Source organism: Fringilla coelebs (assembly GCF_963513975.1).
Source record: "Fringilla coelebs genome assembly, chromosome: 3".
In the NCBI taxonomy this organism is placed as follows: Eukaryota; Metazoa; Chordata; class Aves; order Passeriformes; family Fringillidae; genus Fringilla; species Fringilla coelebs.
In genome coordinates, this window is record NC_140030.1 from 59,612,757 (window position 1) to 59,684,845 (window position 72,089).

Below are 72,089 nucleotides of genomic sequence, written 5' to 3' on the forward strand. Positions count from 1 at the left end.
TACATAAAATTCAAACGGGTCAACAACCTCATCCTGCAGCAAATCCTAAGCCTTTGTTTGTCTCTCCATCTCTCAAGAAGGAAAAAACCTGTTAGTATTAAGAGTCCTGACTTGATAAAACACTAGTTGAGTGTGGATGGATCAAGTATTTTTATTTCACAGGACAGAGGGGTTAGGAATAGCTCATAGTGCAAAAAGCTCTTTAATTTTCCATAGCAGGCATGGTGAGCTTCAGAGACTCTGCTATAAACAGAGACCCTGATTCACAGAGCCACCTGAGCGATTTATCTCAGTCTTCCTCCCTTCTGGATCAGTGGAGATGCTGAAGCAAGCAAGTCACTGCTGGGAGACTCTAGGGCTTGCCAAGTGGGCTGTGCTGGCAATGACTCTCTCCTTCCTGCCTTTCTCTGTAACACAGGACTTGTGGAAGCTCTTAAAAACATCTACATCTCTCCTTGGGTCACCTTCTCAGTCAGCCTTCCTTGGGGGTCCCCAGAGTCCCTGAGGTAACTAGCAATGCTTGAGACAAGGCATCCTAACAGGACAAACTTATAAATTCCAGTGACAATTTTCAATCTAAGAAACTTATCTGCATCTCTTAAGCTTAGGAGGAGACCTGAAATAGTAGAAAAACACTGATGGTTCAGTGCAGAAACTTACAGAAAGGTTTTTCACAGCTCTGCTATACATTTGGAAAATCCTTTTATCTTCTTGTAGAATCTTCTGCCATGTTGTGCTGACTTTGGCAAAACTGCAACAACAAAACAAACACATCAGTTGCCTCCTAGGAAAGGAGCAAGAATAACCTTTTTTTTAATGTAAACATAGAATATGTTCACAGTTGTAGTCTTTAATTTGCCTTTTAGGGAAAAGACACATTCTCCATATGTATCACAGCTTACATTGTCAGTTCATATTTTAATATATTAACACATAATACTAAACATTGAGTAAATGCCACAAGACCCATTTCTAACACATTAAGGCATGTGATTAGGTCTTTTCCTTTCTAGTGAAATACAATGACATGAACATACTTACTTTACTAAATCCATCTCGCTGAGATGCCTTAAAATGTTGGCTAATATATGCTTCAGGTTCTTTTGGAAGAGTTCAGCAAGAATGTCTATTCTATCCAGCCCCATTTTCTTTCCAATTAAGTTACAAAGTTCAAATTTTCCCCTAGAAACAATTCTATCTACAGCAGCCCAAGACTTGAGATTTCTTTTACCGCTTTTTTTCAAAGTTGAGCAAACTACTTCTTCATAATGGATTACTGGCAACAGTGTCTTCTTTGAAAACTGTTCTTGTTTTTGGTTCTTCATGAGACAATGCTTTGGTGTACCACAGAGATTCCCAGCCAAAGGTAAACTATCCTCATGTTCTATTACATCAGCAAAGTGAGTACTTAAAATAGAGGAATAACCACTGTCCTCATTAAGTTTACTGCTTTCCATTGCCTCCATTTCACAGATACCTTCATCAAGTCTCTGGGTTACTTGGTTGTTTTCTTTGTTATGTATGGGTCTTTCTCCGTCTTCAAGATCTAGATTTCTGGTGGCTGCATGGTATGAGTCACTAAGGAGTATTTTCTGATGTTCTTCTGCACAGCTTTTACAAAAGCCTTCCTCATAATTCAAGGGGCAAGATTTTTCCAGTCTTGTTTTCTCCCCAGCACACTTCAGTGGTGCAAACCCAGCACGAAGAGAATCAAAGTCACGCTTCATTTTGCAAGAGCGGTTAAGGTTCGATTTCATCTTGTTGTTTGTATTCTGCAAGAAACAACAAGGGCAGAATGAAAACACAGCATAAACTAGATCACAAATTCTCTTTCTTATAAATGCTCCACCATGCTTCTCTTCTGACTCACCCTTTTTATCTGACTCACCCATTAGTGTCTAAAATACAACTAATGGAACTAAGAATTTGAACAGACACTGATTATACCTATGTAAGGTCTTCCCAAAACTAGTTTTCAGTTGCATATAACTAGGGAAAGAAAACCGAATGAGTGATTTACTTGGTCACCATTTCACCAGCATAAACAAAAAACACCAGTGCTTCCACTTCCTACCATAAAGGTAGCAACACAGTCAAGACCCTTGAGGTCCCTGCAAGGGACACCAGTGGCAGAGGGTCCATGAGTGACTGCAGGCCTGTGCAAGTCAGAGAAGCCTGAAGTTTGCATCCAAGACCAGAAGCAATGCTGCTGCTGCAGCCAGATATCTGGCATTTTTGAGAAGGGAGGAGGCTGGGGGGCACAGGAAAGGCTTGAGTGCTCACATGTGTGAGTAAAATACAAAGGAAAGCAGCCATACTGAAACAATGGTCAGTGAAATAAAGGTTTAAGCTTCATTTAAACAGGATGGGAGGTCGATAAATATCATAGGAGAATTGATATGCCCTTTTCTTGCTCTGCTCCATTCCCCTCCCCCGCGAAATGTGGTGCTATCTATATTAACAATTGCGGGGGGATGGGCGAGAGCTGAAGGGGAGAAGGAGGTCATCTCTCCCCAGTTAAATCTAAAGGGAAAATAAATTTCAACATGCTTTGCAATCCGTAGAAAATAGAAGATCCCCGATTTAAGTAAGCATTTTAAAGGATTTAAGCACTTCCAGCACTTTTGTTAAGAACGAGAAAAACGTGTTTCATGAACGACTTAGAGAAAAAGTTTTCTCTTTGTACCTACGTTTGGTGGGAGAAAGGAGCAAATAGGCTTATGGCTTTGTATCGTGTGAGTTGGGGGAAGAAATGCAAGTTCTTCCTAAGCCTCCTACTCCCCTTCCCCCCATCCATGCGAACGGCCAGAGAGGCTTTGGGGCTGAAATCCTGATGATTTGGAAAATGTTCCCAAATCACATTTCGGTGCACCAGGGCCTGCCCCGACCCCCGGAGGAGCGGGCTCAGCCGCGGGGCCCCGCAGCACTGTCAGGCTTCTCCCGCCCAGCGCTCAATATGGCCCGGCCGGGTCGGTGCAGGTAGACCGGGTCCCAGCTCCGCCGTGCCCCACGGGCCCGGGAACTTCACCCCGCTCCTTCGAGGGCTTCCCGCAATGGAGGATTCCCCTCAAAACGGTGGTGGCGGGGAGGGCAGGGGAGATGCTCTTCCGACGGCGTGGCCGGCGGGCGGGAGACAGCGCAGCGCGGCGCTTCCCCGCCCGCCGCTGCCCGCCGGCGGGAGCCGGGCTGCGATCCGCATCCCGGCCGACCCGCGATCCGCATCCCGGCCGGCCCCGGCCCCGCCAGTGCGGCGAGCCGCCGGGACCACCCCACACGCGACTCCTTGGCGGGATCAGGGCGCTCCCTGGCCGCCAACGCGCCACCATCCCGTCCCGTCCCGTCCCATCCAATCCCGTCCCACCGGCGAGATAGCTACTTGGCTAGGAGAGCAGTGAGACCGGGTGGCCGCCAGGAATCCCCGTCCCCAGTCCGTCTGGCCCCGCAGCAGCGCCGCTAGCATCCGCACGGTCCCGCCACCACGTACACCGGCAGCTCCCGCCACCCCAGCCGAGGAGTCCTGACCGCGGAGCCCCGCTGCCTCCGAGCCGGCCCGAGAGCAGCGCTCCGGCCGCGGATCCCCGGCTGGGCTCCCGGCGGAGCTCGCCGCCCGCCCCGCGCTCACCTGCAGGGCTGCGCCGGCGCCGCCGCGGACAGGGAGTGAGTCCCGCTCGCGCCGGGCGCTTTTTAAAAACTTTAAATTTGGTGTCCAAACCGCGGCAGCCAATGGCGAGGCGCCGCAGCGCCGGCCGCGGCCAATGGGCGGCGGGCGGGCGGCGGGGGCCAATGGGAGGCGCGGCGGGCGGGGCCGGGCCCGCCCCTCGCTTTCCCTCCTCGGCCGCCTGGGAGGGACGCGAGTGGCGCGGCCGCCGCTCCCGCGCTGGCCGCTCCCGCCCCTTCCTCCCGCCCTCGGCCCCGCACCGCTCCCGCTCCCCAAGGAGCCCGCGGCTGCCGCGTTCGGGCACTGACCCGCGCCTGAGCGCAGCTTGGTGTCCGGCTACATCTGCGTCTGCTTGTTTAAATGGGCGCACCTGGGATCTCCATATCGCCCCGGCACGCTCCGAACGTGCAAATCTCCTCTACCGGGAAAGGACTCTCTGCCGCACTGAAGATATTCGATAGCTGCCCGGATGCAATCCTGTGCCATGTGCTCTAGGATGACCAGGCTTAAGGAGGGATGTTGGACTGCATGACCCACTGTGGTCCCTTCCAACGTGACCCATTCTGTGATTCAAGTCTGGCAGAGGATCTGGGCTGCTCCCCATGAAAGAACGGTATTTATTTTATATGACCAATGCTACCAGTGGTTGCAGAGTGAGCAGGAGCACTACTGGGAGCTAGGCTGACTGGACACCAGTGCAGGGATCCCCACCACTGCTGGAAAGGCAATCTGCTCACAGCTCAAGGAGGTTGCATTTGCAGAGACAACATCCCTTGCATTAAAATTAATACAGAGCAAGCGGGGGACTTCAAGTCTTTATACAGCATAGCTTGACATGACAGGCCAAGGACAGTGAAATCCCCCTATGTACAGCACTATGTACGCCAGGTTTGGAATGCCTCTGTCAGCCTCCTGCCAGAGCTATGTGATATCTGTTTTTTCTCACACTGATCAGAGCCTGGTCACTTGCAAGGCAACACCACATTTAGTGTTCGTTCAAGAGCCAGAGGAGAATAGGGAGGCAGGATCTGGCCAGACAGACTACAAGCTGGAGATCAGGAAGGTCTAGGGTGACAAAGACCTAAACAATTATCTAAGTTTCATGCAGAAGTCCAGTGTGCAGACCTGGTGAATGACCCTTATTTGTTTGGAAGAATATGAAATTGAACAGCAAACTCCATCTGTCACTTGGAAAAAGGCCTGGTTTTAAGTCACATCCATAGGACTGCCACAAGTACTCTCCAGTGTTCCATTTACAATACTGGTCTGGTTAGAATGAAGAGTTCAGTCCTAGTTTCTGCTCTAACTGGTATCTAATTATTTTACACAAAAATTTAGTCAATGTTTCTTTTTACTTTTTTTATGTGCCGGTTTGGAGTTATACAACTGCTAACAAATACAGACCTAGGCCTCATGCTTATCAAAAGGAAATATGTATGCCTCATCTTATGCACACAGACAATCATTCATCTGAAGTTAATGAATGCATCTTAAATTAAAAGACTTGGAACTTAATCATAGTTACAATGCAGTGTTTACTAGAAAAAAAACAATAAAGGTATCAAATGTTGTAAAATGCTGTTAAATAAACTGACAGAACCAGTAAGTGCCAGTCATAGCACATAACTTTTAGAAGATCAATAACTTGGACATTCCATCAAAACCATAAAAGAGACACTGAACTGAAGTCAACTGGATACTAAAATATCAGAAGAATGATATTGTAACAATTACTTTTATTTTTGACTCAAGAACAGAAACATTTGTTCCAAAACCAATTCATATGATTTGTCACTTGGCTTCCATGGCTTTTTTCCCTTGGACAAGGGATATTCCTAAACTTGTTTTTTACTTATAAATAAGGGCCAGAAGGCCTTGAAAACATGACAGAGATACACTTTGACTCCCTTTCCCATGACACATGTAAGTGATTAATAAATATGTGGATAGATAGAGCGGGGGGTCATTTATTTATCACTTTTTTCCAATCACTCACAAAATAGAATGTTTTTGTTCTCCCAAGTAAGGTATTTCACACTGTTGTGTGATGGTTAAACCATAGTTTAAATGAAAACGGGAACTAGAAATAACTCCTTTTTTATACACCTTTTGAGATTGGTGTATCAGTTCTCAGGAGAAGAAGTTAAAAACTGCTGTAACTTCTGGTGCAAATAAACTTTACAAAAGTACTACTGCAGCAATAATGTCTTGTATGAAGATAATAAAGTCTTTTACTTGGCAAGTAAGAAAACTGTTTAATATTCATGAGGAAACAAGCTGTGATGTTTTTCATGATCTGAAAAGAAGTTCCATTTTCTGGGTGGTGCTCTGAGAAGCTTCTTTGCAGTCCAAGGTCTACATCTGTTGTAATGGCCTGAGAAAGAATAACGTTCAGGAGGAATTATTTTTTTCATTTTCTGAAATAATTTCCATTAGAGATTCATAATCAGCATATTCTCTCAGAGTTTGTATCATTTCATCTAGCATTTCTTCCCCTAGCATGAAAGACTCAACATGATGCACTGATCTGCTTATTCTGTGGTCTGTAATCCGGTCCTGTGGAAAATTGTATGTTCTGATCTTCTCTGATCTTCCTTTAGTCCCAATCTGTTGAACAAGAAGAATCAGTTTACCATCATCTTTAAAAAATGGTGAAATAGTGATTAGGCATATAAAGCAAAAGGTTTCTCTTCCTCACAGGACTGTACAAAATTTGTTATAGTTACATAGCGTGGCCCGTACCGACACACTACAACAACATAGTACTCAGATCACTTCTACAGCTGCAGTAATTGTTCTCAAACATGTAAAAGAACAATTTTACTGCATCTTTTCTAATCCCATTCTGGTTCTTCATGCTGCAATCCAGTTTGTTTCACTGGATCTCTAGGATTTACCTACTTCTGAAATTTTAAGTTTGGCTAATATATAGTCTTTACTACTGCAGTAAAATGCAATGCTGTTGTTCAGAGAGCTTGGGGACTCAAATTTTGTTCTCCAGAGTGACCTAGTGGAAGGCATCCCTTCCCATGGCAGGAAGGTTGGAGTTAGATTGTTTTTAAGGTCCCTGTCAATCCAAACCATTCTGTGATTCTTTGACTTATTTTGCCTCATTTAAGTCCTTCCTGGTCTCCTGCCGCTCTGTATTACCATTTACTACTTGCTGTTCAACAAAGGAGTTACCCTAAAGACATATGCTTGTACAGAATTAGATCACAACTAAATGAAACTTACTTGAATCTTTCGAGCATAGTTTCTCTTTTTGGTTTCTTCTTCTAGTTTGGCGTTGTATAGTTTAGCACATAGCATTTGCATAGCCTTCTCTTTGTTTCTAATTTGGGACCTTTCTTGCTGACATTCGGCCACAATCCCTGTCAAAAATATCGTGACATTTAGCATTTAAGATTAACACATACTAAAAGAGCTCTGCAATTTCTGGAAATTTTTTTTGTAGGTTATATTAGGCTGTTACATTTGGACTGGGAATGTAGAAGTCCAGGTTTATTAATGAGTAATGATACATTTTGGGAGAGATGTGTAGGCTGAGTTGTACAGGTGCTTTAAGCCATAAGACAAGAAATTTAATTCAGTGGAAATTTATTTCACCTGAACAACAGATAGACAATGAAATAAAAGATACGTGATGTGATCTGACTTATAAAAGACACCTTCATTACTCATAAATTTTGGCCACAGTTGCAGGAAATGTAGAATTTAAGGAACAGTAAAATACATTAGATAGTGAGTGCTTAGTGTACGATCAGAATATAAAAAAGTGGGCATTATTTTATTTAAAAAAATAGAAGGGTGTGCTTTCTCATCTCAAGACACACAATTAAAGGTAAGAAATGAAAAGTCCAAAAAAGGAGCACGAAGAAGAAATATAGTACGAGCCAAGTTATTATTTGGACGCATTAAGTAGCTCTGGTAATATTAGAGGATGATTTTATAAGATTACATAGTATTACTTTCTGAAAGACTTATTTATAAACAACATTTTGGATCACAGTGAAGGTTTATAAAAAGATTTAGGATGAGAGAAATAGAAGAAGCAACAGGACAATTTTAAGGGAAGAGAGATCAGAGAAATGAAAAAGGGAAAGGTGGAAGAGGAAAAAGTCTGGAGCTAATGTGAGGTACAAACACCCCCCCTTCCCCCATTACCTGTGTATAAGTGCAAAAAAATTGCAATACACTTTAAGATTTCTATAACACACCCTAATAACTGCCATCAGCGAAAATGAAGATCTGGTTTTAGCTCGCTGTGTTTTTATCCAAACATACAGACAATGCAAAACATTTTTAATCTGGGGAATCTTTTTGTCACCATATAGTGAACAAAGTTTTAACCTCTCCACTGCTTGCCTTCTGCTTTACTAAAGTGATGCAGTAAGTGCAGAATGGATTGATGTTTTAAACAGATAAAACAAAATGGGTGGCAAAAATCTGGATACATGAAGATAAAGAGGGCTTGGGATTGCCCTGAAACTGTGTAAAGCCTGACGAATGTTTGTGGTAGAGAAGAGGAAAAGTTAAAATGCAATGAAAGTCAAGAAGGCTGTTGTGAATTGCTCAAAGGGAAGTAAAAGGCTTAGGAATGGCAATAAAAAGCCCCCATACAACAGCTAAAATCAGGTAGTGTTTGAGGGTGTATCTTATCCCTGTTATGTTTCCTAACCTGAGCCAGAGGGATGGGCCTCTTAATTATGTGTGTCATCTACGGGAAAGGAGCCAGCAGACGAATGGGAGCTGGCATTCTGAGTAGACTCTGCAATTAAAAATAATGTTTTAATACAAAAATAGCACAATCTCTCTTTTGGAGACTAGTCAAGAAAATTCAGATCATTAGATTTCAACCTACTCCATTTTTTGGTGTAATTTTTATTATCTGAAAGCTTCAATATAATTTTTTGATAGAAGCTGATCTGACTGCTTTTAGAGTGTCATGTTTAATAGCAAAATTAGAGCTTACCTAATGAAGCCAGTAGTCTTCCCTGTTAAAAACTGGAGTGGGCATAAGATGGATGATGCATTTAGAGTAGTACGAATAGACATGAAAACTACGATAAAACTCTTCCCTACTGTTGCACAGGTTCAAAAGTAAAACCATTGTTTCAAAAGAAATTCTGACAGCAGTTTTGGAATGCAGATCTTGTACTAAGGAAAGGATGAAGCAGCACCTGTTGGAATGTGAACTATCCGCACAGCACTATCTGTGGTATTGACATGCTGGCCTCCAGCTCCGCTAGCTCGCTTTGTTTCTATCCGTAGATCTTTTGGACTAATTTGCAGCCTCATCTGTCATGGGAGACAGAAGAAGAGAAAAAAAAGTATTTTATGTTGTTTTTTTCTAGACAGATATCAAATATGCAGTCAGGTTATTTTAGAAGGCACATTCATGCAAGATCAAACTTCTGAATGCTTATGGGTAGTAATTCAAATCCTCTAATAAACATATTAAGAAATCTTGGTAATCAGACTGGAATGCATCACAATGGAACCCCAAAAATCAGTTAAAGAGTAACTTAATGCATAATTATTGCTTAGCACTAATTTTCCTCTCTTCTGAGAGCTCTGCATTCTCTTCTGGCAGAGTTAACCAATATTTGAGCATGATTAGATGGTTTTTAAATGAAATGGAAGACAGTCCCTTTTTTGGCTTTGGAGTGGAGCAATAGCCTCTGTGAGGAAGGAGCAAGACAATTTCAAGGAAGTTCATGAAGGAGTAACATCTTTGTCAATCTGCTACATCAACATAAAACTAAGATCAAAACTAAGCTTTCTTAGCCAAAACAAAGCTTTCTTAGCCCACTGCTTTTAAGCAAGCAAATATAGCAAAACTGAATTATCATACATTTTAGAACTGGCATGTGAGGACAACTACAAAAATGGGAAAGAGGAAGTACAAAAAGAAGCAACCTATAAGCCTGGTAAAATGATTCAGACTTTTGTAACTTTGCAGAAAATGTAGTTTTCCACAAAACATGTGAGACCGTCACAGCGAATTTTCAAGACATAGTTAAAGTGACATAGTTCAGTGACTTTACTGAAATTAGGATTATGAGAAAAGACAGAAATTCTTTATTCCATCCCTGTGATAAAAATAAAATAACAAATATGACCTAATTTAAAATAAAAATTTAAAAAGTCATTATGTGAGAATATCACGAGAGGCAGAAAACACTTGGTATCAAACATTGCTCCTGGTAAGTTCTGTAATACTGAAAGATAAATATTACCTCAGTGGGTTGGGGTAATATTGCAACAGTCATTGTGCTGGTGTGAATGCGTCCTTGTTTTTCTGTCTTTGGTACCCGTTGAACACGATGCACTCCTCCTTCAAACTTCATGTATTTGTAAGCCTCAACACCTGCAATACTGGCTACTGCATGTCTTAGGCCACCTTAAATAGAGAAGAAAAACACTTGTAAACCTTTGAAAACTGCTGGTACTATGCTGTTATACCTCAAACAGTGTATTTACACACCACTGGCATTTGTTTCTTAAAATGATGATTTTACCATTTAAATACTTGGGCAAAATTAGGCCAAAAATGCAAGAATAACTTTAAAGCCCTACATGTTTACTCACACACTACCTCAAAAAGTAAAGGACTGTAAAATTCTCTTTTGTAGAGTGCAATTTAATTTTTTATACATATTTTTATACATTTTATATACTCTTATATAATTTTTTTTCTGGAGCAAACGGAACACAGGTTCTTGCATCTCTTACCAATACCTCCAGGCAAACACTTGACTGCAACATCCTACCAGCATTGAACAGCTTGGAACTTGGAAGTCAAACCCATAGCAATCATGGCTTTGGGACAGTTTGTTGCTTTACTACTTTATGATAGTCCTGATCTTCCTTGTTTGCTTCCTTGTTACTGTTTGTGTGCAGTATAAGTGAAGTGAGGATCAGAGAAGTGATGGCATTATAAATGAATGTATTATTTATATATAAATGAATGAATATATTTCACCCGCATATAATATATTATAAATTAATATATTTCACCCACTTTTGTTTTTAATGCAGCTCAATTCCCAAATCCCATTCTCAGCACAGTGGATGGTGTGCCAATGGAATAACTGAAGAAGACACAGGTGGCCTTAAAAGAGTATTGCTCTTCAAGCCTTGCAAAATGAAACCACAGCTGAGGAAAAGAGGCACACACTTCTCAGAAATGCTGGTTTAAGCTATCTCTCAGACTAAGGAACTCAACCATAGGAACAACACAACAGCTTTTTAAAAAAGTAAAATGAAGAGAACAGAATCTGAAATTGCCCTGTGGAGCAGGAAAACGTCACCTGCCAGTTACAGGCCAGGTTGTTCACCTCTATGGACGTGTTCATTCACTCATAACTTTATTAAAATACATTGTTTTACAGTCATGTTGGTGAAAGATAGGAAGAGGCAGTTTGGCTTTCAATTTCACATCATTTTTATCCTTCTGATTTAAAATTTGTAGTGGCATGTGTGCCTACAGTGCTTAGAATAAGATCACCAAGAAACTGGTTCACATGACAGCTATTTAGGTCATACTGCTTCAAACTGACTACTACCAACACAGTTGGTAGTTAAGTTGTTAAGAACTGCAGTTCTTAAGAACTGCAGTGAAATCTAATGAAATTTTGACAGACCTTTTATGCTGGCAGACAAGCTGTAGGCTTGTTAAATGCAGTTGACTCTTGATAACTATGAGTTTGGCCCTTTCATACAAACTGTCCCAATCTATCCTCACATCTGATTTACTCAGAACAAGGGTATGAGTTTGCGCTCATTTTTTATGTGGCATCCTAGATCAGGGTAAAGTCCCACATCTGTGTCTCTGCCTGCCACTACAGGGTGAGGACCATGGGATAAATAATGAGGTGTGAATTTGTGCTTCAACATGTGTGCTGAATCTTCAATATGGTATTTTTGCATAGTGGCATTCCATGGGGTATGTCAACAGTCATTTAAGAGTGGACTGTAACCTGTATTTTATTGCAGCTTTATTTAACATGCACCTGGTTCACACATGTTCATCTTGGATTTCAAATTCAGGAGTTCTCTGAAATAAGGGGGATTGACATTTTAACACAGGACCTTGCTTTTGCTCACGTGATCAATACAAATGAAATGTGGGTAGGATGTAACAGCCCAGTGTCACCAGCATCCTTAGGCCCACTCTTACTCAGCACAGCACAGACACTTTGAACCTGAGGGTTCAAATATCCATTTCATTGGCCATGCCATGTATCGTGCCCCTACCTCCCAATTTATCTCCAGCATCTGTTTTGATAATATGTGGTTACACAAAATCAAAAATTAACCTGCAAGAGGCTGACAAAAGCTAGGACTGCCTTTATTTTTCCTAAGATTTACATCCTAAATGTTAATTAAGTTGCATAAACAAACCCTTAGCAAAACAGACTTTAAAATAAACATATAACCATTTAAAAAAACCTAGCCCTTTCAAAGAGAAAATATGGATAGATTTATACTAGGTTAACATATTAGCTCAATTTCCCATTTAAGGCACTAATGAGAATATCTCTGAGGGTGTGGGCTCCAAGGACTGAGCTTTCACCAAAAGGGTAGCCAAGCCCAGCTCCCTTTTTCTTCTAATCCTAGGACTGTAAGCTGATTCAGACCTGACTTACAACTATTCCATAACAGGCAATTTTCAGCCAAATCAGTGGACTGATCCAATTAGCACGGTGGCCTCAAGACTGCTAGAGCTGAGAAAGAAGAAACATACAGCTGGCTGGAAGATGAGACAGGCTTTGCTTAAGCTGACTGAAACTGTGCTCTGAAGGTGAAGTGTGTGAGACTGCTGGGGTTTACCCAATCCAAGTCTTGCCTCAATGGAAAGGCAACTCTCCTCTCCCCCTAGCATGAGAAAAAAAAACCAACTCAGACCCTTCCTCTTTTCTGCTTACACCAATCTAATGTGTACAATGTTTATTCCATTTACTTAAAAAATAAATAAATAAACAGATTTCTGTTGGCTTTGAAGGCTGAACTGGTTCAGCTCCTGGCAAAGCATTTGCCTGGTCATGAGTGGGGATGAACATGACTTTGCTGCTTCAGCAACAAGATGCACTCTAATATGAAGCGTCTCATCCCTACCACCAAGTAAACTGCATAAACTGTTTACTTGCCACATGAGCTCTTAACAATACAAGAAGTTTCTTAATATTAACAAATCTAGATAATAGAAAAAAGGGAATTCAAGTGTAATAATTTTTTTTAAAGTATATTAATTGAATTATTAGCAGTCACTCTAGAGAGGAGTGAACCACTCTAGAAGGGAGCCTGAGTTCATGAACTTGAAATAAGATACATGCTAAGAACTCTAAAGAAAGATATTACAAACATACAAATATATTTGATTTTGAAAATCAAATTCTAATAAAGATTTTAACAGCTGTTACAGATGAGCTATATCCGAATATCCCATCTCTTATATTATAGATGAGATGCTATTACAAGTAAATTTAAAATGTTTTAGATTAAACTTCAAGAATTTTTTTAATAAAACTGATTCCTCTATGCCAATAGATCCGTAATAAATAGCAGATTTTTCAATCTTCCACCAACCTAATCTATAAACAATAAAACATTAGATAACTAAATAGAACACTGCAGCCAAATAGATAATAACATAATCTTTATTTAAAAAGAAGCTAAACCAACATATCTGTATAATTTTCTAAATTTCCTTCTGCCAAGCACTTGTCTTTCAATAGTTTTAAAATGTAGAAATGAAATTACTGAAAGACAAATTTTCTTTGTAGCACTTTAGGATTTTAATAGTTTTTCTGAAATGGAGTTTCATGCCCAAATACATCAGCTGAAGAGAACTGTACTCAGACATTCAAACAATATTCCACTTCTAAAATGAAGATAGTGCAAATTAGTTTCCTTTACTTTGGAAATGAAAATATCATATGAATGAGTGTTTCAACTTGAATTAGGAAGTTACAGTTTTTTCATTACTGACCTAGTTCACTGGGAAAGTATTCTAAAACTTCAAATTTCCACTTTTTATAAGCAGCGTACCGTTGATACATATCAAATATCTCCGAGGTGAACAGCATGGCTTCCTGCCCTCCAACTCCAGCAGTTACTTCTATGACAAGATCACTCTCATCTGTTTCTTCTGAAGGAATCAAAAGCAACACTATCTGTGAATACAAAAGCACCCAGCTAAGACTCCTCTCTGACACTGCTGTCCCCGCCTGAGACAGAGTAAACTGCCAGACCCGTCTGTAACTGATCCAGGCTGTGCTCTCCTGCCCTGACGACAGGCTTCAGCCAGGCAAAGCTGTGCAAGGGTGATGCTGCATTGCAGGAAGGCTCCCTGCATCTGTTCAGGGTGACAAGAGCTACACAGGTCTCTCTTGAGAGCCACAAAGCTTCACAGAAGATTTTAATCCATCAGGAGCACTGTGAGGATAAACCACAGGATACATGCCTGTTCTTGCAACACAACTGAATCAGATTCCCCTATAATTCTATCTCAGCTGCAGAGCTAAGAAGGATGTTCAGGAGCACAGTCCTTCAACAACAACAAAAATGTATTATTTGTTTATTCATTTTTTTAAAAATAGCCTCATTTGCAGGAGAAAAATATACCAAAACTAAAAAATGATAAAAATTTTGCACACTGAATCAAAATTCTGGATGATTTGCAAATGCTTTTAAATCCTCATCCTTTACTAGCATTGAGTGATGTTTCTTTCCACAGACAATGACTTCTTTTGGCAGAATCATAAATATTTAGAAAAGATATTTATGAAGTGACTGTTGTATTTTTGTTGGAGGAATTAAGAATACAACTATAGCAGCTTTACAGTAATATTAAGTTGAAACAGTCTGTTTACCTAAGATTTTTTTTTGTTAAACAACAGAGATACTCTGTAAAATTTATATATAGTAGCAGCCCAAAGTAGTTACATTGTATTACATCTTTTTCAAACCCACCGGTGAGTGACACTATGTAAATTTAACATTTCCAACGGCTCAAGAGTTGAACATACATAAAGGGACACCCAGACAAGACAAACTACAGCACCTCTTTAAAAAGATACTTTGATTGAAACATTTCCAGATACAAACAGGCACTTGCTTATAGGATGTCATTACAGCACCTGATTTTTTCATTTTCCTTAGCTAACAGACACTATTTGGGGACAATACTAGCAAAGTGGGGAGGAAGAAGAACTTAGCACATTCATCTTGATGAGAATCATAGAATAGTTTGGGTTGGAAGGGACCTAGATTCAACACCCCCAGGAAGACAATTTGGCTTTGTTAATTTAAGAATAGCAAGGAAACAGGGGCTTTATAAGGGGATCTAACCTGTTGCTTCAGTTCAGCTATCTCTTCTTCACAGGAAGCAATTTCTGTTTCTGCAAGCTTCCGGAAATCTTCACTCTCATCTGAAATATTTGAGTATGGTTAATCCTCAAATATATATCAGTGCCATTCTAAGAAAACCTTTTAAAAAAAGTAACCACATGAAGAACTTACTTTACCAAAAAAAAAAAAAAAAAACCCAAACCAAAACCATATTACCACACAACCCCTCCCTCCCCCCCCAGAACACTAAACCTGTTAGAATATCATATTACTAATATGGTCTGCTAAGAAGATTCTAAGTACATAATAAGTGTTTTCTAATCCTGTGCAGGTATAAGACATGAGAAAAATCTGAAATAAAAGAATTTCTGTTAAAACATCCAAAACTAAAATCCAGGCCAACCATAAAAAACAACAATTATTGTGGCAGTGGTCAAACAATAGCACAGGTTGCACAGATTGCTTGTGAATTTCCATCCTTGGAGATACTCAAAACCTAACTGGGAGAAGTCCTGAGCAACTTGTGGGTGACCTTGCTTGAGAAGGAGGGTGAACTGAGTAAGTCCAAAGGTCCTTCCCACACCAGCCATTCTGTGGCTCTAAAAAACTATTTTCTGTATTTCAGTGTGGCAAGAACATAAAGAATTTAGAGAGCACAGCAGCTCAAAAATTGACATTCCTTGTTAAAAGGACTAATACCCCTATCACTGTAAGCAAAAATCTGAAGACTACAGTTCTAGGGAATACTTAATCGTCTAACAAATATTTATTGATGCTAAAATAGTCCATTTCTACATTTTAGTTTTCTAACTGCTATCAAAACGAAGTTTGATCCTCGGTAAAAAAAAAAGCCCGTTATTTGGCAGAACCAAAAGTGCTCAGCTTCTGACACACACCAAGTCAAATCGCAGTGTGGAGACGGCAGATTCAGGTCCTGACTTCTACGACTGCCAAAACGGAGACAGGCAGGCGGACTGGGCTGTCTTGGCAGGAAGGGAAAGATGGATAAAAAGAAAAGAAAACAACCTGCACCAAAACTTTAGAGGTTTTCTATCCCCGATTAGCTATCTTTGTTTAATATGAAATGGGTTCCAGCCTCAGCACTTCCCACGCCGGCGGAAGTACTTTCCCCGCTCACTCGTACTCGCGACCTCTGCTGGGGCGGTTTCCTTTGCCAGCGGAAGGCCCGCGGGGGGCGCCCCGCTCTCCCGGGGTGACACGTGTGTCACCGTCCCGCCCCCGCCCGGCAGGTGCGCGGCTCCACGCGCCGGACTCCGCCCCCCCGCCCCACCTAGGGCCCGCTCGCCCAATGGCGTCAGCGCATGCAAACGAGCCCCGCCCCGCGCCCGCCCCCTCGGCACGGCTGCCCGGTGCCGTCCCTCACGCAGAACAGGCCCGCCGCGCGCCCCGTCCCGTACCTTGCGCCAGCTCCCGCGTGTCGCGCAGCTCCCGCTCCTTGTCGCGCAGCCGCCGCACGCGCGCCGCCAGCTGCGGCGCCGCCCCGCCCTCGCCCCGCGCGCGCGCCTCCAGCAGGCGGCGCAGGGAGGGCGCGGCGAACAGCTCCTCCAGGCCGGGCCGCGCCCTCAGCCCCCGCCGCGCCGGCAGCGGCCATCCCAGCGGCGCCGCTCGGAGGCTCCGAGGGGGCAGCGCGGCGGCTCGGTAGCGTTGCGCCGCGCGGAGAGCCCGCGAGAGCAGCCGCATGTCTGGCTGGGGCCGGAGCGCGGCCGCCCTCCTGTCGCCCGGGCGTCACTGCCGTTCCGGAGACGCCCGAACGCGCTCGGCAGCCTCCCTTTCGGGTTTCCGGAAGTTGCCGAAGAGCCGAGGCGCTGGCTTTGGGCGCAGTCGGAAATCATCGGGTCTCCGGTGGCGGAAATGGCCGAAGGGGTTCGGCTTCCCTCGGCTCGGCTGTCCCGCGGTGGGGCGGGCAGGCTGATTGGCTAGAGCTGACGGGGCGGGGCTCTCCCTCATGGCCCGGCCGGGCGCCCCGAGCGCCCTCTGCAGGCCCCTCTGCAGGAGGGGCGTTAGTCGTTCTGAGCAACAACAACAAACCCGCCCCCCAAAAAAACAACGAACAAAAAAACAAATCAAAGAAACTTCAAATCCTCCGTACCCCAAGCTTATGGCCTGACTTCTGAGCAAGAGCCTCGGGGGCACTGAGGTTTTGAGGTTTCTCCCGGGGCGGTTTAAAGTCTGCATAGGTAAAAGTGAGGTTGGTGGGGAGTGTGAGCTGGGGCTTTGGATATCCGGGTTACTCTCACAGACCTTGTCCTTCCAGAAGAAATCTTCAGAATTAAGGAATGCTGAGGAGGACCGTGCAGAAATTGCGGAAGGATGTCCCCGTATTGAAAGCAGGTACAAAATTAAGCATTTAGAGGGAAAAGAAATGAATTGCCAGAGGAACCAAAAAGGGCAATTCAAAGTGCCTTCACATCCGAAATTAGTGGTGAGACTAATAAACAACCCGTTTACACAATACAGATCTGAGTACGGTGTTTTACATGTAAGTTTCAAGTGGGAAAGCAGCGAGGATGGAAAGCAGCGAGCCGTTTAGGAACTGCGTGTCGTGGGATGATCTGGGCAAATCCCTCCTGAAATGCAGACCGAGGGCATATTACCTTGTTTTAGATGATGTCATTAATGAGATTCTTGGCTAAACTCAAAACAGTTTCAAGATTATATTTTATTATAAAAATGTGCAACTATTCATAAAATTTCCTTAGGCAGTATTTTGAATTACAATCATTGGGGGAGTCAGAGTTGTATCCTTGCCTTCCTTCTGTCCTTGTTCATGTCTTACCAGAACCAGGCAATCATTTACAACTAAATTACAGTGTTGGAATAACAGTTCCTTCCTTATGAAACATTAATAAATTGTTATTTTCACGAATGTAATATCAAAAGCAAGAGTAATTCTTGAAAACCTAAGTAGTTCTGGTAGTCACAAAAGGAAACATGGAAGTTTTTGTTCTATGGTGGAAATCCAAAGGCCTGTGAGTGAGTTTGTTATTCAAAATATTAGACATTAAAATGAATGGTTATATAAAAATGTTTTCCTATGATTTTAAGTGCCAACTTTGATTAAGGTGTATTGGCAAAATACAGTGTAACAATAATTTATAAGTAAAAGTCACACTGGAAGGTCTTTGGGGAGAATGTACAGTCTGTGAGAGTTGTCTGGCACTGTTAAATACCCCAGGCCATCACTCATGAAATCTCACCCACCAGAAGCTTCCTTTGCACCCACTACTGCCTGTCCATTAAGCACCTTGAAGTCTTCTTCCAGAAGAACAAAGGAAAAGTGATCCAATTCATGCTTTAACACAGAAAATATTTTGATGTTCTGTAACGATGAATAAGCGTCTGTCTGCTGTGTGAGCTCAGCCGCTGAAGAGACCTATGGAAAACTCAGGAAACTTCGAGTAAGGGGTAATTTAAGATAAAGCTTTTGAGAAAAAAAAGAAAAAGTAATCTGAGTCAGTGACTGATGGTCAGCCTTTGAATCACCTGAATCATATCCCCGTTTTAAATGATTTCCACAGGGTTAGTTTTTGCATAAAGGAAGAGGCAAAATCAGGCTTTTGGTATAAATTTGAAATAATATGCAGCCACTGTTTCTGTCAGGTCTTTGTCCAACTGATTTTGGCACTGTTATTGCTTTGTTCTTTCATCCCACCAACATCACTTGTACTACTGGCAGAAGTATGCAGGACATGTTCGAATAGGGCTGATGCTTTGTCACTGCAAATGTACTCAGCATAGTGGTAAACAGGATGGGACTTTTGTCACTGAGTCCCAGTCCCATGATGTAATACAGTGCTACTCTTGGGTCTCTTAAAAGATAACAGCATTGTAGGCTGAGAAAATCCCTATTTGGAAGTTGGCAGTTAGACATGATTCAGATCAACTTGGAGGAGACATTGCAGCTATCTGCCTATGTGCAACCTTAATTTTTTCTTTGTTGGATTTGATAAGGGCTCGGTCTCTGTTGACTGGGTCAACAATGCCAGGAGCAGGTTCACAGATATTGTAGAAATACAGACTTTACTCCTGTGGTGTAGAGAGTTGCTGAAGTTACAGACTTTCTTGTATCAGTTTTGATTGCTTTTGAACTGGTGTTGTGGAATGCTTCTGTTAAATGGCTTTTGCAAGCACTTCCTGCATATGGAAGTTGTGGGTTCCTAAGGGCTCACAGCATTGTCAGGCCAGCAAGCTGCTCTTACTGAAAAAGCCCGCTGCCTGATTTTAGATATTGGCTCCTTGTAATTGGGTTTGCTGCCTAGGAAATCAAGGTTGGCACAAGATGACATCTTAAACTCTGGCTGTTGAAGCTGGACTGTAGGTCTCCTTTATTTGCTTGGTTTAGACCACAGCCTAGCAGCACTTCAGCATGCTTTTAATTTAAAAAGTAACTATTGCTAGCTGTTCATGTCCACTTTCTGTTGTCCTGCAAATGAACCATGTGGACTCCACGGGTACTCAAGTGGGTTATGGACTGCCTGTGGAGCTGGATGTGCTCTGACCACATTCCCACAGCACCATACCGTAGCTGTTTAACCCGCAGCCCAGCCACCTGTGTCACCAACCCGTCTTTTCTCCATCAAACCTTGAGTCTCCTTCCACCACATGAGCCTTCAGGCTAATCTGAATGCTCATGATGCTGTCTGTGAGTTTTGCTTCATTCTGGGTATCCCAAACTACTTTAAGCTCAGTTATGTGAAATCTGGCTGTAAACAGCTAAGTTGAACACGTGTGTAACGCAGTACAGATTGACTTTCTTTTCAGCCTAAAGGACAGGAGGGTACAGAAGTATTCTGCTTATTTTTGGCTCTTTGGCATTAGGTTCTATCTGACAGGAATTTAAAACACCAGGCAAAAGTGACAAAAAACATAGTTCACTTTCTGTAGTGCACTTGCTGTATACATTCTCATGAAAAACTGAAATACAAGTTAAATACATACTTATTTTATTCCAAGCTATAGAATAAGTGTATTTAGGCAGTTTTTCAAAGTGTATTGTACACTGCATGCACAATAAATCAGTTTAATAGCTTGACTTTTTACAGTTTGTGTTCAAAGAACTGTATGATAGGCAATGAGATCATGTTACTTATTGTCCATTTGGACCACATCCATTTTTGTCATAAAAAAATTTGGGAAACCCAAACCGATAAATGAAAAGTATATTAAATGTTTTAATATGAGCGTTTGCTCCAAGAAAGAAACTTTACATGCTATGTTCAATTTTTAAATCCTTCCCAACAGAGGATTTTAGACAATAAACTTTTGAACGTGATTTCATTGCAGTATTACACTGAAGATTGGTGTAATATTTTTCAAAATTATGTCACAGTTTCCAAATACAGATTTTGGAACCTTATGCTAGAAATCAAGGTAATATTTTAGGGCCTGCACATCTAGCTTTAAACCTGTCTTGAAAGGATGACTTGTCTGTGTTGACAAGAAGTTCTACCTGTGTGAAATATCTTATAAAGATAGCTTATGACTAGCAGGTCACCATCAAATAGTAACATTAAGAATATTCAAGTCTACATTTGTCAAGACTTATGCATGCAGTTTTGTCTCTTACACATTGCTTAGATGTGTGCACTAAATGTGTTGTGCCTCAAACACCAACAACTTGAAATTACACTATGTAAATATATACATATATGATGCTGTATATGTTTAGTACCATGTAAATATAACTAGTCAAATGATACTAGACATATGTAGGACCATAGTTAAAGTCCAATTAAGAAAAAAGCAAGAAAAATTATTTTTTTCCTAACAGCATTTCACAGTAGAAGGAGGCATTCCTTTCTTGCTGAATTTTCCCCCCTCAGGATTTGTAAACATCATAGCTCGTATTCTATCAGTGTAATAATTGAATATTTTATTCATAATGGTAAGTAGCTAACCAACATGAATAAAGTTGTCATAACACGGTAGCACTTTCAGACAAAACAGGTATTTATTAAAAGAAACATTTATAAATATTTTGTCTTGCATTTTAAACTACATTTTCATAAATAACAATATTTAAAAGTGCTGAATATGGTAGGATAGTCAGCAATGCCACTGTAAACAGATTTGTTTTTCCACTTTGCAGATTTTTGTTTTAGATCCCATTTTGTCAAACACTACAACAGTTAAAATATTTGCATAGGGAATAGAGAATAGCCCTTTTAATCATCTCCTGAATTCTATATAAATTACAAAACCAAATCAGTTTAAGAAACAGTTTGTTAAATTGTTCATATATATATCCAAAAAAAGCACACAGGTTTCAAGTAAAAAGAATGACTAAAAAATTCCCCAAACCTGCTATCTGAAGCATGTCCAATAAATTAAGAAAATGAGAGGTAGTAAAACAAAGGGAAAAAAATAAGCCCCAGAAGATAAACTAAGACCTGCATCCTCCCAGTTACGGTGCCACAGCAGACCTGCCTGGGCAGCAGCAGCTCCCGCCAAAGCCGGCACCGGAGGCTGTCCGCAGGGAGTAACTGAGGGGTTGGAGCCAACTGTGTTCAGGCCAGATTCCACTCGAGGACACCACTGCCAGACCTTCCAGGCCAATCGAAAGTGATGGGCTCGTGCCATGTTCAGTCCTACGTAAGTGAGAAGAACCTTGCCTCTTAAGTCTTAGTATGGTTGCACTATTAAATATATATATATATATATATATATTTATATATATATATATTTAACAAGTATTCAGAGCAATTTCTTGGTGTATCTTTAGCAGTTCATGAGGGATGCTAACACTCATTTTGCTTGTGTATGCTAGGTATGAAGATGGGTTTTTTTTAAGTTCCAAGTCACTGTCTCTTTAAACATCAAAATGTGTCCTGAAACTGGACATTCTTTGATAAAAAGGCCAAGCAAACACCTATTAAAAACACCATGGCAGCCTAGTGATGGGAGTACTGTGCTGCCTTAGCTATGAGTAAGGGCTCAGTACAGGAATCTTTACCCAGGAAAGATACCCATTGTGTTTCTTTAGGCATTTTGCTTGGGTAAGATCTGTGGGTTTAGAAGCCCTTGAAGTTTGGTTTATATTATCTCCAAACCCCTTGTTTTCAAGGAGTTGTTCAACATCAATGAGGCTAGAAACTAGGATAAGTCTTCTTTAACCCGCCACCTCGTAAAACGTTACTTCATTTAAAAACATTTTTTACCGGATTTAGCTTTCAAAAAAAAAAATATCTTACAGAACAGATGCAGTTCATCAAAATGTTCTAAAATGCTCTAAAATGCTACATGTAGGCAATCTTTTATTAAATTTCTTTATTCAAAAAACTAAATTATCAAGCTTTTTGTGTTGTTTCTTGTTTCTTTTTTTTTTTTTCTGAAGTACATAACATTATACAACAGTGTTAGAACTGGATAGCCAGTCTTTAATAAATCAGTTACAGTATCTGACATCTGAAATGTACATTGAAAGTCTTTGTTCTTTTAACAATTAAACAATATCAGCGCATAGATTGTGTCACCCGGAAATGGATCCCTTTAAGTGATTTGTGCTTTTTTTTTTTCTCCTTTTATTTTTCTTTTTCTTTGACATTGCAAACTCTGTAATGAAAATGCCACAATTTTGGCAGTGAACAACCAGAGGAATCCTCCGCTTGATTTATTTTAAATAAACAGTGATAAATAGCTCTTTTTCTCTGTACAGAAATATTGGCTTCAAAAAGTCAGTGTATTGTACTCAGTAGAGCATGTAGAGTAATGCTACACCTTAAAAATTGGCTTTTTAGTTAGTGATGTTAAAAAATGCAAGCCTCTTTCTGGTTTGCTGTAATTGTTTCTATGTACCATAGGACTGTATTGCACAAAAAAAAGTTTTTAAATACAGCTATCATTTATGTTATTTGATTAAATATTGCAACAACTAAGTGGTAAGTGAAGCAGTTTTACCTTGCACATGCAGTGTGAGGATACACAAGGAGACTGTTCATAAAACTACAAATACATCATTGCAATCTTGACTGCAGTAGGGTGAAAGGAGTGTGAAACAAATGTATTTTGGCAAATCCATTGATCCCCTCCCACGCCATCTTGAGCAAGGAGGACCTTGGTAAAAATGTAGACAGAGACCATAATATGTATTTTTTTTCTTCACAGTAGCCTGAGTAGTGCTAAACTGTAGTTCTCCAGGAACCCAGCTCCAGATGTTATTAAACTAATTTTCTTCCATCCCACCCACCCAAAAAAAAAAAAAAAAATCAAGTTATTTATTTTAAAATTAAAACTAAGTTTCAGAAGTAGAGCCTGTAATACTTTCAACAAGAGACTTATAAATCTGAGAGTTCAAAAACCTTGGAAAAGAGTCTCTGTGCATCAAGGTGTATATCTGGAGCTGGGCATCTTCATACATGTGGGGGCTGGGATCCAACAAGTTTCTGTTGATCACTTCTCTCACGCGGGAATCAAGACTAACCTGAAGAAGATGAGCACAGAATAATGAAACAATAACATTGGAAAAGCTGTAATATGTCTCTTTGTTTCTCAGGGCTCCATTGAACATGCTGAGTTTATCGGTTTCTCAAGTAATGCTCTGTGCTTCTTTCAGAACCATCACAAAATTACTGGGTAATGCACTGAGACCGTCAATTCTATTTCAGTTTTGACTTGGTCTTTGCGTCCATCTTAAGATCTGTACAGTGAAATGCGGCTGTATAGCAGATTACATACAGTCCAACTGCAGTTTTCCAAAATGTATTTTGGAAAAATATGGTTTTACCTTAAAAAATAATTTGTATGCATTTAAAAATGTTTCTCTGAAATGAATTCAGAGAGTGACAGGGTTTTTCCTGAGCATTTGTGGTTAAACTTTTTGAAGATTTCTATTCATCATTCTTATCTGGCTGCCCTAGAGACTTTTTTTTTCTCTTTCTTTTTCAGGCACTACATTTGTTCCTTAGAAATTACCCAGGGATTTTTATAATATTTATTGTGTTAACCTCCCCATTATTATTAACTATTTCAGATTTTTTCTTCCTGTCAGAACTCTTTAACATCGGGTAATTCATACTTTCAGGAGATCATATATCCATATTGAAGTTGTTAGCAAGTTTCAGTTTTAGCTTCTCATTTACTTACCATTTGTGATAAACTCCTGTGCCTAGGCAGGCTGAAAAGGACATATTATGTTTGGGATGAATGCCCAGATGATTTTAGAATACCCTTTAGAAATTTGAGTGAATGTACAGTTTATCCACAACATGCTATAAAACCTAGTAAATTAATGCGTTCTGAATTAAATGAAATGGCAGCAGCAGCAAGTCCCACTGGGACCAGCAAGGGTTCCCTCAGCTAAGAAGAAAAGGGCTAAAATCCTGAGTAGATAAATGCCAAGAAGAGATCAGTTAAGACACTGTGATTTACACCAAGTTTCAATCTGACCCTACTGCTCTGCAACTGTACAAAGATATTCATACTGTCTGAAGGATTGACTTCAACCCTTAAAAGCTCCATGTATTAAGGTACCTTGATACACGAAGGATGGTAACCAAGCTGAAAACTCAGAATATGTTTGGATGTGTCAGCCTGTGCTTTCATACATGGTGAAGCAAAGTCTTTGAAAAATACTGGTGTAGTGTGGTATAGTATGGTACAGCAGGGAAAAGTAAATATACATTTTCATTCTGTCTTCAGTACCAGCTGTAGAACCTGGCATTATTGGATTGTTTGCGTACTGGAGTACACTACTGACAGAGCAGACAAGCTTTTCTCTGATATTTGCTCTCACTTGGTTGTCAGTCACAAGGCACAACTATGAGTGAGCAGTTGTGCTGCTCAGCCAGTGAGTGTGGGCAGGAGTACAGTACTATGGTAGTTTTGAGTGGCAGTGTTGCAACCATGTGTCTTCAGAACGCGTTTGAAAAGATTTCAAGCCCGGACCATTGCATTTCTAGAGCGCAGAAAGGACACTAAGATTTAACCAATTCTCCCCCTGACACCCAGGCACACACAGTTATATCAACAAAAAGAAGTTTGTGCAGCTAATTGGTTCTTCAATATCAAATATAATAGCTGGGATAAAAAAACCCTCAAATTTGGCAGGATAGTTGGGTTTTGAGCCACTGAGCATAATAAAAGTTAATTGCACTCAGAGAATGCAAAACCCAAAATTAATTATGGAACTGTTAATTTGCATTGTATTTTTTCAGTGACTCACTAAAGCCAGATGGCAAAACTAGTTGTAATTACTAAAGGTATTTTCTTACTAAACAGATGAATCTGTTCAGAACACTAAGACCTTCTGCCTCAATAACTTCTTTACTGTACCAGTCATGCTAAATATATCAGCTCTTATGCCAAAAGGTAACATCTGGAAAGGGATGCCCGGATGAACAAGAATTTTCAGTTCCCATGCTGTTCTAATGCATAGAAAACAGTTCTTTTTTGCCTCCTAAGATTTCCAGTATGGGCAGGAGCAACTGGATTGATGAGATTTGTATGCGTCCAGTGCACCAGTTTTGTGAGTAGCTTTGTTAAACTCTAAGTCAAACAATGCTTGGTTAGTGTTTGAATTTTAAATGCTGATTTGTCTTAGTTTAAAAAGACAATTGAGCATTCATCACATACCTATCTGATAAAAATATAGAACAATATTAGAATAAAAACTTATTATTAGCTTGCTGTATTGGCAATTGTATTTCACTCCAAAGCAAAAGTAGATACCATGGCACAAGAGAAGATAATGGAGCTATAATTCACTTTTGGCTTCATTCATATGAATGAAGTTGCAAATTATTACTGAATGTAGTGAAAAAGTAAAATGTAGGAAGGAAGTTCCACAGTGAGCATAAATTAGCATAATGCCATTGAGTAGAAATTCAAATGCAATGCGCAAAGATAAAGCAAAGCAAAGTACATGATGTGGCCTAAGAAAAACCCTATAGTGCTTATATCTTTATGTATCTCTTTGCATTACAAAACATGGTTTGATAGGGATGATTTTTCTTTACTACAGGTGAAGATAATTTCAAAATTTGTCTATTTCAGTTAAAGGGTTGAATAAAATATTATAAAGTTCCCTAGATATTATACATTTCATTAGATAAAATATGTCAGCTTCACTCTTGGACTCTCACATAGGAATAACCAGCAGAAATTCAGATTTTCTCCCAGACAATTGTAGCAGCAGATAAATCCATAAAGATTCTGATTTAAATTCCTTAAGTTTGGTGCTTTTTCTCCAGAAATCCATTTGCATTACTTATTTCCTCTCCCTGTCAGAGATGTAGCAAGAGGCAAACCTATTTCTCAGCTTTCTCTTACTGGAGTTTCTTGAGCCTTATAGAGAACTTGGATGTGTTGTGGCTCTACTGTTTCTGTCCTTTCCTTCCCTGATTTAATGATCATACTAAGACTTTAATCTGACTGACTTTGAGACCCTCACCAGGCAGTCCAGTGTATAACATTTCTGCTCTGAGATAACAGAAAGTGCAAATGTAACATTTACAGCTTTACCTCTTTTGGTGATAGTATAGAAATGTAATCTTCATATATAAGTCTTGCTTTTTCTTCAATAACTTTCTTGTTCTGTTCCTTCTTTAGATCTTCACATGCAAGCCAGAAAAGCAGGTTCTCCTCACTATACTCCGTTCTAAGAAACTCTCTGAAAAGGTTCCTCCCAGCTGGTGTTTTCATCATCTTGTCAAAATTCTGAGCCCATGACAAAATTTCATCTGCAGTAGGGTTTTGGCTGCAAGAGAAAATATCATTACAAATATGCTTCTATTTTTGTAACAGTGTTTTCATATATTCATCCAAAATTTCTCCTTTCGACTCGACTTTAGTCCAAGATGAAAACTGGAAGCAAAAAAACTTCAGCAATAACAGGGGAAATTTGTTTGCTCTTCACTTGGGCATTCATTATCCCCATAGCCCACTAAATGTGTTTAATGCTATAAGAAATGCACTTGACTTTTTATGAGTTTTCTGCTGGTGTTCTTAGCCATGTGGCTCAAAGACAAAATCCTACAATAGCACTGAATTCCTGCCTCTGCAGTTAAAGGAGATTCCAGGAAGCTGGAAACAGACTCTTTCGTGAAGAGTTTAGATGACACCTGATGTCCCTTCCTGCCTCTGATGGTGACTGTACACTATTTGGTTTAGGAGGAACAAGAAAAACAAAAAGCTCTTGGCAGCCAAAAGCATACTAATGAGGCCAAACAAAGTACTAATTCAGAGAGATTTTAAATTAGCATATTTCTCTGTGCTTGTACGTAAGGGTTGCTAAGCTTCCCTCTGTTTCATGCTATTGACCTGAATGATGATCTTTTGGCATGAGATGCGATGGATTTTGCTGGCAAAACAGGAAAGAGAAGAAATGGGGAAAAGTCCTTATTTCCATTTCCTGAAGGAAACTATTTCCTGGCTTTTACCAGTGGATGCACTGGGTAAGTGATCAGAAGACTTACTGGTGTCACTAATCCATTAACGTAACCAGCAGCTTAAGAAAGTAATTCTCCAGATTACTTAGCAACAATTTAATATAGTTTCAAACTTAATTTTGAGCACTTGCCTCCCCTTCCTGATCCAAAACAAGAGCTTTACTAGCTGTTGTCATTACTGTCTGTGTTATCATGATGCACAGTAAGTGACATTTGTCTATATAATTTCTGTTCAAGTCAATTTATCAACTCCTTCTCTATATGCAAGGCAGACTGGATGATGGGAAGCTATTTGTGATAAATCACAAATTGTTTCACTGTAAAGTAATTGTAAACTGAATGAAAAAGTTTAAACTCAGATATAAAGTGAACAGTCCTCTCAGGACTTTGCACTCTCCGCTGAGGAGAGTGCAAAGAACCTGCTGAGCTGAATGGGGCTGACAAACAACCTGGGGTCCCTTATTGTCTGTTGGGAAGCTCTTCACTATCATATTTTGTAGAAATTTATGATATTGTCTTCTCAAAAAAGATGATGATTAGCAATAAAGGCAATGAGTTGTTTGGGTTGTTTTTGTCATCATATATGTCCTTTAAAGTTTGAATTTCCTTCTTATGGGATTAGAGAATTCAGGGTCCCTGACAGATTACCATTTTTCCCCACACAACAAACATGGACCCAAACTTTAGACAGAAGTAGAAGCTCAGACTTTGTGTGTTTGACCTAGTTTGCAAGATATGTGGTTTTTTTTTTCCTAATTCCAGTGAAACCATAGTTCAAGATGCTTTATGAAAGCACGTTAAAAATCTGGTCATGAAGTACACTTGTGACCATTTTTTTTCTTCTTGTCTGGAGAGAAAGGAAAAAGTACTCTCAGAGGCAGCAGAGGCTTCTCATAGAGACCTACATATGGAACCATCTATGTACCTTCTATTTCTCCCCATGGTTCTTCCCCACAAAAAAGAAGCTGTAAATAAGCCTGGCTTGTGAATGTCTCTGCTGTCATTTCATTGTCAGGACAGATTTTGCTTCCTTTTGTTCAGAATTTTTTGGAGGAAATGCAGTGAAAAGGACATTCCCAAAGAATTAAACCCAAGACAATTCTCGATATTAGTTAAGGACAAAACACTTATTAGATAACAGTTTGACCAACTTACCATTCTTCTATGACCTGGATACTCTCCAATTTGGTCGTATGTGTTGGTCTTCCTGCATTGTCTCCTCTATCTTCATTCCTAACAGTGAGGCTGCAATGTAGTACAACACTTTATTTTGTCTAGAGAAAGTTAATTTAAAACAATGACTATAGTATTGCAAATTTTTAAAAGATATAGACCTATATAGGGTATAATTTTTAACTCTTGTGTCTAAATCTTAGAGAAAAGTTTTTATAATGACTTTTCCCCTGAACTATGATGAATATTAATTTACAGTTGCTATTAGCACATGCAGTGTTTTAGAAGCTCACAGTTTATCTACTTAAAGATGAGCAAATACTTAGAGGTCACTTTTGGAGTAATTTCACTTAGTTAACTGAGAATACTAGCAACAGTATGAGTAGGGGGGATATGAATATCTGAACTGGATATTGATGGGGCTTTGATGCCCCACCAGTTCTGGATAGTTTTTCAGGCTTTATGAATGTTCCCTTTTCTCTCTCCAAGATACAGTGGCAGTAGATGGCTCAGATACAGAACTTAGCATGTGGCAGCTCCTTATGATTTCCTCTTCTGACCTAAATTTGTTTTCCATTCCAAATAGTAAAACATGCTGGCTTCTGAGCAGAAAGACATCCATTACCCTGATATTACCACAAGCAAGGAAAAGAAAGGCTTCCTTTATGCAAGGATGTTTTTAATGTTTTTTTGCTTCTTTTTAGAAATGCTAACAAGAATCACTTATTTTTTTGCAAATATCTTTTAAATTAGATTTGCTATAGTGGTAAAGACTTCCTCTGTGTGTGTTTTCTGTGAATCTTCTGGAATATGGTATTGCCAGCAAACCCAGAATTCCTGATAACTACTGAAATAAAGTATGTTTTGAGTGACAGAGATATTCATGTGGAAAACCTGGTTCTGATAATTAAGATTAAGAAGTGGAATGTAGTAAGGAGATGGGAATTTCCTTTCATCAGGTGTTCCCTATGTGTCCAGTTGAGAGAAAACAAGCAACCAAGCAAAAAATCCCCCTTCTAATCTCAAGAGCTCATGTTTTGAATATTAAGTATTCACCATACAATGATGGTCTCAGTCACTCTGTTGCTACAAAAATATGTTTGTAGCATAAAGCTTCTCCCTCCCCCACTAATCTCAATAACTCCTGCTCAGCTCTAAGAAGGAATCCCAGCTCTGAGACATCTTTAGCACAAATAATCTTCCTTTATAGGTTCTCTCCATTTATGAGTGTCTTCAACATTTTTTTCCAGCATTTGGCAGAGCTAATAGGTATTCTCAAATACTCTTCTGAAAACTGGAAGTTTAAGCTCCCAGGTAAAGCAGAGCACATATTAAGACTTAAACATTACAGAGACGTACACTTGCAAACGAAGCTCTTTCATACTGGTTGCTCCTTCACTTACCTGCCAAGACCTTAGTTCAGGCCCTTGGTCCTGCTTCCCCTGTTACAGCGTAGGAATGCAGCTCCAGTGCTGCTAAGGTTGTTAGGGTGTCATCAACTGCTGCAGGAGAAACAACACATCCTGAACTCTGGGGTTGGCAGGTAAAAAGCCTTTCTGTCTCCTCTGACCTGTTGTTCATCAGTCTATAGAGGGAGCACCCAGGAAAGACAGAAAGGAGTTCCATATACAGGAGGAGAAAAAAAAAGGGACCATCCACTTTCTTTCTGTCTTGTAATCTTTAAGTCCATACATGTAACTGCTTAGAGTCACCTTGCATCTGGCCAGACCACAAAGTTGGAGTGAGGGAGAAGCAGGGAAGGCACAAAGCTCTCTCCCTCCCTCCCTCCTTCCCTCCTTTGCAGCCCATACGTAGAGCAGCATTTGTCTTCTCTGCTGGGCGCAGAAAGCAGTGTCCTTTGGTTCCATGGAAGAATAACACCATGGAGGGAGGAAACAGCTTGTGTAGGTTGCGAATGCAATAGGGTGTTCATTTGAGTCTGCCTGAAAGAGAATGAAGCTGCCTTCATTCCTGTTTTCCTTCCTCCATCACATGAACAGCAACTAAGCTATGCTGAGATAATTTACTTGTCAGACACCAGACATTCCAGGTTTGGATGCAGAGTCTTACTGGAAGTAGAAAGTGACTCATCTGAGAGCAGTCAGTATACACTACTAATTTAATTTGTTGTCTGGGATCAAGTACTGTTTGCTTTACTCATGCAAAATTTCTGCTAGACTTGGGAAAACCGTCATGGGTTGATGAAAGGGAAACAATGATAGTGAAGTAGTGAGTGGTGAAAAAGAGGAATAGGACTAGGAGCAAGAAGGACATGTTGAATTCATTGCAATGTTTGTTTATCAAAGGAATAACTAATAGACAGTATTCACTTTTATTTTCTTTAAAACCCCCCCAGACAACAAACAAACAATAAAAAGTTCAGATTGTGGGCCTGGAACATAGTATGCAGTTTTTGGTATGTATACAGTAGTGACAATGCAAGGTATACACTTGGCCCTGATTCCTTCATCTCACCATTCATAACTGGAGTTTAATGGCTGAAGTTAGGGCTGCAAAACAGACAACACTCCAAAGAAAGAAACCTCACTGGCTTGGAACATGTTTGGGTATTGCATTTAAAACTGTGATACTTCTGAAATGCGTCATGGCCTAAAGTCTGCATTATGTTTCCTGTGACAAAACTAGCACTAAATTTCAACTTTTATTTTTCTACATCTGTCAAGGCTAGAGTTCCATCAGATATCTTACTTTTAATATGTTTTTCCTGTGAATGAAACCATCATTTGTATACTCAAGTACACTCAATTCAGGTATGTTCGTTTTCACTCAAGGAATTGGTTCATGATCTCTTAGAAAAAGAAATATTTAAGCATTTTTGATTGCAAAGCTAGCTTGAAAGCAGACTTTAAGTAACTGATCACAATAAGAGTTTGTTACCTTTTAACTTGAAATCAAAACACTGCACTGCTCTTTCCTATGTTGCTAAATTCAGCTGGAAACACCCTATCTGTCCACGTTTCTCTATGGAATTCAAGCAGTCTGCAGCAGCAAAGGTGTTCTGCATACCTGAGCTGATGTCCTTGATACATTAATGCATCATTGAAGCTAGCTGTTTGTGTCAGAAGGATTTTGCTGTATAGTGTAATACTAAACAGACTAAAAGTAACAGGCTAAAGATTCAGAAAATTATCTTAGTTAAGGATTTAAGAAAAGGAAATTGAGGATACACCTTACCAAAAAGTAGTTAAATGAAAGGGAGGTGCACTAGAGAGACATCTGATGCAAATGAACACCTTTGGTGTTATTAACATCTTTGGTATTATTTATTAATTGGAATACACCCCCCATCAGATATCTTTAAAATTTAGAGATGCAAATTACCCATGATAAAAGCACAAGAAAACTACTAATGCCTTAAAAAGGGAGAGTTTGGGATGTCTAAATGCAGAGTTTAAATGGAAAGCACTAGTATGAGTTTTTTCTATCTCTGGATGGAAGGTTTGTTCTGCCCACTCCTGTGTTGATTTTATTGCTCTGGAGAGTACAGTAAAAAATACTTCAGTGGCCTGAGCTTGATGTACCTTTCAAATATAGCTTGAGTTCCTGACTGCTACAAAACCAATAAGTTTCTTGAACTACTGCAACAGTATTATTATGAGTAATTTCTGCTTGGAGTGAAGATATTTCTATTTTGCAACTTCACATGCTTTATGAATAAAAAAGTTAATGATCAGGGCCTACTTGAAGAAGCATACATATTGAACAAATGACCGCAAATAAGGGTAAGTCTGTCCAGGTTTCTAGCTGATGTGTTTTTGGGGGTACTGCTGGGATTTAGAAAACTGATATTTATTTATTTAGCTGCTATTATTTGACTGTTAATATTCAAGTTAAGCAATTAAGCAATTACTCTGTTGAGTAATTGCATAGCTAAATCAATATTGAAGCACCCTATTGCATGAGAAGATAAAAAAGCCAAGTTGATTGCATAGAATCATCAAGAGTTGAACTAATTTAAGAGCAAATATCTCACTGACTCTTCCTCCAGCGGATGGTTTTAGCCTTTTTTAAAATTGCATCCCTACTGCTGCACTTGCCTTCTACTGCCTTTAAGAAACTGAAGGTAATTTAGAGTTTGCACCTGATCTTTCACTCTCTGTATATCCACTTCATAAATGGCATTTAATTGGTTCCCAAGAGTCATGTTCTCATGTACCAGTGGGCTAAATCTAGTAAATCAGTGAAATTACTGTTTTCATTATGGCAAGATAACCATGCCATTGTGAGAGGCGCCAAGATTAATATTCTGCCCCTGCATGGCTGACCAGGTACCATTCGTTCAGGTATTTTCTGTTAGGTGCCTCATATGCAATATCTCCTCATAGTATTTTCTGATTATGTCTGGCACTGAAGATAATGTGACTATTAAAACCTCTTGCCTTAATGGTGTTTTTTTGTGCTGCCATGCAGATAAGGAGTAGAAATCAAACTGGGACACTGTGAATGGCTGTTGAGTTGGCTGTTTAGGAGATCTGTGCTTAGTTTCTACTTTTTGGCTGAAATTTGTAGTCTGCTGGGCACTGACTGCACTTTAGGCTGGACATGCTTATGTCACGCAACAGGGTCATGAGCCCTCAAGCCACAAATGTAACAGAGAAATCTTCCTTATTCTAGGCCAAAGGTCACATTAAATCAATTGTCCATACATAATCTAAAGACAGAATTTTGTTTTCACATGAAAATCAATATTGAGATGAGATTCTCTGGACAACAGATGTGCTGACAGGTTTCCTTCACTGATCGACTCTTTGAAAGAATTGATCTCACTGGCACTGCACTTCACCCTATGCTACTCCTAGAAATTTTTATTATCATCAGATGAAGAGACATTAGCTTTCTAAAAAACCCCAACAACTCTCTCCCCACAAAAGGCCTCAAGATATCAAGATTTAATTATTATTTTAAAATAACAGTTGTAGATAATGTAAAATGACCAAAAGTCTTAAAAAACACAGTTTACCAAATTTACCAAATAGATCCAGATAGGAAATATCTTTTCTAATTGAAAGAAGAAAAACCTTTAAACAAACAAATTACTGCACATGAAAACAAGAACATATGTTTAGTGCATTTTCCTGGAATGAGGGGAAGGTGGTTTTGAAAACTCTTGGTCCCCATCTTTGTCTCAATCTTTTGCCAGCTGAGTAAACACCTTCACTCTTCAATTCAAAATGGGTGTGCTCCTGCTGATCCCTGTGCTCCCTGCTCTCTGATTCCTTTCCTTTTATTACAAGTGTTAAGCTTAAAACATACTTGTGGGAACTCAGCGCACTTCTCCTGAAGGCCAGAGCTACCGAGAGAACCCTTGGGGAGCCCGGGAGCCTTGGGATGTTGCTAAAAGTACCTGGTGGCTCAACTTTGACCCTGCAAGAGATGTTCCACCTATATGTGGGGACATAAGAATCACTGGCGTGTAAAAGATATAGAAATAGAACATTTATAAGCTTAAGCATAGTTTTAAAGATTTGGTACAGGGGGGTTGGAGAAGAACAAGATGGAGGGAGTTAGGCCTGCCACATGGTTCTGCCTCCTTCTTCTTGTCTTCCATTTTCCGGGTGACGTAGGTATTTTTGATAGGTTTATAGTAAAAGTACACTTAGTAATAAAAATTATAAGTATTGGAGACAAAAGATAAATATAGTTTACGTAGACTTTGTTATAAAAAGATGTGACCGCCCTGTGGGCAGTCAGAGTGCCTTTGGCTGCCTTGCTGGTCAGACCCCGGCTGGGCAGAAAGAAAATTTTTGTAGATAAGAAATAATAAACAACCTTGAAGACCGAACCTGAGAGTCCAGCCTTGTCTTTTGGAGCCCGAAAAGCGAGCCCATCTCACCCTTGTCTGGGCAGAGACAAATAACAGCCCGAGCCCGGACAAATACTGTATGAACAAATATTGTTTTATTTCAGATGAAAAAAATCTGCATGCTAGTATCTTTTTGATTTTTGATTGCAGTTCAATTTGATCAAACTGTCTTCAATACTGGGGTTCAAGAGTCAGTCACTAAAAAATCAATTGTTCACACAATTGCATGCAGAAGCTCACTCCTAAATGCTGAGGTATGCTCTGTTAGATGTCAGAGATAGATGTGGTCCCAATATCCCATATGCTGTGTGATAATGGAAAAGACAACTATACTGGGATTCTTCAATTTTTTTAATGAAACCTGATTTCACTTATGACTCAAAATCATTTTGTCACCTCGTTTTTTTCTGACACCTAGAGTATTTAAGCTTGATGTCCCTGAATACTAGTCAAGACTGTGTTTGTTTATGCACAGAGGAAAATGATGATTTTGCCACACTTTGCAAAGCAATAATAATCAAAAATAATTGCAATATTATTGTGACCCATTCATACAGAACAATACAGCTACAGCTAATCTCAAATCACTGTCTTCTATCTCCCTTTTAATGTCACAAAAATAGGATGAGAATGAAATGTTATGTGAACAATATTATCCAATGATAGCTCTTTTTTTAAAGCTGAGGTAAAGGGTAAAAAACTTGTTTCTATTAAAGTTTAGGAAAGAATTCACTTTTTTGTTACAGTAAGTGAATAATATCCAGAATAATTATTCTGAGAAAAACTAGACCTAGAATCATTATTTTTAGGAAGAGGCAATGCCATGTACAGACATTTTCATAGGCTCAGATAAACTTGCAATATATCCTTTAAGTCCCTCGCTGTATTAGAGAGAAAGGGGACCCATCTCTTATCTGACCTCGAGTTTATGTCCTTGTAAGAATAGCAGGAAAGACTAAAGCTCTACAACTCTTCCAATAGCACCAGTATGTTCAAAATGTCAGCCAAATTTGTGGCAATAAATGAATTCGAGAGTGGAGGCTTACATGGATGCCTGGAGGTCTGCAAGGCAAGCATAAGTGATGTGTAGTAAATTTGTTATTCCCATATGTCTGCCTTGGTAGTCTGTGAGAGACTTTGAAGGGAAATGGTGGTTAAAGCCTATGGAATCATTTGCTTAGGCTGATCAGAATATGGTCTTAACTCAGTCAGAAGAACATAATAATTTTTTTTACAAATAAGAAACAGATAAAAAAAAAGTGAAGGTTTTTTTGTCATTAGTGTCAATCCCAATTCTTTAACAAGACAATGATTTACAGCTCTTCACTGAATTCAATACAGAAATGTAGGATGTAGAATTTTATATTGGAAACAAGTTAGAAATTTAATTAAAAATAGCTACATCGTACTCTGAGTAAAAAATTACTTGTCTTGTGCTTAAAACTAAATAATGAGATTGTGTTTAGCAGACTGACATAGAAAAGCAGTCTGTTGGGGCAAAGCCAGCAGTCACCATAAGGCTATAATCAGCCCACTTGGCATTGTCCACTGAAACTATAAACTCCTTTCAAAAAGTCCAGGTACCTGTGGTGCTGAGTCTTTTGAGTGCCAGAGTTACATTTGCCTTAGGTGATAAGATGGTGCAAGAGGCAAGTATGATCCAAATTGTTTTTTTAAAAAAAAAGCAATCCAGCATAGACTCCAGCTTGAATTTATAACCTTGACATCTGCTTCTGTGAGTCTTACCTCATGTAGCTAAAACCCCAAACATTTTTTTTTGTTTTTTAATAATGCAAGTATTTGCAAGTTAACCGTCCTAGAGATTTTGTATTACAGCTAAAACGCCTCCAGTATTTCAAAGCATCAGGTGAGGGATGTGGAATCACAAACCTCCCAGCTCTTTGTTCAGCTTACAGTGTAGTCTCGTTGTTTTAGCCTTTAACCACAAGGGCTGCAGTAATAACTGGCCTGGGTTTTTTTTCTCATAAGTCACAAAAAGTAAGACAAAATGAAGTAAGTGGTTTTGTCTCTGCTAATGCTTTGTCTCTTCCAATGACTAGAAAGCCTACAATTTTTTCTTTTCCAATTTTTCTTTGTTGTATTTTCCCCCTTGATTCCATTTATGATGTAGTGTGTGTAGTGTTGTAGTTCATACTTTTCCCTCTTTTTTAATCTCTGTTTGAAGAGCACACAGCTGAGAAATAGTCTGTAACAGAGGGTTGGGCACTTCTATGTGCCATGAATGTGCATGAAAAAGCTTAGGATCCTCTGCTCAGGATCCAGTAATATTAAATGCAGGCAGACTTCTGGCTCCCATATGCACATTTCTGAATACCATGAATACTGTGGGCCAAGCAGGAGCACAAGGTGTAAATTTTCCGGTCTGATTTTTCCTACCCAGGATGGATGCAGAAGCTGTTTCATAGGCTCTTCCACCAAGGTTTTATGGAGAATGCAGCTGAATGGAACTGAGTTTGTTTTTTGTGCAGATTTGAAAGTTAAAATTAATTTACTTCTGAATTGTATTTCTAACACAATAGTGTTTGTGGAAAAGTTTAATGACATTTCATAACTGCTTTTGATATTTCTAAAAATAATTATCATTACATTTTAAAATGAAATAATCAGTTGTCTTGGTTTTATTCATTTTTAGTTAGCATTATTCTTACTACTCCTTTGTGAGTAATTCTAGTTAATGTAGTAAAATAATAGATTTAAATGAAATATTGTGCTTAACTTTAGAAGCTCTTTAGAAAAATTACATTCTGTCACAGCAGATTTCTTTTCCAGTAGGCTTTCTGATTACGAGACAAGTGATTTTCAATTAAGAAAACAGCTCATCAGGAAATCCAGCAGCTATAACTCTTAACTTCATGATACATGGAGTGTTTGTTAAAGCCTCAGAGTGCTGCAAACAGCATCTCCATTTTTCACCCAGAATCATGTTAATACTAAGAGCTATGGAGAGAAGTGTGAAGAACAATGCCTTACAGCATTAAAATCCCAAAGCACAGCAAAAAATTGCATTTGTCTCTTGTGTTTGAGGTATCCTTGTTTCCCTAAAATAGTGTTGAGACTTCTAGAAGAGTGGCATTGACAGTACAGCTGTGGAGTGCGTGGACACAGGAATAGAGGTGTAGTCAAAGCCCCTTGTGCCTACAGATGGGCATCTTGACCCATTCACTGTCCTATTTCTGACACCAGTGCTGTAGCAGCAATCCAGGGTGACTGAAAGAATCATTGCCCATTCTCCTGTGCTTGTCCTTTAGTGCTGCTACTGCAGTGCCATTTCAACTTTTCTGTGTGAAGGAATAGCTTTTAGCCCTGTGAGATACTGAAGAATTCAGAAGGAAATACACTAAAATACTACAGATGAATAGGGTCCTACCTTTCTTCCTTGTGCAAACCTGGACCTAGTTCTGTGCGTTCTTTTGTTCAAAGGTATATGATAAGGCCAGATAATCTTTGTTGGGAGCTGTAACTTTTCCATGAAAAATAAGAATTTCTCAATTAATTTGAGATTGTATTTTTCTGCCATACTTTGAATGCGGGGGAGAGTGGGTTTGATTTCTTACTGGTTTTCATTGCTGTGCTTTCTTAATACTGTACAGCATTCAGCCTAATTGGTCAAAAATCCATATAGATTCAACTATAAACCATAAAAGAGAAAGGAGATTGGTGGAAATCACAGTTTAAGATATCTGGAACACCTCAGGCTATTAAGATCTAGTCAGTTAAGACATTTAGCTCTGTCCTGATAGTATTATGTTGGGCTATTCCTCAGCTTGAGTAGAAGCAGAATTGAACCCAAATGATCTACTGCTTAAGAGTATAATCATCCCTTTGTAAATGGGAAATCTTGGCCAGGATGGAGTTTATGTAAGATCATTATATAAGGTTATTAAATTGCATCCCATGTGGCACAGTGAAGGTAGATCATCCTTATTGAAATATGAGTACTAAAGTAAAGTAAGTCATAGAGGGATGTGCTCTGTAAAGCAAGTACTTAAAAGGTTTTAGCAAAGTTCCAGTGTTTCACTCTCTCCCCTTTCCTGTATATTTAATATTTTTAAATGGAATAGACATAAAATCTGGTAACCTTTTCTCTTCTGAAGTGACAGTCAGATTAACAGTCTCTTTATAAAGCCACAAGTTAAGTTTTCTTTTTGTATTTTCCATCAAAGTTGAAATTAGTGTATGTTTGGCAGACAAATGGTCAAATTTGTCCAAACTACATTTTCCTTTTGGACCCCATGAAAAATTTGAAAGAAAAGCCTTATAGAATTAAAAATCCATATGTCAATACTTCTTCCATCATAAATTCATATTTGCAATGTGATATTTGATGTAATTTTTATATTAATTCTTTTGTCTTTTAGAAAATGTTCTGAAATGTATTGGTAATGGCAAAACTAACTTGATGGAAAACCCTTGATAAAAGGAACGTTCTCCTAAATTACTCAGAAGGACCCTCAGAAATGTTTTGCAAAAATTTAAGATCTGAGTTTCAGTCTTAAAACTGAGTTCAGTGTTTCCTGATGTTGAGAGGGAGCCTCCTGTGTTCTGGCTTGTTTTCCTTGTCTCTGGTGTCCTGTTACTGGGCACCACTGAGAACACCCTGGCTCCATCTTCTTTGTTCACTCATGTCAAGTGTTTATACATATTGCTAAGATCCTTCTGAGCCTTCTCTTCTCCAGGTGGAACCATGCCAGGTCTCTCAGCCTTGCCTCACAAGAGAGGAGCTCCAGTCCTTTAATCTTTTTAGAGGCCCTTTGCTGGAATCTCCAGTACACCCAGGGCTCTTGTGTTGAAGAGCCCAGAACTGGATATAGTGCTCTAGGCATGGCCAGTAGTGCCACAAGCAACACATTTTAAAAGAGACTCCAACTGATGAATATTCTGGGGGGGGGGGGGGGGGGCTACTTAAAAAAAAAGCAATTATATTTACATTTCAGGATGACTTCAGAGTGAAGGAGAGAACTGTTCTCAATGTCAAAGCAGGTTAAATGTTATGTGAAAGAAGACTGGCCCTTTTAATGGACAGCCTTGCTGAATGTGTTGTTTTCTTCCTCTGCTCTTGTGTGACTTATTTAATCTTCCTACCTGCAGATATTGCAGCTCAGCAGGAGCTCAAAGGCAGATGGAAACTACCAATGTGCACTGCACTTGAACTTCTGAAATAAAGGACAATATCTCCCTCAAACTTAGACTAACACAGAACAAAATTTATAACTGTGCAGAGAGGGAAGGACTAGTGATTTAAAGCAATCTGACTTTCCTAAACTCTTTTTTACTAACAATGTTTTGTTCTTCTGAAAATCTGTACAAAAATATGCTTTCTGCTGGATTTTACATTAAAGAGCTTATATTACTTTTACATAATGATTGCCACAACAGAAGTAATTGCAACTTTTGTTGAACTGCTAGTCCTTTCTAGGATATTTTTTTCAGATTTTTATTCTCATATGTGGAATGTAATTTTTGTACAGGTAAGAAACCCAAGGCTTGCCAAAGTTTGCTTACCAATGATTTCTAGTGGAGTTTCTCTAGCTTTCTTCCATTAGTTTAGAGATGGTTGCTGCTTTAGGTAATATTCAACTCAAGGATGTATTTCTCTTGTCAGGTCACCCAACAGATCGCGAGTCTGGCTTAATTCCTTCCTTCAGAATAATATTACCATTCATATTCCATCTTCTATGATGGATACATTTAATTACTAGGCAATCTGCAGCATCCTCACTCATGGCTACAGCTATTTTGCAAGCATTCCTTCATATATTTGAGACAATTAAAAGTGACAGTTCTGTACTGTTCAAAGAAATGGAAATTGAATCCTTTCAAAGGGTAGCTAGATGAATGAAAGCCCTCCAAATCACTAGCAAGCATACCTAATGGTCTCAACTAATTCTGATAAATGAGCCTAGTCTCAGTTTCTGTAGTGACTTTTTCTTTATTATTCTTGGTTTTCAGGTATTAAAGTAGGAGCAACACCATATTTTGTGAAATTAGCGTGGACTAAATTAGTTGATGCTTATCCACATCACAGTCAAGTAAGATGGGGGATTCACTTTACATTCTTCCAAATAACAAACAGAATTGAGACCCTCCATGCCAGTCTGTGTATATTACAGACATCTGTTTTGTTGGTGCTGGTTTCCAAATTTTGTAAGACAAGGCCCTCAGCTGGGAAGCACTTTCAGCATGGATGTCAACAAGAACTGAAATTACCAATTCCTTCATAATGGGTGCTCAGCATCTGCCAGTATCCGGGCTTCAACCAGGTATTTCAGAAGAACCAGAGCTGCCATTAGACAAATGCATGTGCTATGGAATTATTAAGGATGACTAGACAAGACTCAGATCTCCTTTGCCTTTCTGACTCACATAATGAATGTCTGACCCACTTTTCTACTGAGCGGATCTCCATCTAATAAGTGCTTCCTAACAGAGGTCCAGACTCATTTCCATGAAATATTCTCATTTTTTCTCTTTAAAGTGCTAGACATTTATTCCTGTTTTAACTGGCATTTTAAACCGATTTGGAATTATGCACAGTTAAAAACTAAACGTATGCAAAATAGAAATTCTGCTGCTGACAGATTTTAGCAGCCTAATTTTTTTCCCCTTTTGGTTTGGAACTACAGGCTGCATTTATTCTTGCAGATAAAATGTTCTGGGAGAGTCCTGAGGTTGACTGGCACCACATAGCCCCAGTCCACTAAAGCCCATGCCCAAAACAGGGTTTCTGCTGCAGGGCATTGGCTGGGAATGCACTTTGGCACTGGTCAAATCTCTGCCAGGGAGTTAACACTTGCTAATAATTTACTGTACAGGCTGACTGTAGCCCATCAGACCCTGGCCCTGCTTAGTTTACTTAGTGGTGTAGACACTGTCAGTGGGTTTAACTTGGATAAGGGTGTTTTGTTATTGTTTTTGCGTGTTGAATATTAAATGTGATCTACAATTATTCATTGTAGATCATGTTCTACAATGAATAGAGTTCAGAGGGTGTGGAAGGGGACTTTGGCACCTTTAAAATGTCACCATCTATCAACATGCCTTACTTCAGGTGATATTTTGATCTCAGACCCGTTGTGACCTTTTATGTACTTCTCTGTTTATGTGGTTTCCCCTGCACTTCTGAGTTAATGCATCTTTGAGTAAATATCTAATTGCAAATTTGTCATAAGAAAACCAAAAGCAGCCCAAACTCTGTCAGGGGAGATTTCAAAGGCTCCAAACTCCTAATATCTGTAATTCACAGCATAAGCTGGACTCAGGCATTCTCAGCACTCCTTATGTTTTTTTATTTTCCCCACAGCAACAGTCAAGCTGTGCTCTGGTGACAGAAAATCTGTCATGACATTACGAATCTTCGTTCAGCCAGTGTTCCACAGACACCAAGCTGAACAGCATTTTGGCACAGGCAGGTGGAAAATGGGTATGAGGGGTGAGGGAGAGCCAAGATACTGATGCTCTGAAACAATCCATCTCTTAAACAGCCTCAGAGGAGGCATCAAGCTGCTTTTCACCAGTGGAAGTGATTCTGCCACTGCTTTCTCTCCCTCCCAGTCTCCTCAAGAGCAGTTGTCCCTGAATACACTCTTGTGTGCTCTGCCAGGACAGAATCAAGATCATGTTCTCAAGTTAACTAGATTTAGTCTGCTCTCTCCTTCTAAGGAGCTACTGTTGGTATCTTTTGCACCACTGAATTAGAACAAGCCTTGTGTAATCCCAAATCCCTTCTCAGCATGTATTTATTATTCAATTTAGAAGAACTGCAGTTCTGATTTTTTTCACTGTAATTTTCTTTACAGAATGTTTGCTTGAAATAGGGCTATTTTATGCAGTTTGACTGATCAGGGGTTTGTATCTTAGTAGTACTACACACAAAGGAATCTGCATTTTATTTGTGAATCTTCAGAAACATTTATTTAAAATTTGCTAGTCTATTATGTTTACAGTCTACTCATTCTCTAACCTGCTTGTGTTATCGCAGATGGGGAAAAATATCAGTAAACACATGAGCCTCCATCTGTTCCTCAAAATGAAATGAACTTTCAAAGTTTTAATTATTAAGACTAAAATCCTGAGACTAGGAAAGCTTGGCACAGAAAGCCCAGGGCTGATTTTGATGTTAATGAGGATTCTACCACTGTCTTGTGATGAAAGCTAACAGACCAGCTGCAGAAGAAGTTGTTGCTCCACTCTTTGCACTAGCCTTCTATTTTTGCTATTTTATTATGGGGAGAAACAAGTTTTCCTCATACCTTTGAAAATAGAAATGTATATCAGTTTGCATGGACTTAGTTTACAGTGTTAATTTTTTTTTCAAACCAGGGTTCTTGGTTGGAAACCAATTCAGAATTATTTATATGTGCTGAACGTCTGTGTAGTGTCTTGTGCATCTTTGTGCTTCCACCACGATTTCATGGTAGACTGGCAGCATTTTAGCAATTACCCCTTTGCACCACTTGCCAAAATAAATGCAGTGTGTAGCTTACAGCTTTCTCCCAGAGAAGGACATGATTTTAATTTACTTTACATGTCCCAGAAAGCAATGGCCTGCATCAAATCTACTTCTTGGCAAATTTCCTGTGGAAATGCCTTTCTGCTGTGGGAGCTGGTGGGTCACTGTCTTTGCTCCTACTCCAAGGCTGTGCAAGAGCTTGTGCTCCAACAGGAATTTGGAGGTATGCAGCAAGATGCTGAGAAGAAGAAAGGAAGAAGACAAAAGGTGGTGCATTAGCTTGGATTAAAGGATTTCTTAGCTGCTTTTTTATGAGAGGAGGTGAGATATACTTGATTGATTCAGACGAGAGCTCCATAGTGACCAAGGCAGGTTCTCATGACATGAATAGGTTAACTTTAAGCTTCCTTTAGTTGTTTGCACATTAAATTTTTTGTTTTCTGTAAATCTTATTTCTAAAGTCCTTTTGGTTTGCCAGTAACATCTTGTTTTCCTGCATTCACATCTTACTCTCTAGAAGCAGACGCAGGAAAAAATGACAGACTACTAGTTAGGAGCAGTTAGCATATCTGTGAGCCTACCTTCCTTTACACCTTATGGCAAAGAAATGTGCCCCCCTCTTTTGAAAAGGCAGCATTTCACATCTGCTTCACAGGGAGGTGCAAGAAGAGGTCAAACCTGCCTTTACTTGCCAGCTCTGGAGTATGAGATAAGCTGTGTGTTGAATCCCATATGAGGTAAATTTGTGGTCTGGCTCAAGGAGAGAGCAGGCTTCCAGGAATTATTAGGCTAACACTGACAATCTGGTCTAGTGTCACAGAAGGGGGCAAGCCCAGAGGTTGGCAAGTCAGGCTGTGCTGCCCTAGGAGAGTTGTGTAAGCCAGCGTGCACACAGCCACCTGTCTCCAGGCTGCCCTGAGGACCTAAACTTCCATAAATTTGCAGCAAAATCACTTCCCCTGTCTTAATTGCAAAGGAAAAAGAGCTTATTAAATTTCATACTTATTAGGAAGACATGCTTCCCTGATCTGATTTTTTTTTTTTTCAGTTTAGAGATCATCCTTTTCTTTTGCTTTAAAGGGAAAAGAAATGCTTTTCTTGGGCAGTGTTTAATAGGCACTGTTAATTTACAGAAGTATAAAAAAAACCAACTTGACAAGCTATTTATTTTCAGTGTGTATTCTGATTATTTTTACAAATGCTGAGAATTTAATTCTTTTATTTTAAGTATCTCAGGGAACTTTGAGAGGCCCATTTCTGAGGACTAGATATTTAAATCCTCAGTCCACACTCACCCCATGGTGCCTTCCATCAACAACAGGAATGTCTGCCAGCTTTCTCTCATGGGTTCAGCACTGAGGATATGTGGATTTAAAGACAGGGTGATTTAAGACTGATTTTCATAAATATCATGTTCAGTAGCTTCTGTGACAAGACAGATAGTGGATTTTACCCAGCTTTAAATACTACCCATCAAAGAACTGGTGTTACTTTCCTAAGAAAGCACCAGTTCTGCCATTGCACTCTGATAATCACATGATACTGTCCCATAGTTGCACAAAGCACAAGTTCCTAAGGCTTCTCTGCCTCAGAATAAATTATTCTCCAGGAAGAGATGGAATGTTTTCATCTTTGACCTCTGCAATAGCAAGTGGTAAAAATGTAACAGTGTTCTCTGATATTTTAAAGTATAAAAAGGCTCAGATTGGAACATCTTTTCCTATTAAATATTTTTAAAAATATCACCTTCTATTTCAGTAAAATAGAGTAACAGTAACTTGCACTTCTGTATTCTGGACTACAGCAAAAAAATTCCTGATGCACTTTTCCATATTCGTTTTTTTACAGATGTGATGTTTTGAAAAGGTAAAACACAGAGAATTGAGTTTTAGATGTGTTGTCCTATGTGTTCAGGGAGGAAAAGAAGAATTAAAAACAAATTTAAAAGCCAAAATACATTTTTCAAAATCAGTGCTTCTTTTTCAAAGATAAAAATTTTCTTTTCTTGCCAGAAGCTTTAACAAAATTCTGGGGCCTGGGTGAGTTTTTTGTACCAGTCCACCTCTAGTCTGCTCCTAGTCTAAAAGTTCTGCTGCAGACAGGCATGGGAAAAAGGATATGGGTTTAGTTTTCCACAAACCTATGAACATGTGGCTATAATGTATTGCATTAAATTTTTTTTTGTTTCCATCCTTTCTTTGCTTCTCTGTCCTTAAAACTTTCTACAACAGTTAAATGAAATAAAGTGGCCCTGACTATAGCCCCCAGAAATAATCTTGAATAGACTCATGCAAAGCCTTGACACAATTTTTTGATAACAAACTAGGATTGAATATGCCAGGAAAATGTTATTCTTCTCAAAGTACTAGAGAGGTGGGAAATGCAAAAAGAAAAAAAATAAAGAAAAAAATGTAGGGGTTTTTTTTGGTTTTATTATTGCATTTAGAGCATGTTGTTTATTATAAGGATAACACTGAACCCCATAGAGAATGGGTATTAATGCAATTTAAAATTGTTCATAGAACTGTCTGCCATTTCATATTCATTGCACAAGTGACAGAAATATTTTCTTGTAGGCCCAAGTAAACTGTGAAACTCTTGCAAGGAAAATGTTCCTTTTAATAAAGAAAAATATTTGTGTAGCAACATCATCAGGAAGAAATTTCAGAGTAACTCACAGCAGTCATAGACAAGTTATAAGAACTGAGGAGAGAGGCTTCTTGCCAAGACCAACTCTTGTTTACTGCCAAGATGGCAAATACCCTATCTTCCCTGGGATCTCTTGTGTGTGGGAAACTCTCTTCCACAAGTCTTCAGCAGTTTTAATAGTTACATTTTTGGGTAAAGGCCCTTCAGCTCACTCACTTCAATCAAGCTACAGGTGAAGCCAAGTGATCACTTATCCCTTGGAAGCCTTTCCTTATCCCCCAGACTGCCATACTGCTAAGGTCTCTTGCAAGGTAGATGTCAGACCCCTTCTGAGCCTTCTGTGTACAGTAAAAGGAGACAGATTATTGGGCATCAGTGTCCCACAGTTTTCAAATTCACTGGGCATCTTATGAAAGATGGAATAAAAAGATATGACTCCTGCTCTGGGTAGGAGACAAAGGAGAAAGCGAAGTAAAACTGACAGAAAAGCCAACCTCCCTGTGCTAGTGCCTGAAGAGTTTTTTTGAAGAATGTAATTTACAAGTGGTTGCAAGAAAGCAACTAGTTTCATGTCTGCTCAGGAAGCTGGAGTAATGGATTTCTAAATAAGGTTGGGAAGGTGAAATAGCAGGCTTACTCCTCTAACCTTGTCAAACTGAGCTCAAATCTTTAAAGTCACAGCTCTAAGTACTAAATGGGCAACTCTCTGGAGAAAGCATAATTGAGGAAATTATGGAATGTCATGTCAGAAGACTTACTGCAAATTTTGCAAGTCTCAGGCTGCCCAAGTCATTGAAATGATGCCTCATAAAGAAGCACATTCTTCTGTCCTCTATTGAAATGGAGCTTTGCAGAAGCTTAAGGCATGGGGAGATTCAGTCCAGGACCGCAGGTACATGACTGGTACTTGTCTGTTAGCTACTTTAATTAGGCAGTCTTCCTGAAATGAGTGCCTAAGATCTATGTCTGGTCAGTGAAGAGAGGAAGGTCATCACAGGGATGTATCTTCTGCTTCTGCTGTAAGGGGACAAGCATTTCCTGTTGGGAGCTTCAGAAGTGCTTTATTTTTTTCCACTGATGAGGAGGACGAGGGTTCCCTTCACTACTTGCACTCAGAAACAAGTTCAGAGCTTAAACTAGTTGGCAATTTCATGAGCATACCTATTAAAATAAAATAGCCATCTTAATAGTACTGTTAATCTCCACTCTTTTTCAGTCTGAGCAAACCTTGGTAATAAATCTTGCTTTATCCCTGTAAACTGAGCAATTTTCTGTCCTAATGATTATCAGTGCCAATGTACTGAGTCTGGCTGGGATGGAGTTAATTTTCTTCATAGGGGTCCTTGTGGTGCTATGTTTTGGATTTTTGACCAAAACAGTGTTGATAACACATTAATGTTATAGCTGCTGCTGAGCTGTCACTGAACAACATCAAAGATTTCTCTGTTTCTCACACTGCCTGGTCAGTGGGCTGGCTGGGGGTGCATAAGATGCTGTGAGGAGACACATCTGGGACAGCTGACCACAACTGACCAAAGGGATATTCCCTACCATATGACATTGGGATCAGCAATAAAAGCTGCGGAAGAAAAAGGAAGGATGGAGGTTGAGATTTGTAGCTTCCATTTCCTCAAGTCACTGTAAGATGTGATGGACCATGGGTTTCCAGGACATGGCTGAACTGATGGGAAGCTGTGAATGAATTTTTTGTTTTGCTTTACTTATGCACACAGATTTGCCTTATCAATTAACTCTTTATCTCAATGGAAGAGTTTTGTTGCTTTCACTTTTCTGATTCTCTTCTCCATCCTGCTGCTGAGGAGCAAGTAAGCTCAGCCTGGGGCTGAGCTACCTACAAGGATTATCCCATAGCAGTAGAGAAGTCCTTCAAATAGTTGTAATCTTTAAGAAAGATATATTAGAGAAAAATAATTTTTAAAAGGTTTTTAATAAGGTGTACCAAATAATTTCTCTAATTTTTTGCTCTTGACAAGCATCTATTAGGCAAGATACTATTTCCCCAAACAAAGGTGTGAATATTTGCCTATGCTGTTGTGCAAATAGAAGACTTAATGCCTATCCTGATTTTAACAGGATAGAACAGAAGAAAACAAGCACCACATGATTCACAAAAGATATTTTCAGAATTCTAATTATCTATTTGGATATAGGAACTACTGAACTAGCTATTTGAATAGTAAAAATGGAACATTTTTTAATAAAATCTGCACATCCCATTTCTGTGAATGGTGAAGAAGTTGAGGCAATAAGTGGTTAGTGATGTAAGAGCTATCATCAGTAACACACAGGTGGAAAAAGCTGAAGAAAATTCTTATCTTGATAGAACACTGCCTTTCCCATTAATGAATCCAGAAACATTTCCAGACAGGTATCTCTTGAGAAATTAATGTTACTCAAATACAAAGACCTGTGGAGCTAGGGAAAGCATGTAATTACATTAGGTCCAGAGAACCTGTTACAATTGTTGATTAGGCTTTTCTATTACAGAGAACTACCCTAGAGAATTAATTAACTAGAACCCCCTATATATGAGAGAATAATAAAGTTAGTTACTTTTTAAGAGTTATTATTAAATTTGGCATCACAATCAGTTACTTAATTTTAACTGAAATTCTGAAACATTTCATACTGCATTTTTCAAAGTTTTGTCCCATCTTTCCTCTAACGGAGTTTCTACTACAGAATCTTAGAAGTTAAAGCTGGAAAATACTTATTACATCACCTTTTCTGTCTTTTTGATTTTAGCAAACATGAGTGATGTAAATGTTCCTTTGATGATTTATTTAACTTAATCTTGAAAACTAGCTAACAGGATTTCTCCATGCTTTGTCTAATCTACTTTGCAAAGAAAATTCCCAACCTCAAGCCCTGAAAAACCCTGAAAGACAGTAAAAAAAATTAATAGGGCAGCTGAAGGGATACCCTATGTTTTAAATCAATAATTAATTGTTTTAAATCAATAATTAATAATTAAGTTTAATGTGCATAAGCTGTTTACATATATAATGGTATTGCCTTCTAAGGACTGGAGGCACTCCAAGGGTTACAAGAGCTTCAAGCTAGAGTATCATTGTCAAATTTAAGATTTCTTGAGTTACAGCTTGCTGAAAAAGTGAAATCAGCTGTCATTAAGTTTTAGAAATTAGATGGATATTGTATTGAATACTATTGACAGTATATGAATACTATTGATATTATATGAATATTATTTATTGATATTCTAGCATGCAAAGTAAAAGCCAACCCTAGCTGTACATGCACAATGATGGGCTTTATTTTCATTCAGGAAAGAGATGTTGTATTCAGGGTGGATAGTTCCATGAAAACATCATCTCTGGGGCTGTTAAAAAATAAGCAGAGTGCTAGGAATTAGTAACAAAACTCAAGAGCAAACACAAAACATGGCGCACTCTTGTCTCAACAACACAGATCTAGTCACACATCTCAGGAAATAGTAGAATAAGAAAGAGACATAGAGAGACACAAGGTAGGTGAATAAATAGGACAGATAAGGATAAATCATGGTCTGGGTCAGTTTCTGTATCACAGAGATTAAAATAGAGAAGACTGTGCAAGACAAAACAGGTAAAGGAAGATATGAGAGAGTTCTATAAAATCTTGACCTTCCTGGGAATTAGTCACTGTTCTTCACATAAGAACAAGGAACCATTAAATGAAATTAATTTCTAGTAGGTTAACACAAACAAAAGGGAGTACACTGGCCCATTGTAGAATTTATTGCTAGAAGAAACCCTGGGTGCCAAAATTTTAGATGAGTTTAGGAAGTCACTTCAGAAAATGGTTTGCCAAATCAAGTAAAGAATATTCCACCAAGGTCTATAAACCACACAAAAAGGAACTCTGGGCCAGGAAATCCCTAAATTGCAGATTGACATTAGTTGTGAGGTGTTTTACTGTGCGTAGTTTGAGGAGGTGCATATCTGCTTGTTTTATCCTTATCTTGTGGTATCTGATAAAGGCCACTTCCTGAAACAAGATACTGAAGTAAATGAATCTCTGGACTGTAACAGCATAGCTGATATTGTGCCCTGGTCCCAGAGCAGGAAGAAAAGTGACAAAACACCCTCTCTTCCTGTTTAATACACTTCCACCTATTTCTCAATATGGATTGTTGAACATATTGCAAAGTAACTTGGTAAAACATGAGCTCTGGCTCATCCTTGCTCCAAATACACTCTGCTTTCAGGTGAAACTGGAAATAACAGCCAAAGCGGGTCCACCCTGCCACTGCCTCCAGGATGTAGCAGTATCTTGGAAAAAAACCTATCCCTAGTGCATATATACTGGTAAGTATTTTTAAATATACTGAAGCAAATAGCCTCAGGTTTTAGACTGGGGCCAGATGGGTGATTGAAGTGAAAATAACACAGACACACAGAGGAATGGTGACTCCAAAAAAACTGAACTGTCTGGTTAATATGATGCACAGGCTCTGAACAATGCTGCATGTCATTTACCTTATATTTCAATACTGTGTTCATAAAAATAAGAAATAAAGATCTGATGCATCTCAAGTTGCTGAGAATTTAAAACTATTTTTGGAACTGACTTTAAATCTTTGACTTTACAAGTGAACACTTTGTTGAGGAAGGGACAAGCAGCCACTAAAATTATGCCACTCCATTTAAAAGTGAAATTTAAGGCTCATGTTTTCAGATTTACAGAATTTGTATTATTATTTATATTACCTGTTATATTAGTAATATAACAGGGCACCACATATTCACATTTATGACCATCTCCCTTTTATTCTCCTGAATGCAGAGAACTGCACTATCAGAAGTACAAGCAGAAAAAAAATATTTTGAATGCAAGCCATAAAATATTCATTATTGAGTTTCTCACTCACAAATACACATTTTACAACTGAAATGTTCTCATTTAGTTATGGCTTTAGTAGGATAAATATAGCTTGAATTTACTATTCTTTCCTCTTCCCCATCACAAGATGTCCAACCAAATCAGGGAATATTTAAACCAAATTTTTAAGTGAAAAGTTAAATTGTGTCTCCTCTCCCAGAAGTTAACATGTTCCCAGTGTTTTCCATTCTCATTGTTTACCTTTGGTGGATATGGAAGCAAATATACTACAGGACATACCATGAACAGCTGCAGCAACAGCACCAACAAAAGCAACATGTGTTGTTGGGCCTTTGGTTTCCAGGTGCTTGAGACACAGCTGATGTTCCTTCATTTTGTGACTGCTGCCTCTTTCTCATTTCAGCTACTTCAGTGCCCAAGTGGCTATAAGAACACAGACATAAGAGATGTACAGAATTACTACAGACCGTCATAAATTGCATTCACATTTCTACAGCAATGCCTGATGCAACTGCTTCTTACAGCACATGGCAACAAAAGCACGTGACCATGAACGGAGCCAGCCCAGGAATAGTTCCACTGTGTTCAAAGCAGTTTCCAGAAGAGCACCTCTCAGTCACACTCTTATGCTCCTGGGCTGCTCAATCATGCCCGTCCTTACTGCTTAGGCTGGACTCAAAGAGCTGTTTATTATCAGTGGTTTTAACAGCAAGCCATACAGCTTTTGTAGCGCATGGGAGAGACTGCCTTGTTCCTTACCATAGGACTATCACAGCTGTTTCCATTGTGCTAAATGTACAGCTAAAAATACAGCAGGATTGTTATTCACCTTCAACATGAGCTGGAAACTGATTTTTTTTAACTTTTTGACTTCTTTAGTCTACACTGGACCAATGAAATTGATGAAAGTGATATTATATCAAGGGCAGCTGTCTGGAAAGGGCCAAGATTTTTAAATGGCATAACTGAGAGGCTTGTTACTTAATAGTTATTCTTGGTAAAAAAAATGAATAGTAAATATGTATTTATAAAATACTTTTCCACCTTTCGGACTATTTTCTGGCCACAGATCTTTGCTCATTGCCAGTTTTTCCTAGATTTTACTAGGCCAAGATTTTTTTCCTTCCAGTGACTTAAAACATGCAGCAGGAAGTAGTATACAATGTGTCATCTGGTCTTCAAAAGAAGTTAAACATTTACTGATAAGTTACATTATTTAGGAAGGCTTAGATGTCAGGATCCTTCTAATAGCTCACATCTTTCTACAACAACTTTAAGTTTCCCGGAGTAACGGCTAGTAGAAACATATAAATTAGAGTAAATCTGGTGCTTTTGCCTTTGCAAAAGTGCTAACAGATTACTGTGGGGAGGAGCTTGGTTTAAAACAGAAACGGGCAGACATGGCCTGGTGTGAGCAGCATGCGCTGTGCTCCACACTCCCAGGGCATCCTGCTACAACCAGGAGTGCCGGGGAAAGGCAAAATCTGATTGATTCTTCCACCTGGGTACACCATGCACAGACAAATAAGAGACATGCCACTTCTTCTACATGCACTCAAGCAGCAGCTGTGAGAGTTATCATTTACATGTTGCTAAAACTCCTGAAGTTTTTATTCTGCAATAGTGTCCTTCTAGAAAGCTTACACACAACCCCACACAGCAAGGATACTAAGGTTCAGAACTCAAACCCATGCTCTAAAACTCAAGAAACTCAAGGTTGGTGGTTAATTTGGCTTCTTGCATAGCTACCTTTTCCATGTATACTGTCACTGGGCAGAATCAAGTAATTTCTGTAATGTTTGGTCAAATCAAACAATGAAGAACCATTTAACTATCACGGGTAGTTGTACCTGCTTATGGCATTGACATGACTTATGGTTCATAGCTGCTCTTGAAAATTAAAATGACATGCAAACAAAACACACACCTTTTTTTTTTCATGGCAAATGCAAACCTCTGGGGTTAGAAAGGGATGCTCTGGTGTAACTGGATGATTTCCCATATTGTTTCAAGAGATGGGAAGGAAGGGAAATTGTTGAAGCATAATATGTAGCTCCGAGAGTAAGTGACAGTATGAAGTATTTTTCTCCAAATAACAATGCAAAACTTCTGCTGACTGTGCATGATGCATTTAAATTATTTCATAGATAGCTGTGTCATGCTGTGAATAGGTATTTTTTTCAGCAAGTGCAACAACTGTGATTAAAGGAATTAAAGCCAGATATTTTCAAATGGAATATTTGTTTCTTTTAAGTAAGATAGTGATTCCAGAAATATTTGTACAGCAAAAGAAACAAACAAACAAAAAATTATTAGTTTCAGAAACCAGTAAGTTACCCATATTTAGGGATTTGTTGGGCTGTAATCCCATTCATTCCACTTGTGTACCTGAAGTCAAGCATTTTTTTTACCATTTTAGATAGATAGATAGATAGATAGATAGATAGATAGATAGATAGATAGATAGATAGATAAAATGTACTATGGCTAGAATGTGTGGCACTATAAAGAGAGGGGACAGGATGAAGGTCATCCATTCAGACATGATGATGACCTTTGGTGACTTTGCTGTAGTTTCACAAAAACTTTACCACACCACAAGATGCTGCTGCCACTAAAATAAATATCCCTCTCCCTTTTCTCCTGCACAGCTCAGTCACTCATTCCCTCGCCGGAGCTGTTCCCATTCTCTGTGTTGGAAGCAGCATTTGTACAGGGACGTGGTGAATTTGATAAAAGAATAGGCATGACTGAAATTTAATCTAGAGGGGAAAAAAAAATAGGTTTAACTTGCTTCAAGTGACTTTCTCATTTACCTCAGGAACATGTGGGGACTTGGACAGAGCAGGGGAGAAAACTGAACATCAGGCAGGCAAAAAGAATGTGGGGACCACTTTCTTCCATTCTTGCTCACATTGGCAGCAAGTGATGGTGAAATGGGTGGGAATTATGCAGCTGCAGAAAGGTAAAATCTGCAACTGCAGTTCCCAGCACACAGAATGTGGCAGAGAGGGACAGTCAGAAGTGGGGTTTCACAGGAATGGTTCACACCTTTGATCCTGACAGCAACCTCAACCACTGAAAAGTCCCCAGCATTCATCTTTTGGTATGAACTACCATGGCCAACTGCTTCAGAGGTTTGCAAGTTTAGCAGGACACAGAATTGTGAGGAAATATGGCTCTCCATTGTAGAGCACTTCAGGAGAAATTACTTCCTCCAAGGTTGCTCAGAGCCAGTCTAGCCAGTCTTTAGAGCAGAACTGCTTGCTTTGCCATGTTGTAACAGCTCTGGAGTATGGGGAGGCACATAACCCATCCCCTCTCTGGCCATGCATTATTTAGTGAAGGAAGAGGACAGTCCTTGACTGTAGGTAAAGTTATATTTATCTATTTAGGCTGTATTTGAAAAATAAAAAGAAACAGATAAAAGAAAGAAAGAAAGGAATCATAGAGTAAGAACCATAGAAGGGTTTGGAAGGGACCTGAAAGATCAGCTGGTTCCAATCTCCCTGCCATGGGCAGGGACACCTTCCACTAGGCCAGGTTGCTCAATGCCCCATCCAACGTGGCCTGGAACACTGCCAGGGATGGACCCACAGCTTCTCTTGGCACCTTTTTCCAGTGCCTCACTGCTCTCACAGTAAAGAATTATTTTCCTAAGGAAGGAAGGAAGGAAGGAAGGAAGGAAGGAAGGAAGGAAGGAAGGAAGGAAGGAAGGAAGGAAGGAAGGAAGGAAGGAAGGAAGGAAGGAAGGAAGGAAGGAAGGAAGGAAGGAAGGAAGGAAGGAAGGAAGGAAGGAAGGAAGGAAGGAAGGAAGGGCGAGCAACCTCCCCCCCCCCCCAAATCCTGTACGTGCATCCAAGGAGATTCTGGCTCTAACAGAATAAAGCATTAATTGCAATGCCAGTGAAGTGCTACAATGGGATACATTTTGAAATGGGTTGTAAACACGGCTATTATATAGTGGGACTCCCCTTAGCTGCCAAATGTAATGGGGAAAGATCTTACTGCCACAGTGGGGAAAAGTTGTATTTAATCCATTTCAGACGCTCTCCTTTCCACAGATGACATTGGTGTTCACTCTGAACCTTGCTGTATCTCATGGTACAAAGAAAGTGATTTTGCTTGGTATGACTGGTGTTCTGCTCAATAAAAGCATGAGGCTGAAACTCTAAGCAATGGGACAGTGTTCTCAGTGAATACATGAAGTGTTCACCAGCTCAGTGAAGTGGCTGAAGTCAAAGTCTTCAGCCCTGTTCTACTGTTTGTAGTGCTTACTCTCAGAGAGCTTTAAGCTGAAATTTATAATATGAGAAACCCACCCTGTGAAGCAAAACTATTACATTTACTGAGGATGTAGTTGGATGGCTGGAAACTTTAGTTTCATGCTTATTTTGGTTGGAATTCATGCTTCATGTTTTATTTGCAAATACCAGATGTCATCTACGCAAAACAGTAATTGATTCCATTAGATTATTTAGGATGCAGAAGCAGGAATATCTTAATTCTTGGCTATATTTAGAGACTGAGCAGACAGAGGGTTTATTTTTGGTGCCTTGGTCCAAGGCATAAAAAAAATTTGGAATCTTTGATTCAGCAAGTCACTCCGATGAAATGAACAATTTTTCTGAAGTGTGAAAGTTAGTACATAATTATGAAAGACTAGAATATTGTGAACTGATTCTGAGTAGACCTTCTAGAACCATAGTAAAAATAATACACACTGTCTCCAAGACCTCAGTTTGCCTTTTAGCTTTTTCACCATTTTCACTCTTCCTGAAACCCTCTAGCTTGGCAAAAGTACCAGATGGTGAAGGTGGGCCTTTTGTCCAATGGAACAGTTTTTCTCCTTGGTACACTACATATGACCTCTCAGACCATCATCACAGGTATCAATTTCTTCTGCTGGTTTTGCATCTGGCTCTTTGCCTCCATTTGGTGGCATGGTTTACTAACTGTGTTATGATTTCTGTACGGATAGGAAATAGGAGTAGTATTGGAGCTGGCTGACTCATTCTCTTGGGGGTGGGTTGGTATTATGGCCCTTTGAGCAATCCCATAATCATGGAGGACTTCATTTTGCATAACATCTGCTGGGCCTGCTCTGTAGCTGAGGAAAGGAGCCCAAGGGTACAGCAACTGTTTATTATAGCAGTTGTGAGACAGGTAGTTATTATAAGCTGCAGAGTAAGGAAGTCTGTGCAAGCCTTCAATCTTGCAGTGCTGGAAGATTATGAATATTAAAAAACCCTTAGAATTTTGGAGTAAGATTTCCTATTAGTTCTGGAACCAATGGCACAAGGATGTGTTTCTGTGTTTAGATAGTGTAATTACCACTTATTCCACTGGGTTCCCAGGAGTAATTATTGCAGAAAACCCCTTGTGTGCAGAGCATTGTCTTGGGAAGACTGCTCAAAAGAAATAACTGATGGCAGAATTATTTGGTTTATTACATTTATACCTGGGAAGCCCTACTGAATACAGACTACAGTCCCTTCAAATTCCACAGAGTACCTCTAGAAAATGAAAAGAAGGCAATTTCTCAATTGTTGCTCTTCCCTGACTCTCTACCTCCTGTAGGATTTGTGCTAACTTTTAGATAGGTTTTAAAGTGTTTCCCCCAGAGATTCCCAAGGTATTGGACATGGCAAAAAACACAGGCTGCACCATTTCAATCCTTTAATTTGATGTCTTCTCTTCTGATGAAAAGATTTTTTTCCCCTCTCTTTCCTCAAAAGGCTGCCACCACAGTACTGCAATTTTCTGAACTTTTGGCACTGTCCCATCTGGCCCTCTTTGCTTGTTTTGGAGCCTTCCCTTGCACATGACCCCCCTGCAATATTTTCTGTCCCGCTCTTAGCATTGTGAAGGCATTCCCTGGAGAAGATCCTGCACTATGAAATCAGAGAAAAATCTTGTAACTCCACAGAGGGTTGAGAAGAGTTCCTATCCTATCTTCTGGAACCATTGTCTTACAGCTGTTTTGGAAGAGGGATCATGTAAGGATGAGGATAAACATGTACCATTTTATACAGCAAAGAAGTGGCATTTTGTCTTTTGTTGCAGGTAGGACACATAATGGCTAAGATTTCGGGACAGAATTGGTGCAGTATCAGCGAGAGCAATCTGTCCTTTTTCAAACTTTGCAATAGGCAAGAAAGATCACCTTGCAAAAGAAAGGTGTAGTCAATGACTTAAGGATACAGAGGGTGATTTACTCTGCAGGCAAGAAACTTAGCCCTTAAAATATCTCTTTTTTGTCATCTATCACATCAGTTCTCCCGCATTGCTTTTCTCCTTTTCACTTTAAAAATAAAGGGCCAAAACCTCAGCTGTGTAGTTTATATAAATTCGTACCTTATACCAGTTTATTTCAAACCCAGATGTAACTCTATCAATCTCTTAACCATACTTGTTTTCACTATCTTTGCTGGCATTCCCTTGATTCCTAACAAGGATTGTTTTTAAGTTTAGGGGTTTTGAAAGCCTTTAAAACCTTTGTATTAAGGTAGAAGATATCTGTTTAAGACCCCATCCAGGCTTCACCATAAGAACCAAAATGTACACTGAGGTAGGCTTTGTATCCTGTGGTTTCAAGACTTCAAACTACCATTTTAGAATATATTCCATATATTTAGAAAGTCTCAATGTTTATTAGAATAGAATGACACTAACACTTTCTTGAATCTATTTAGTGAGTTGTTTGGGGATAATTGGACGGCCTTTACAAGATTTTGATTGGTTGCTTGGGTTTTAGTTTCCTAAAATAGTTAGCAGGAGAGTGACAAAGATAACCCTGAAATGCTGCTGCTTTTTTTTTTTTCTCAAATAGTCAGGTTGTTTTCAGTAGTCAGTCAATTTTCAATGTATAGACCACTTTTTAACTTGAAACACTAAGCAAAAACCCTCAGAGAATGCTACAATGTGGCACATCTAATGATCTGTGATGTGCTATTCGTCTTAAATGCAATGTGATATGCTATCTATTTGAAATCCATAGGTCTTTTTAAGAACATACCTCCTAGAGTAACAGATCCATGCAACACAGTCTGGCTACAGCTGCCAGTTAAATAATATCACTGATGCATGTGCTGCACTTGCAATGCAAAGACAGCCCTAACACAACATTGATTTTTTATTTGTGCTGTCTTCATTCATCTGTAGGAGTGTTTTAAAGGTACCACAAGCTAAATGAAGACAGACCACAAGATTTTACCAGATGTCTCTGAGCTACAAAAAGATTTCCATATTTCCCTTGCAATGCTGAGCGAGCAGCAAAATCAAGACAGCAGTACCATGGACCCCCTTTTGGGTGCTGCTGACCACTTCACAGCCATCATACAGCAATGGCATTCATGCTACCCACTCTGCACAAGAGAAAGCTCGACATGGTTTCTTCAATAAATCCTGAAAGTCCTTCAGTACTTCGCAAATAAATTCATACAAAGTAATGGAGAAGAAGAAATCTACCAGAAGAAGTCCAATTGAGTTATCTTGAACTTTTGAAATCATAGATTTTGAACACCTGTTGGCTCAGAGAACAGGGTATTGCACCTACTGACTTTTACTTTTGGAGAACTGAGGACTTGAGTGTCGTCAGCAAAATATCTTCCTCTTCTTTTAGTTACTGAAGCTCAAGGAAAAAAATCTCAAGGCGCATGATCTCCTACTGCCATACAGACATCTTTCTCCTGTCAGGTCTTCTGACCTGGAGATGTAGCACTTTCTAAAGTCTTTTGCAGCAAACCCTGAGAAGGTCATTAAGTGGACAATCTATCCATTACAGGATAGGATAAAAATAAAATAAAATCCAGTGGAAAACTGGCAAAAAGTGTTCAGACATTAAATATTTTATTTAAAGTAGAACACTCCTATACAAATATTCATTTAAATTGAAACTGTGCAATTTGGCTGAACACTGTGAAATCCTTGTCTTTTTTACAGTAATATTCTTTTTATGACTTTCCCAGACACCTTCTGTACTCATAAAGGATGTCTGAGATTTCTTTTTATTATGTTATGGGAACTTGGTATCCTGAAGAAGCCTTGCTTAAATCTTCACATCATCAAGTAAATATGCATTTGTGCTTCTGAATCAGACATTACTGTTCAGCAACAAAACATTAAACCTGACAGTAATGCATTATTGAAAAGTTTGAGATGGCTGCATGTGGTTTTAAGAAGTTGCACTAAAATTATTATTAAAAGCACTTTACAGTCTTCGGGAACATTTTATAAAAAAGCAAAATATAAAACTCATCAGGAAACCTTTTATTTATTTTTAAGTGCATTGTTTTTATTCATATCTGTGTTTGAAAAACATTTAAGAATCCTGTTTACATGACATCTATATTCCTATTCATTATAGCTAGCATGGCTTCCACTGACTTACACACATAAAAGTACACTTTAGAAAGCTGAGAAGATAATTTCCTTACAGTGGGGAAATACAGACTTTGACATATTGCTGAAAATAAGTGTTTTGTAAAGTCTCTGACATTCCTCTTAAAGAGGACACTAAGAAGACACTTGAGAACCCAGAGAGCTTTATTTTATGCATTAGCATTGTAATTTCTAAATAAGTTTTCTTGTGCTCAAAGCCTTTTCTCTGTATAAAAAGCCAGCTGTCATCTGGGGGTCTTGTGAACTGCAAAGATTCTGCACAAATTTCTGCAGGAATTTAAGAAAAAAATTCATAGACATAGCACAAGAATTTGTAGCCAACATAGGCTAAACAGATTTGCACGTGCGATGCAAGTGTCAGACAAGCTTTAATTTTGGTGAACTACTTTTTCTGCAGATAAGACCATACTGGAAAATTTCTTCTGCAGAAATGGCAGCCTTTAATCAAATGAGTGTACATAAATTCTTTTTATGGTGCACGTGCTACTAAGGGTTGAAAGACAAAGGAAAGGATTGGGGAAATTGTTTTAATGTGAGAAGAGCTTTTCTGAAAGCACATTGGCCATGGTTCTAGTCTCTGAAATGACAGAATCCACATTTTCACTGTAAGATGAAGACTTGCATCCTCTACTTCAAAGGCCCTTTATTTTTCAATTTCCTTTTCAAAATGAAAGTCTAAAATTTGAGCAGAAGGAGCTTCAAAAAGGCTTTCTGACTACAGGCTTTTTGAAATAACTCAATACTTGGTAGTCAAGCTGATTTTAGTTACACTGACTGACTTCTGAGATATCTTCTGACATGATCTCTGAGCGTTCCAGTCCTCCTTTCCTCAGCCACCCTCAAAAGGAAAAAAAATAAAACACAATAATAAGTATAATTAAGATAGTAGTATGGTGTAGAGAAGGTATTTGGTTAATATGGTGTAACAGAGGGAGAGGAGAAGAAGGTGGAATGAAGTAGAAACAGCCTTAAAGTCTTTCTGATGGCTTGGAACAGTGGGAGAAGGTGAATGCAAGCATTGTACTCAGACAGACTGCTTCCAGCATGAGAGGCAGGGGCAGGGCTTGTCTGGGTGCCATGTTCTGCTCACGTTACAGTTTTTATGAACTTCAGGGCCATAGAACTAAAGAAATACCTGCCCTTGGCAAAGAGTGGCTAGGCTGGTGCATACCCACTTCTCTCCCACAAGCTGTGCTACTTGGGTTAAACTCATAGCAGGCTCCTGGTACTTGTGCTTTTATAGACAGTGCTGATGCTTGCTGGCCTGAGGAAGTGAGAGAAGACCAGTTCTACTCTGTGCAAGGGATGTGCTCTTTTCCACCATGCTGGCACATGGTATTATAACCAGATACTGTCACCACGCTTGGAGAAGGTTTTTTTGTCTGAAGCCCTGTATTTCTACTGTCTGAATCTTTCACTGTACTTGCTTGTTCTGTGTTTAATGCTATTTTGTTTACCTGGATGTTGCATATAGCAACACTCATTTCTCCATCTGCTGATACTAAACATCACGTCCTTTATGGTCTGTCACATGTGAGGGTTTCCCACTTATAGAAACAACGTGGCTCTTTTCTGTAGTAGCAGAATGGTTCATGGGTGTATGGATGTGCTGGGGTGAGCACTGTGGACACATAGGTCCTCAAGGCTTTGTTCCATACTCTAATTGGTGCTCTCCCTTCCCCAGGCTCTGTGACCCTTACAGCTGCTTTTGAGACATGGCTGGGGCTTCACCAGTGCAGAGAGAACTGGGAGACTGATCCCAGCCACCAGCACAGGACAGTCAGGGGGAGTTATCAGGGGCTCTTTTATATCTTTCTTCCATTCTGCAAGTTACCAGGAAAAACTGTCATGAAATAAAAAGAACAGCTGACTAGAGTAGGAAAATGGGATGACAATGAAAAAATAAGGATGGAAGACAAAAAGCATTAATTCACCTGAATAAATATTGGGCTAGAACCATTTTGGAGCAAGAAATTAGAGTGGATGTCTGAGGCAATACAAACTATATGGCTTGAAAAACCAAACTTATAATGGGAGGCTTTTTTAACATATGGAAGAACAGGCACACAGCTTTCAGCTACTGTGTGTCTTGAACTATATTTATATGTTAACAAAGCGAACATTTCAGCAACAACATTTATGTGGTCAAATATATAAAAATTCTGCCTAGATCCCATGGAAAAGACAAGCCATGCCCCAAGCCCAACACTTCTCTGTGTGGTGGAAGCCACTGGTCTAGGGCCCGAAGCTGTTTGCATCTAGGGTTCTATGACAGCAGAAAAAAAACACCACAGGTTTTTTTTTAATTGCCACACTGTGCTCTTCAAGCTTTGATTTGTACTCACCTGCAGCAACCCAGGGCAGTGGTACAGGATGCACTCAGCCGACAGTGCAATATGCAATGTGATACTATAATTACAATATGCAATAGTACAATAGCACAGTGTGGTACAATATGCACTCCAGCCTGTCACTCACAGTGACAGGCTTTCATGGGACCATCTGCCTCCCCCTGATTTGTACCAATGTCCTGGCTCAGCTCCTTTTCCATTGCCTCCATCCCTCTTCTGAGGTCACGTTCTTTACCTGGCTAAGGTGTCTGCCAGCTCTGCTGTGAAACTGATAACCTGCAGAGCAATATAGCAGGCAGATGCTTGTCTAATGCTTCTGCAGCAAGACTCACTACAACTCACTAGGCAGCACAGAAAATAAAAAGAGATTTGTGGAGAAAAAACCAAATTCAGACTTCCAGGTTAAATCCCCTTGCCATTATAAGAACTTGAGAACTTACTGTTTTTTCAGTGAGAGAAAGCAAGTTTCCTTTCTCTTGTCCTTGTTTTATCCCTTCTCTGGCTGGAAGGATTCCCACACAGAAAGCTGCAGCCTCCTTTGTGCACCTCACCACTTGAGCATCTCCCTCAGCTGCCTGAACCCTCACTAGTGTCTTGTTTGTTACCTTGCCTGGAAGAATGGGTTTCTCCAGAGCCACTCACCAGTGAACACTTGGAGCACAGCCTCCCTCCCCTAAACACAGAGGTATGGTGCAAGTGTGAAGTAAAAAGACAGACATAAAGTCTAAATTATACACAAAATACCTAACAGGCTATGTGGTATCTCAGCTCACAGAAATTTCCAAAGTAACACACAGAGGCAGAGAGCTTAAGGTGCTCTGGAACTACTACTGTGGAAAACTATTTGGCATGTTGTGTGTTGCAGGGGATGTGTGGAGCTTCATAGAAAGAAAACAAAACCAATTATTTCTTCTCCTCTCTTTTCTCTTCCCATAGTCATTATTTAATGTGTCAGTTTAAAAATACAAAATGCCAACCGTCCACAGTAAACACATTTTTTATAGCAAGCTGTGCATGTATTTTTATATGCACCAACAGTAATGAAAAATTATGTCTTCCTGCAGAATCTGACTGTTATTGCTGTATGGAAAACTTAATATTAAGAAACAATATAGGAGGTTTTATTTCCTTTTTTTTCCTCACTTTTTTTTACCCTACCAAGCATGTGAGTTATTTTTTCTATAATTTCTACAAATGCTAAATAAAAATTCTGATAGAAAGAATCCATCATTTTTCCTTCTCAGAAAGGATATTTTAACTTGGAGAACAAACAACAACAGTAAGTGATACTCCAGAATTTAATTTTCCCCCCCTATTTCTTTCTATGATGTTTACTTGAAGCAACATGTGCCTAGGGAAGGCTGTGGTGCTACTGCATTTTTTCAAAGCTTAAGAAGAGAGAAAGAATTGCAAATTATTTGATCACCATAAAAGAGCAAAATACATCCAAGCACAGAAAATCTTCTGAATGCTATTTATAAATTAATTACAAAAGAGTCTTACATAAAAGATCTTTAACACTTTGTTTTTATGAAGTTTAAAGGCTGAAACTTAAAACTATTCTTCCATAATATGAAGTTAATGATTTTTCATTATCTTTATATTATAACAATGTAAAAAAAAATAAATCTGCTAAACTGCAAGGGACTGAGAACATGATGTGAAAACCTAAAAGCTTCAAAATCTCTGGAAACATGTAAATTTTGTATGAAAGTTTCACTTCTATAGTCACATCCATACATTTACAGTCTCTCTGCTCTTATGCTGAGCATTAGCACAGACTGTAATCACTACCTGTGTTACTGCACAGCAAGGCATTAAAGTAGCTCTTCCACCAGAGTATGCAATGTGATAAAGGAAATTGACTTAAAAAAATAGAGTTTTGAGGATCAGCAGATGAGTTGTGTTGAAACACTGCTGTCACGTAACTGAGTGGAGCTTGATGGGAATGTCTGGTCTAACATCCCTCCTCCCATGAAAGCTCTGCTCACTGGCAGTACAGCCTGATGTCCTTGTTTCAGATTCTGTGAGGGAAGTTCAGAGGCATCCTTTTATTCAATATTTTGTAATGTAAAAAGCAAAAACAACAAAAAATTACAAAGCTTTGCAGAAAGAGAAATCTATCCCCTAGGCAGTGAAATATACTTAGGTAGGGGAATTTTGCTGAATTTTAGAAAACTTGTGATTATAATGATAAGAGGACAAGGTAATGTTTTAATTTAGAAGAGCAGTGCAAGAGGAGCTTGGGGAAGCCTGTTGACTGTAGGTTTAAGCACAGCATTAAGTGGATTAAAAAGTACTGTGGGCATGGCAGATCTGGCACATCCAGCCATCCGCAACTCCACCTTCCCCACAATTTGCCCTCTCCCAGATACTCAGCTGTGATTCTCTCCACAAAACCTTTAGCAGGACCTCTCTCCTTTACTTGGTTGTTTGATTTTTTCCAGGCACTTGGGTTAATCTTCTGCCTTTGAGGTTGTCTTTGAAAGTGTGAACTGTTATTTGGTTGAAATTGAATGACATACAAGAAATCCGTGGAGAGAGAAAGGCAGACACAGCAAGGATCATCTGCTGGGAAACCAATATGCAACGTCAGAAATGAGATGAAGGGTGAAGAGCTTTGAGTTCTGGCTAGCCCACCACCGAAAAATCGATTTCTGCTTTTTCCAGCCGCAACCTTGATCCAGGAGCTACCTCCAGTCATCGAGGCAAAGAAGGAATGTTGTTGCTGGAAAAAGGTGTGGAAGGAGAATAGTGCTTGCTTTCTAGCCCAGCTAGGAAGTTTAGCAGAGCTAGACCCCTCTGTGGTTTTATTTACCTGTGTCAGGAGTATTTAGGCAAGATTCAATCCTGTCAATTGTGCAGTTTTCTCACGTGCTTTGGGGAGGAGAAACAAGCTATGAAATAAAACTAGAAAAGATGGTTGATGCTGCCAAGCTTTGCAGCAGGCTAAGGAGGAAGCTTAATATTAGAAACTACCTATGTCTCTTGTTAAAAAAGGCAAAAATTGGAAAAAAATATTTCTTTAGGCTTACTTTTTTTAGTCACATAAGACATAAAAATTTAAAGTTTTCCATCTGAAGGGGCTGATCTAGCTCTCATTTCAGGTCAAAATTCTTATGTTCTGTTTTAATTTGCCTCAGCTGATTCTTTTGAGTCAAAAGGTAGAGTATATCCTATATTTATATGCAATATGGAATCAGTTGCTTTAAAATCGACCATCGCAATTTCTAGTATATTTTCCTCTAAACCCCTTTACAATAAAAGAATAATGAAGCTTTTGTTGAGTGAGCAAACTGGAAATTAGGGCACTGTAGCAAGCAGAGCTTGTTATGGACCAAGACATATCTTTCCTCTTATGAAAAATACAAAATGTTCTGTATGATAGGACTTTCAAGACCATCCATATTATTCTAGTACTTTCTGAACTGAATCAGTTCTTAAAAATTCTCTAATTTGAAGCAAGGTGAAGACAAGGCTGTCCCTATGAAGAAGGTGACATTTCTGAAGATAGTCTAAAAACCTTAGGTATAAAATATTTTAGAAACAGAACCTTAAAAAACCCCATAAATCACAGAAAACTGCATGAAATTAATTTTATTTACTGCAAAGCTATCTGTGTTTAAAGTTAGACATAAGGTTGTTTCATAAGTAGTGGTTTCTAAGGTTTCATGATTCGGAGCAGAGATTCCTAAGACATTGTAGTTTTTCATGAGGCAAAAGACATTACATTTGCTACAGCTAAATAAATCCTTGTCCTTTGAGACAAAGGATGAATATTTAACACAACTGTGCAGCCTCAGAGTGCTACTTTATGTCTTTCCTTGTTGATATCTGAATGGTGTGCAACTGCAATGACAAGAACAGAGGCTTCAGAGAGGGACATGAAACACACTATTTCTCATTAAAGGGACCACTGCTTTGTTTCAAGAGCTCTCAAATGAAATTGTTCTTCCCTGCTATGTTTTGTATTTGACTCCTGCCTCTTGTGAAGTTTCAGTACAGTCAGTTAATGCACAACTGAAACAGCAAAACTCAGCATTTCTTCCCTGCTCACTTGACACAGCTCAGAATGCCTAATGCCCCTCTGCCAGTCCTTGCTAGCTCACACACATCTCTTGCAGTGGCTTCATTCCACATTACAGGCAAGGAGAACAAAAAATTCCCCGTGGAACTACCCAGTTATGCTTGGAGACAACTGATGGAGAGGAACTGCCCTGTTCTGTAGAGAGGAGCTCACAGATGTGGAAGAAATGAGGCTGATATGGCAGGCACACATGACACACACAGAGCATCTGGGGCAGGTGTCTCTGGACCACCATTCCACCTGAAGCCTCTTCTGAAGGGGAACAGCTCATGGACCAAAAGAAAAGATATAACATAGAAAAGATATAAACCCTAACAGGAATATTTCCCCCAGCAGTACTGCAAGTTTTAGTTACCTCTTCTGTTTGTTGTCCAGATGTCCTCTCGTGGGGGAAATGTCACCTGGACAACTCTGATTCTGCTTACTTGTTTCTCTCTACTGATTTTCTCTCTGAAATACTGCCAGCACTAACTGTGCATCAGCATTCAGCATTGGATAACTGAGTGCTCCATATAGCTGCAGTTAATAATCCATTCATCTTTTATTTCAGGGCCGTCTTGGACTGTAACAAAGCATTCTTCTGCTCATCACATTTCCTAAAATTTGTAGACTTATCTATCCTAAGGGCAAAATCCAACATAGTTCCTTCGGTTTTTCCACACTGGCCAGGCGTACTTATGTTGTTTGTGGGGTGCTGCCCATGGTGGACTTTGACATTGTGGAAAATAAGAATGTAAATTTAGAAATAGACCTGAAGTAGAATGGCATTCAGAAGTTTAAGTCCTGTTTATCATTCAAAACTTCAGGCAGAGACCCTTCCTTTGCCTATTAAACTTATTGCTAAGAGTCAATTTATGGATCTTTCAGTAAGCCAAGGGATTTGTCTCAAATTGCAGTCCTAGTGGTGTTTTGTATCTAAATTCATCTTCCCCAAATTACCTTTGAAATCTAGACCACTCCTTAACTCCATTTTTACTTGCATGTAATATCTTGTTATAATTTTTTTGTTTCTGGGGCCCATTTTTGTTCATTGCTCCTGGTTTGAGCATACCATAGGTCATTAGCCACCTTTACTTGAATTGTTAAAAATAACACAAGCCAACAGATTCTTTGGTACCATCTGCTTTTGGAAACATAATGCTCCTCCCCACCTTCCTTTTCAAATAGCACTGACTCCTGTCAAATCTAAACTTCTCTATTAGCCTTTCCCACTTCCAGACTTCCAGCTCTCAGTGGAGGGTGACCTGCTCCTTTCTTCCCCTAAGGCTGGGGTGACAGTTTCCATTCCTGTTTTGTCATCTCTGGACTGGTGCCTGGCTGAGGTCACCATCCCTTGCGAGGTCCCTCCGTGTCCTGCCTCCTCCAAACCCAACCTGTGGCCCCATCCCTGCTTCCAACCCACAGAAGGATGCTGTTCCACAGAGGGAACTGCAGGAATAAGGTGCCCCAAAATGAGCTGAGACAACTCCACGAGCAATTCTTACTGCAGGAGGCAGGAACCTGACAACATGAGGGAGAATTTTGTCCCTATGTTTATGTAAATGCATCTGCCACCCTCCCCTTCCACTTCAAGACAGTGCTTTCAGTCACAAGCTGGAAGTGGTTAAAGGCAGGTTGCTGGCAGTTCTTTTCAAGTTGATTAATCACTACAGATAATCTGAATCTAGTTGATGAAAATGATGAGAACCTGGAAGTTGTGTACTCCATTAGTAACATGTGTTCTGACAGGAAAGCTAAATCAGCTGAACCAAAAATGGCTTATGAAAAATTATTCAGATGCTGTTGCTGGATACTCTTGCTCAGGTTTTTGTGAACTCATGAGGTATTATTTGTGATTTATTTATCCATAAACAAAACTACAAAATAACCTACTCTATCCTGAAACATTTGTGAATTACTCAGTAATATTCACAACTATGACTGCACATTTTTCCCAGAAAAAAAAAAGACCCAAATTAAGTGTTGCTGCTCATAGCAGATATTAAGCAAACTTTTTGAGAGATGTTTGAGTTATGTAGTTCAAAAAATACAAAAGATTCTGCAGAAGCCAAGAGTTGTGTCTTGCTGCAAATGACTAAACAACATCTAATATTGTTCTGCCAAGGACAAATCAAAGTTTCTCTATGGCTGCTGGAAAACAGAATTTTTGCAACACTAAAGGTTTACAGAGGTGTGGTAGTGCTGGAAATATTTTGCTAGTAATGTTCTAAGTTTCTGGACGGGGGAATTCTCCCCCACTGTTGCTCAGTTCAACGTTAGACTGTTTCTGCCACTGATGCCATGATTCATCAATTTCCCAAATGCTGAGAGCATTTGCTAGATTTTTCTCCTCTGATGTACTGCTTTTCCCTCACTGCCTAAACCCACAATGTATCACTGAAGTCCCATTACTGGAAGTGCCTTGTAGGAAACAGCAGGTAGAGAAGATCTTGTTGCAATGGAAAGGTGCTATTCTGCAAGTAATGCCTGGAATACTTTGACTGGAGTTGTTATATTTAAAGGTCAGAAGCTTTGCAGAGTTATTTCAATCATTTGAAATGAACACATATATTTAAGTAAGGCATTGGATTGAAATTCTAATTTTTGTGCAAGTTAATTCATGTTATAGAGCCAGAAAACATGCTCAGGAAGTCCATTGTCCCTTCTATCAGCTTTGTGTTCTTTTCAAATTCAAATTAATCCAGAAGAATAATTTTTCTGGAGTGATGAGAATTTTCCTATTCTCATCACTCATTATTTTAATTGCCTGTATTGAAACTATTATTTGTATTAATGAATTGACATTTCAGTGACAAAAGGCCAAATTCTGATCTTCTTGTTTAGTGGTAAATGCAGCTACTCTCTTGAGTCTCTTGTAGGTGTTCTTCCTTTGCAGAGGTGAGGTGAGCCTGGGTGTTCTTGCACTAATCAGGAATGCCAGCCCCTTTGGCACTTCTAATGATTCTGTCTCTATCTCCACCTACTTCTAATTCAGCAGTTCAGGACTGCAGACTTTGTTTCATTACCTACTGAGGCTGAGAAAGTGATCTCTTAATCTTTTGGTACATCCAGGGCTGCAAAATCAGCAAGACCTATGCAAATGAGACTACTTTTGCTGTTATGTTTGAAAGAGCAACCTCTGCCATTACACTAAAACCCTGAGTATCTTCTATCTTTTTGTTTTATTGTTGCCTAAAATTTACACTGAAGAGTAGCTGCTGTAGTGAACCAGGTATCCAGGTATCTCTTGTCCTTTTTTTTCAGTTCTCCTCTGGAATTACACGACACACACCTTCTCAAGGAGAGTTTGTTTTCTTTTAGATGAAGAATTATTCACCAGAGATTCCCAGCATAATTTATTCAAACTCTCTTGAAACATATTGATTAGGATGTTCAAAGTGAGTGATTTGTGGCAGTGAATAAATTCCCCCTGAGGAACGAAGGTGTCTGCTGAAGATGAGACTTGGAGAATATCCCAAGACATTCTCAAGTGCACAAGAAAAAGATTAATTATATCTGCCCCCCAAATGTCTGTGGCTAGAAAGATGGAATTGCACAAGGAGACTGTAATCACTATTCTCCTGCTATACTCTAGAAGAACAAAGAATTAAAAAAAAAAAAGAGGATTTGATGTGGAGGAATAAAAAGGTTTGAAATCTCTCCAGCATCTCATTTCCTCTTCCTAGGAATGCAAGAATTCCAACTCATCCTACACGTACCCAACTCTTTTGACACTGTTCTTATGATTGCACTTTTTCCACCTCCACTGGTACAACTGCTGCTGCAAGTGCCACTGCTGGCTGTGGCAGGGCCCCTCACCACTGCCTCTGCTCAGGCAGCAGTAATAAATCTGGTGGGAGGTGCAACAGCAGCCAAGAACAACCCCATTTTTTCCTTGAAAATTCAGCCTAAAAGCAAGGGGATGCTTTATAACCAGGGCTATTTTTAATTGGAAAGGTAATTATTATATTAAGGTATTTCATGAGGAGCAGGAAGCTCTGCAACTCTGTTCATGTACAGAATTTTCTATTGCCCTGCAATTAGCAGAACATAAACTTTTTGTTGGGCATCACTGTCACAAAGTCCATGCCATGGAGTAAAGGAAAATCTAGATTTTAATCTTTTTTTCATCAAAAATAGATACTGATGACACCGGTCTCCTGTGAAATTTCAGCTTTTAACTACTGGCACTGGGCATGTTAATATACTGTGTCCTTCAGAGGTGTGCAGATGCTTTCCAGGGCAGGGAAATAGCCAGGGCATTAAGCAATCCCAGTTTGGCCATGCTACTTCCCCTCGCAGTCACAGCAAATAAAATCTGTAATGCTTTCTGTTCACTATGAGATTTTTCTGGGAAAGAAGTTGCCTAAGATAACATCACCTTAATTTTTATGCCCTCACTCCCCAGCTTCCTTTTTTTCCTTGAGGAACACAACTATCATATTTCTCTTGCACAGTGCCAATTTCTAGCCAACTCCCATATCAATCTAGCAGAGGTCAGGAATTTTTCAAATAAATATTTATTAGAAAAAACTACAATTGTCAAAATCAAAACTGACTGCTGAAGGAATTCTACAGATTTTTTTACAGATGTTGTCTTAAGAAAAAATCTTTTATAGCAAGTTTGGAAGTTGCCAAAATGTCTCACTGAAATGGTTTAGTTAGTTTTGGTTTTATCAATAAAGAGCAGTTTTTAATTTAAAGAAATCTTTAGTTCAAAATTAATCCATTTATACTGTGAATTGAAGTAAAGGAATAACAAAACCTTGTTTTAATAAGTCCAACCAAATTCCCACATTTTGCCATGTATGAAGAGTTTTTATATTTTAAGATTTTTTTCACTATTTGGGGCAGAAACAGTTTTGAAAATATTAATATGCTCATGGGACACACCAAATCTTTCTGGCTCTAGACTGAAATTGTTCAGGACTCTGTGTCAACACATTCCTAGAGTGAATGAGCAAGTGAAAAGTAGAATACAAAATATTTATGATAATATCCATTTCCTTCTTGCTTATAAACCACTAATTTTCTAGATTCAAAGTTTTCATTCTCCCCTGGAATCCAATTTATTGTGTTTTCAAGCAGTTGTGCTGAAAACACCCTGAGTGCTTCCATGTGAATAGTGAAAATGGCTGCAGTGCAGCTAAAAATGGGTGAACAATTCAGAGGAGAAAGCAGAGCTCAAGCTATAGAACTCATAAATTCTTGGTTAAGAAAAAGAGCCAACCCAATACTTACAACCATATCTGCTTGCTTTTTATGATGTAAATAAATGCCTTTAATTTTGTCTCTAATCAACCGATTGCTACTAATTCAGTTGGGTATACCTGGTTATTTTACAGGAGAAAAATGTTCCCCCATAGCAAGCTTAGTATTTAGCTTAGAATGAAGACTAATGAAAGGTTTTTAGATTACCAAAACTTTTCCACTTAATAAAACAATTATACTTGAATGGCAGTAGTATGTACAAAGGCAAATAATGGCAGCTAGAAGCAAATTGGTTATTCTGAGTATCTCACAATAAGAACAAAAAAGTATTTAGAACTTTTTGACAATGTAATCTCTTCTGTTACAGACATCTAGTTTTACCTCTGCTAATTAGCTGAATTCATTTGAGTGCACCAGTAGACAAGTAGATGATTGAACTGAAGGGATGGGACACTTTGGGCATAATGGAGAGGAAAAGCTAGAGCTTCACACAGCCAGGTAGTGTCAAATAGTCAAGAAGTATGGGGAGAAATATAAGATTATAATAATATAATACCTAATATATTATAATAATTATAATATCTGATGTTTATTGTAAACCTGCGCAAAAAGAAATCTTATATGTGATAACAACAATCACTCCTCTTCATGCATAAAACAATAGAATGACCACAATCACATTTACTGCACGTTATGACAAAATATTTTGTCCTAACTGCATCTCAGCAATTGAACTGGGTGAAAGGTTTTTTCTCTGGGCAACTGAATGGATCAGGGATGCAAAACTGAGTGATACAAAGTGACTGGTGTCTAAAAAGTTCTGGTTCAAAGATTGTGAAATTACCCTGGCAGTTCTTTCACAAGGCAGGTATCTGTTATTTGCATAGCTGTTTTCTAGTGTTGCTGAATCATAAATACATCTAGAAATGATTAGGCACCATTAACTATCCCTTTAGCTACAAAAACTGGTATTTTAAAATGAGAAAGTGAACAGTGAGCAAAAGCTCTACATGAGCTGTTGGAGAAGAAGCATAATTTAAAGAGCAGCTGTAGGATAGATCAAAGAAGAATCATTTCAACCAGTGACCCAATAAAGCTGCCCAGATGTATTTCTGGTTTAACTCCATCTTAGCCATTGCAAAGACACACTTTGGTAAGAAAACAGCTTTATGCATTTGCATAGAATTTCCATCAGATTCCAAACACATGAGATACACACCAGGTTCCCAAATAACCCTACAGGGAAGGGGAGTTTCAGTTTCCTGTAACTGTCCATCTAAATATAAAAGCAAGTGCATAAGGCTTTGGTAGGATATTTTGCAGAGTTGTACAGTAAATCACCAAATAAGTATTACAGAACACAAGGTTTTCTTGAATGGCCCAAAGTTTCCCAGACAGAATCGAATATATTTCATATTGGATACAATTAAAATTTTGGTGCTTTTTCTCCTCTTTTCTTCTTTTTATGGTCAGGGGAATGAGGAACAAAGTTCTTAAACCAGAATGGATTTTTTTACTTGCATTTTTTCTCCTACAAAGAATGAGGGAATGGTACAGGACTCAGATTTCCAACTTATTGCAGTGAAGTGCAGAGGACAGTTCACTCCCCACTCCTGCTCAAGAGAATGGCATATGCCATGATGCAGGGGTTTGCAGTGCTCC

General features: G+C 39.2%; 3 protein-coding genes across 6 annotated transcripts in view; all 3 read right to left on the reverse strand.

Moving 5' to 3' along the window:
• FBXO5 (F-box protein 5) overlaps positions 1-1,763 on the reverse strand; it is a gene marked incomplete at its 3' end in the record, with an annotated part of 3,923 nt that extends 2,160 nt beyond the window's left edge. Inside the window, exons 1-2 of the mRNA XM_084202592.1 lie at positions 1,042-1,763; positions 661-751 (exon numbers count right to left, since the gene is read on the reverse strand). Coding sequence (XP_084058718.1) covers positions 661-751; positions 1,042-1,757 — 807 coding nt within the window. The 5' untranslated portion in view covers positions 1,758-1,763. The remainder of the gene's footprint in view (positions 1-660; positions 752-1,041) is intronic.
• A 3,463-nt stretch (positions 1,764-5,226) lies between these two features.
• Positions 5,227-16,819, reverse strand: MTRF1L (mitochondrial translation release factor 1 like). Of its 3 annotated transcripts, none has more exons than XM_084201926.1 (7): positions 16,432-16,819; positions 15,014-15,093; positions 13,653-13,836; positions 9,898-10,061; positions 8,839-8,956; positions 6,893-7,029; positions 5,227-6,265 (listed from the first exon to the last, which is right to left on the reverse strand). In XM_084201926.1, exons 1-7 carry the CDS (start codon positions 16,712-16,714, stop codon positions 6,050-6,052), a joined length of 1,182 nt encoding a protein of 393 aa, XP_084058052.1. In that variant the 5' UTR covers positions 16,715-16,819; the 3' UTR covers positions 5,227-6,049. The 3 variants fall into 3 exon arrangements, with proteins under 3 accessions (XP_084058052.1, XP_084058053.1, XP_084058054.1); XM_084201927.1 differs by lacking the exon at positions 16,432-16,819 and adding an exon at positions 15,910-16,042; XM_084201928.1 differs by lacking the exon at positions 16,432-16,819 and having other exon boundaries at positions 13,653-13,811; positions 15,014-15,243.
• Positions 16,820-23,264: 6,445 nt separating this feature from the next.
• On the reverse strand, positions 23,265-50,794 carry RGS17 (regulator of G protein signaling 17; the record flags this gene model as incomplete). 2 transcript variants are annotated; one of them, XM_084202015.1, is made up of 4 exons in its annotated part: positions 23,265-23,453; positions 26,492-26,726; positions 28,573-28,650; positions 50,676-50,794. In XM_084202015.1, 4 exons carry the CDS (start codon positions 50,792-50,794, stop codon positions 23,265-23,267), a joined length of 621 nt encoding a protein of 206 aa, XP_084058141.1. The 2 variants fall into 2 exon arrangements, with proteins under 2 accessions (XP_084058141.1, XP_084058140.1); XM_084202014.1 differs by having other exon boundaries at positions 28,573-28,662.
• Between the last annotated feature and the right edge of the window lie 21,295 nt (positions 50,795-72,089).

What these genes read in the sequence shown, in the direction of transcription:
- MTRF1L (XM_084201926.1), bottom strand. Translation starts at nt 16,714, where the DNA reads ATGCGGCTGCTCTCGCGGGCTCTCCGCGCGGCGCAACGCTACCGAGCC. An exon ending in ATACTTTCCCAGTGAACTAG is followed by an intron (nt 10,062 to 13,652) that starts GTCAGTAATGAA and finishes TCTCTATTTAAG; the next exon opens with GTGGCCTAAGACATGCAGTA. An exon ending in ACTATGCTCGAAAGATTCAA is followed by an intron (nt 6,266 to 6,892) that starts GTAAGTTTCATT and finishes CTTGTTCAACAG; the next exon opens with ATTGGGACTAAAGGAAGATC.